Consider the following 72,089-nt stretch of genomic DNA (forward strand, 5'->3'; position numbering starts at 1 on the left):
TATATGGGGAGACACTATCTGCAGAGGACATGAAGACAAATGTCAGCAACAAAGAGAAGAATATGCCAGAGTATTGGTTCCAGAACGCAACTTTGTTTGAATCCACTGTGGCTCTCAAAAGGTTCTGATGTTTCAACATCAGAGCTGACCTTGCCGAACATGTGATCATGGAAAGAGGAGATCACTTTGAGCAGCTTCACTCAACAGCCAATTTTCTCCAGCAGCTTAAATTAGACTGCTTCTGTTCACATAGCCGAGTGCCTTTCTGAGATTGATGAAGGTAAGGTATAGTGGTCTCCTTTGTTCATGGCAATTGTCCTGCAACTGCCACACTGAGAAAGTCATGTCAATTGTCGACATTCTAGTTCTGAAACCACACTGGGATTTAGGATAGTGTTCAGCCAGGATCTGCAGGCTGACACGGACAAAATGAGAAAATACTTTTCCCACAATGTCTCAATAGTTGATGAATTCGCTGTGGTTGCCCTTGTTCTTGTACAGAGTCACAATCTTTGCATCACACATACCCTGGGTCACTGCAGTCTCCCTTCAGCTGACACAGAATCTCATACAGGTGCTGCAGAGTACTGGTTTCCCATGCTTGATGAGTATGCCATCAGCACTTGGAGCCTAATCCGTGGCAAGCGAGTCAATAGCTCAATATCCAGCTCTACCCATGACAGGTAGACTTTCTATAGATTCTGCAACTTCCTGTATAACAGCGTTCTCCTGAGAGTACCAACTCAAGGTAGTGTTCCGCCCATCTCTCCAACTGTTTATTGCAGTCATTGATGACGTCTCCTGTGGCTGAAGACAAGGCTGGCAAAAATACACTTTACACATTTGCCAGCAGATGGTGAAACATAATAAACCATTCATCGATGGTGAAGTTATCAAGGACGCTTCGACAGTTGCTGCTGACACCTTGGCCAAAGACTTTAAAAATAAAGATGAAATTATGACAGCTATCAAGAGCGAAGGGTGGAATTGTTGTTTGAGGACATCTCAGCAAATTAATGTCGAGTTATCATGCTGTGAATGTTTCTCACTGCAGTTTGATGAATCAGGAGTTATGACAGATATGGTCCAGCTGATTGAATGCAATGTGACCAAAAACAAAGACTCAACAACAAAAGTGGACTTTCTCACTCTTTTGCCACTCCACTCAAAGGGAGGACAAGAAGTGAGGATATTTACAACAAATTCAAAACTCATATGACTGAGAAAAACATTTCGATCAAGAAATTGGTTTCTTTCACACCGTGAAAGCGAGGTAGCAATGCAGGCTTTGTGGCACTTTGCACATATGATCCTGAGTTCTCCTTTGTCAATTAGAACTGTGTTATCTATCAACAAGTGGGAGCGAGCTGGGTTATTGACTTTTCTCATGTAATGACAGTCGTTGTCAAGATTGTCAACTCAATTCATGCCAAACATCTGCAAATTTGTTTGTTCAAATTGTTACTCGAGCTTCATGCCACCAATGGTGAGCTCATCCTTCATGCAGAGGTAAGGTGGTTAATTTGAGGAAAAGTCCTCCAGAGAGTTTTGGATCTGCTCCCTGAAATTGTCACCTTTCTTAAATTTGAGGTGTACAGCGAGCTGTCAGATAATGCATGGGTTGCTAGACTTGATATTTCTTCTGGATATAAGTGCAAAACTGAACTAACTGAATCACGGACTGTTAGGAGAGACAGAGACTTGTCACACATGATCAGTACAGAGAATGTGTTCAAGTTGAAACTGGGCCTGTGGTCCTCCCAAATAAAGACACAGCCACTGGAGTGTGGTGACGAGGGAATTACTGAGCACTTCCCAAATCTGGAGACAAGGTTCCATCCAAACATCTTTGTCCCCCTGAACAAATTGGAAAACAAATTCAACAGACAATGTCAGGAGTTAGACAAGATTAAACAAATCACTATGCTTGTCTCACATCATTTTCTTCAAGTGGACATTGGAGAACCGACAGCAACATTTTGGCAGGTGTTTGAACAGAGCAGTCGCCTTGACGTAGAAATCATCACCATGCAAGATGACATAGAACTGAAAATTAGGTCAAGGGGCAAAGACTTTTGGGGATTTGTAAACAGAGACAAGTACCCTTTTCTGACATTCTGTGCACTCAAGGTGAAGGCATACTTTGGTTCACCTGTGAGATGGCTTTTTCCCAGATGAAAATGTCACTGATGCCATCTGATAGGCTGTATGAGACTGGCCATTTCAATCTACAACACAAACATCACAGCACTCCCAGAAAGTCAGAAAAGATGAGTGTTATGCACGGCATACATTTTAGGGGGTTTTCGTAAAGTCGAATTTTTAAGAGCAGATCTTGTGCTGCATTTAGATTCTGAAAGTGATCTTGTGCTTCAATAGGTTGGAGACCACTGTTGGAGAGTCCTGAGGATTGGGCATGTGTATCATAAACTTCAGTGCTTGCTTGAAACATGCAGTGCATACATTTCACACAGATCTTTTTAGATCTTTTGAGATTATTGCTTAAAATGCTAAAGGTTAAAGTTTATTTATTAGTGTCACAGGTGGGCTTACATTAACACTGCAATGAAGTTACTATGAAAATTCCCTCGTACCCACACTCAGGTACGCTGAGGGAGAATTTAGCATGGCCAATGTACCTAACCAGCATGTCTTTCGGACTGTGGGAGGAAACTGGAGCAACTGGAGGAAACCCACAGAGACACGAGGAGAATGTGCAGACTCCACATGGTCACCCAAGGTGGGAATCGAACCCGGGTCCATGGCGCTGTGAGGCAGCAGTGCTAACCACTGTGGCACTGCTGCCTCTGCTGTCTCCATGGCCGATTTGAATTCTGTGAACTTGAATTCATCCAAAATTTTACTGCCCGTTTACTAATGCATGTTAAGTGTCACATCTATTTCTCCTTTGAACACTGACCTGCATCAGCTCCCAGTCTGGTAATGCCTTTATTTCAAAATTAATTTTCTTGTTTTCAAGAGTGAGGAGCGAGCAGGAAAATTGAATTAAAGCCCAAAATAAAACATGAGTGTATTGAATAGTGGAGAACTTTTGAACACAAGAAATAGGAGCAGGAGTACATCTCCAGGGAGGGAGATAAAGAGGGATTTTAAAACGTATTTAGAAAGGTGACGAACAATGGAGAATTGGAACTGGGCAAGTATACATACATTACTAACAAGATGCGAGGAGTCTGAGGCATGTGCCTCACCTGGAATCTTGCACTGACGTCCTGTCTGAAAGTTACAGGCACTTAAATTAAGATTAACTCCTGGGTTTCCTCTTTCTGATTAACTGTGGCATGTCCTGCCAGAAACTTAACAACGCTGCTATTATATCATACCCTACAGATCTGCCTCAACTTTCCTGATTTTGACAGTGTGAGGTTGGACATTGCACAGAAAAGTTCCCTTACTCCCTTCAGAATTAGAACCATTGGTGCTTTGATAAACTGAGTTTCATTAATAATGCTTGCAGGCTTTTCAAGTTAATGTCTAATTCAGCACCATTCTTTCTGACTGGTTGCTCAGTTGTCTTGTTAATTAAAATGCATCAGAACATAGCGATAGGAAGAGGATATTCAGCACCTCAAACCTGAATTCCATTTGCTTGCCTTTTCTCCATATTTTTTGATACTTGGGACAGGGTTTTCTGGCCACGCTCACCCTGAAACTGGAAAATCCTGCATGAGGTCAACGGATCTTTCCATGGTCTGCCTCTTGCCCACTACGATTTCTGTGATGGGCGGAACAGAAAAATCCACCTCCATGACCCAACAAAATGTCCTAATTGCAGTTCTGACATTTTCAGTTGACCTTGCCCCTGCAGTCTTTTGCAAGGGAGAATTCCAGAATTCCATGAATCCTGGTATGCAAAGGGATTATTAACTGCACACTAACAAAAATGTAAGAACTATTTTCTTCAAATACATAAACAGATCCCCAGAGTCCCACTGGTGAACAATCGGAAAAAAGGGGATGGAGACTGAGGTTTCCAAATGTGCTGAGGAAGTATCACAGACACAAGAGAGTTGAGGAAAGCTGGAAAGGACCTACTGTAATGCTGTCGTGTTGGCATTCTACATGTCTTCTTCAGTGGCATCCACTATCCCTCGAGGTTCTGCTGCAGGATTGAAGAATCGAGTGAGGGCTTGCACGGAACAGGCTAAACCTGTGTACCCATTTTGTGCAAGGGTCTTTAAACAGGCACAGAGTCTTCCTTGGCACATTAAAAGTGATCCAGTGCTGATTTCTGGTGGCCTGAAAAAGGCCAACAGCAAGGACTAACAAGGTGGCTATGCTGTTGACATGGTTTAGGTGTAATAGCCTGCACCCAGAAATTGGGATAAATTATGATACTTTTATGTGCAAAAATGAGGAAGACACAGACCAATTTCTCTTCTCGCGAATATTTTTACTGTAAGTGGGTCATGCCGAGTACCAGAATGTTGCACCAAGCCCACAATGTGAAAAAATGATGGCAACTGAGTGAGGTGACTTTGTGCAAGCTGTCCCCAGCATACTCTCTAATTCAATCTTTTACTCTCGTTCTGTGCTCTTAAAACTTAACTCTAACACCTTTAAATTGTCCAATACGTGTTCTCTTTGCTGATCTTTCTCTTCACCCTGTCTGGAATCTGCAACACCATATTCTGCAGCCTCTCCTTTCCTTCTACTCTATGTACTCCATGCACGATTCAGAAAGGATGTCAGTGCAAGGTTCCAGTGAGGCATTTGCTTTAGGCTTGTGCAACTTGCCTCTTGTTAGTCATGTATGTATACTTGCTCACCTCCAATTCTCCATTGTTTGTTTTGCGCACGGGAAACAATGCTTTTCACTCTATCCCAATAATAAATCAAAATGTGAATTCTGTTTGATACCACTGCTCTAAAGTTCTGACACTAATTCTGTGCCAAAGTCTGTAGTTTTTGTTACCCACAAGGAAAAATAAATTGCCAGCAAACATTTGGTCGATCTTCCTCAGCTGCAAACCCGCTATCCATTGCAAACACCACTGCAATGCCCAGGTTTGACGGTAATGTGTGTGCACTCTGCTCACAGGCAGCAGCTGGTCCCCAGGAGCCAGCCTACCGGCACGTGCCTCTTTCCCGCGGCAAGTGTCACCTGGCAACGAGCGTCACACAATAGCGTCGCCTATCCAATAGATAGCGGGGGGCGGAGATTTTACTTCATTCTTTAAAAATAAGGGCAAAAGTAGGAGCAGAAACACCAGCACGTCTGAAGTACAAAATAAGTCACAGTAATTGTATTTGAAATGTTTACTTATTTCCTCCTGTGTGTGAATACTGTTATATTTTCTGGTCTCCCTCCCACACCGCCCCCCCCGCCCCCCCCCCCAAGTGTGGGTGATGGGCTGAGCCATTGTGACCGAGCAATGGCGCTGGGCAGGCGGTGACGGGGAGCCGGGACCATCCAGTTCAGTGTCGGCGCTGACCTGACACGTTGTGGCTTAACAATATTTTGCACTGTATTTTTTTAAAAGAAAGAAAAACAGTTTTGAGGAATCGGTTCGTGTTCCTCATCCTGACTCTCCGTTTCTCGGCTCCAGTTTCCCGGTGACATCGAGGTTGAATTGGGAGCTTCGCGTGTGTGCGGGCGCGCGCAGGCGCGTTGGCCGACCTGCCGAGCCGCCATGTTGCAGACTCTGTACGAGAGGTCGGGGCTGAAAACAGTGATTGAAACTTTGGCGATATGGTGCGGCTACAAACACCTCTACGATTTCATGTACAACTTGCTGTCCTCTACGATTTCATGTACAACTTGCTGTCGTTCCTGTGGACCACGAACCTGGGCATCGTCATCTTGGTGATCGCGATTTTGCTAATAGTCTGGGGCCTCGTGGTCTTGATCATGAAATTCGTGGGCAAGTTCATCCAACGGGAGAAGGAGAAGAAGAAGAGCTTACTGAAGTCGGTAAAATCGACGACTGCACACTATCCGCGCTGCAAGGTACGTGCCCGGTGTTATCCTGTTACTGAGTATTGGAATACCCCGTGTTTGTGTGTGACAGGGAGTTAATTGGGTGTTTGGGAGTCTTGTATTGTCCACCTCCCATTATCACCATCATCTGCTGTTGGAAAATATTTTGTTCATGTGCTGAATCACTGCAACGTACAATTTGTCCAAATTTACCTCTACCTTTTAACAGGTCGTAATTTTCTTGATTTAGGGAGGTGGCAAACAACGTAATTATTTGGAACATTTTTCAGTCTACCAGCTTGTATCCTCCTGGTAAATTTCTATATCCCATTCAGCACATTAAACTTTATTCGCACCACTACATGCACAATGTGTACCATCTACAAAATGCACTGCAGAACTCATCAAGGTTTCTTAGTCAGCACCTTCCAAATTCTCAACCTCCAGCTCCGAGAATAACAAGGGCAGAAGATGCAGGGGAACACCACAATCTACAAGTTCAACTTCGTCAAGCAAAATCACGCCTTCGCACTATATCACCATTCTTTAATTGTCATGGGTAATAAATTCTGGCCTTGCATACAAAATTGCAAAGATTAGTGGAAAACGAGAGGGTTGGGAAATCTTTAAAGGCCAACAGAGAGCTGCAAAAAAACTATAAAGAAAAGTGAGATAGACTATGAGAGTAAACTAGCTCAGAATACAAAAACAGATAGCAAAAGTTTCTACAGATATATAAAAAGAAAAAGAGCGGCGAAGGTAAACATAGAGGCTAAGCAGGGGGATTTAATAATGGGAAATGAGGAAGTGGCCGAGGCATTGAACAGGTATTTTGTGTCGGACTTCACAGTGGAAAACACAAATAACATGCCCAAAATTGATGATGAGAAGGCAATGACAGGTGAGAATCTAGAAACGATCATTATCACTAAAGAAGCAGTGTTAGGTAAGTTAATGGGGCTAAAGGTAGTGTTATGGTTGAGGTTAGAAACTCTAATGTATTTTATGAAGCCCATCTGAATCATAAATGTTGTATCTTGAATTTGGCTAGGATAAACATGATATATTCCACTTCAGGTGTGATTCAAAAGACCCAAGGAAGCTTTTGTGGAACAAAGTTTATTTAAGAACATAGTTAACGTGTATAGTAAGAAAATTAGCAAGAATTTTTTCAATTGCAAACAAGAAACAAAACAACCGCTATAATGTATAAAACCCTTAACAAAGATATCTAATGTGTTCCAATCAAACCAAAACCCTTGCCATAGAGAAAACCCTTTAAACATGTTCAGCAAAGTCTACTGCTCACGTGATAAGGGAGATTGAGTCCTTTGGTTGAAGTCTGCAGCTCTCTGGATTTATTCTGCACAGTTTGAAGACCAGGCAGCTTCCCAACGCACCAGAGAGACTCTGGTCCAGCCCCATCAACAGCAGATATTCACCCTTCAGGAAAACAGGAGAATTTCCAAAGAAAACAAAACCGGGAGAGGGAGAAAACAATTCCTTTTATCTTGCTGTCTCTTCTAAAACTAAAACTCAAACCTGCAGCTCTGAACTGAAAAGTAAAATACCGTCCAAAAACACATGACCATCCTCATAACAATGCAGGATTGCAAAGCTAATTCCAAAGCAAACACCACAAACAACCCCAATGAAGACGCTTGAGCAATAAAAGGACATTTCCAGTCAAGCCGGCAACAATGACGTCACTGAAGCTGTGAGCTAAGAAACCACTGAAGCTGTGAAAGCTGCAGAAGTCATGTTTTTAAAAAAAACTTTCTTAAAGGTACACTAGCATCACAGTAGACAAGTCTCCTGGCCTTGAAGGAATGCATCCCAGGATACTAAAAGAGACGGTGGGGGAAATAGCAAATGCACTCGTGGTAATTTATCAAAATTCGCTGGACTCTGGGGCGGTTCCAGTAGATTGGAAGGCAGCAAATGTGACGCCACTGTTTAAAAGAGGAGATAGAAAAATGGTGGGTAACTATAGGCCAGTTAGCTTAACTTCTGTAGTGGGGAAAATGCTTGAAGCTATCATCAAGGAAGAAATAGTGAGACATCTGAATAGAAATTGTTCCATTGGGAAAACCCACGATGGGTTCATGAAAGGCAGGTCACACTTAACTAATTGAATGAAATTCTTTGAGGACATTACGAGCATAGTGGACAATGGGGAACTGGTAGATGTGGTGTATCTGGATTTCCAGAAGGCATTTGACGAGGTGCCGCACAGAAGGCATTTGACGAAGTGCCGCACAAAAGGCTGTTGCATCAGATAAAGATGCACGGCATTACGGGTAATGTATTAGCATGGATAGAGGATTGGTTAACTAACAGAAAGCGAAGAGTGGGAATAAGTGTGTGTTTTCCTGGTTGGCGATCAGTGACTAGTGGTATGCCTCGGGGATCAGTGTTGGGACCGCAATTATTTACAATTTACATAGATGATTGGGGACAAAGTGTAGTGTGTCAAAGTTCGCAGATGACACTAAGATAAGTGGTAGAGCAAAGTGTGCAGAGGACACTATAAAAGTCTGCAAAGAGACATAGAGAGTTTAAGTGAGTAGGCAAGGGTCTGGCAGATAGAATACAATGTTGGTAAATGTGAGGCCATCCATTTTGATAGGAATAACAGCAAAGTGGACTATTATTTAAATGGTAAAGAATTGCAGCTTGCAGAGGGACCTGGGTGTCCTTGTACATGAATCACAAAAAGTTGGTTTGCAGGTGCAGCAGGTAATTAAGAAGGCAAATGGAATTTTGTCCTCGAAAGCTAGTGGGATGGAGTTTAAAAACAGGGAGGTTATGTTGCAGCTATATAAGGTGCTGGGGAGGCCACACCTGGAGTACTGTGTACAGTTTTGGTCTCCTTACTTGAGAAAGGATGTCCTGGCGCTGGAGGGGGTGCAGAGGAGATTCACTCGGTTGATTCCGAGTTGAGAAGGTTGGCTTATGAGAAGAGACTGAGTAGACTGAGATTATACTCTTTGGAATTGAGAAGAATGAAGGGGGGTGTTATGGAAACATATAAAATTATGAAGGGAATAGATAAGATAGAAGTAGGGAGGTTGTTTCCACTGGGGGGTGAAACCTGAAAAAAGGGGGGAGCAGATTCAGGATTGAGTTGAGGAGGAACTTCTTCACCCAAAGGGTTGTGACTTTGTGGAATTCCCTGTCCAGTGAAGCAGTTGGGACTACCGGATTGAGAGTTTTTAAGGCAAAGATAGATGGATTTTTGAACAGTAAAGGAATTAAGGGCTGTGGTGAGCGGGTGGGTAAGTGGAGCTGAGTCCATGAAAAGATCAGCCATGATCTAATTGAATGGCGGAGCAGGGTTGAAGGGCCAAATGGCCTACTCCTGCTCTGAGTTCTTGTGTTCTTTTTAAAAATCAATATATTTTAGCCTGAGTTCCTGCACAGATTCTGCAGATTCCAGACTATAGCCAGTACACATGGTTGCATACCCATGGTTCATGGAATCATAGAATCCATACAGTGCAGAAAGAGGTCATTCAGCCCATTGAGCTTGCACTGGCAACATCCCACCCAGGCCCTATTCCTGTCAGCCCCATTGCCAAATTCCTTGACACTCAAGGGACAATTGCGCATGTAACCTGCACATCTTTGGACCGTGGGAGGAAATTGCGCAGACACAGGAAGAATGCGCAAACTCCACAAAGACAGTTACCCAAGGCTGGAATTAAACCCAGGTCCCTGGTGCTGTGAGGCGGCAGTGCTAACCACTGTGCCACCATGCTGCCCACATAGAAACATAGAAGATTGGAGCAAGAGGAGGCCATTTGGCTCTTCGAGCCTGCTCCGCCATTCACTAAGATCATGGCTGGTCATCCAACTCAATAGCTTAATCCTGCTTTTTCCCCATAGCCTTTGATCCTATTTGCCCCAAGTGCTATATCCAGCCGCCTCTTGAATGCATTCAATGTTTTGGCATCAACTACTTCCTGTGGTAATGAATTTCACAGGTTTACCACTCTTTGGGTGAAGAAATGTCTCCTCATCTCCATCCTAAATGGTCTATCTTGAATCCTCAGACTGTGATCCCTGGTTCTGGACTCCCCCACCGTCGGGAACATCCACCCTGCATCTATCCTGTCTAGGCCTGTTAGAATTTTATAAGTCTCTATGAAATCCCCCCTCATTCATCTGAACTCCAGCGAAAACAATCCTAACCGAGTCAATCTCTCCTCATACATCAATCCCGCCATCCCTGGAATCCGCCGGGTTAACCTTCGCTGCATTCCCTCGAGAGCAAGAACGTCCTTCCTCAGAAAAGGAGACCAAAACTGCACACAATACTTTAGGTGTGGCCTCACCGAGGCCCTGTATAGTTGCTACAACACATCCCTGCTGCTGTACTCAAAAACTCTCACGATGAAGGCCATCATGCCATTTGCCGCCTTTACCGCCTGCTACACCTGCATGCTTACCTGAAGTGACTGGTGCACAAGGACACCCAGGTCCCGCTGCACACTCCCCTCTCCCAATTTACAGCCATTCAGGGAATAATCTCCGCCTTGTTTTTGCTTCCAAAGTGAATAACCTCACACTTATCCTAATTATACTGCATCTGCCATTGATTAGCCCACTCACCCAACCTGTCCAGATCATTCTGAAGGATCTCTGCATCCTGGTCGCAGTTCACCCTCCCACCCAACTTGGTATCATCTGCAAACTTTGAGATGTTACATTTTGTTCCCTCATCCAAATCATGAAGATATATTGTGAATAACTGGGGTCCCAGCACTGATCCCTGTGACACCCTACTAGTTACTGCCTGCCAATTTGAAAAGCGTCCATTAATTCCTATTCGTTGTTTCCTCTCTGCCGATCAGTTTTCTATCCATCTCACTACACTTCCTCCAATCCCATGCACTTTAATCTTGCACAATAATCTCTTGCGTGGAACTTTGTCAAACACTTTCTGAAAGTCCAAATATACCACATCTACTAGTTCCCCCTTGTCAACTCTGCTAGTTCCATCTTCAAAGAATTCCAACAGATTTGTCAAATCCACGCTGGCTCTGTCTGATCCTGCCACTGCTTTCTAAATGCTCTGCTATAAAATCCTTGATCGTGGAATCGGGACTTTTCCCCACTACCGGTGTTAAGCTTACTGGTCTATAATTCCCTGTTTTCTCTCTACCTCCCTTTTTGAATATTGGAGTGACATTCGCTCCCCTCCAATCTGCAGGGACTGTTCCAGAGTCTATGGAATCCTGGAAGATGATCACCAATGCATCTACTATTTCTAGAGCCACTTCCTTACGTACTCTGGGATGTAGATTATCAGGCCCTGGGGATTTATCTGCCTTCAATCTCATCAGCTTTCCCAGTACCACTGCTCTACTAATGTTGATCTCCTTCAGTTTTTCCCTCTCACTAAATCTTGCAAACGCCAACATTTCTGGTATCTGATTTGTGTCCTCTTTTGTAAAGACAGAACCAAAGTATATATTCAGTTGCTCGGCCATTTCTTTGTCCCCTCTTATACATTTCCCCGTTTTTGTCTGCAGAGGACCTACATTTGTCTTCACCAACCTCTTTCTCTTTACATATCTATAGAAACTCTTAGTGTCAGTCTTTATGTTCCCTGCAAACTTACTTCCGTACTGTATTTTCCCCATCTTAATCAATCCCTTGGTCCTTCTTTGCTGAAATCTAAACTGCTCCCAATCCTCAGACCTATTATTTTTCTTGGCCAATCTGTATGCTTCTTCCTTAGAGCAGATATGCTCTCTAATTTCCTTTATAAGCCATGGATTGGCCCACTTACAACATCAGGTTAAAGTCCAACAGATTTATTTGGTAGCACAAGCTTTCGGAGTGTCGCTCCTTCTTCAGGTGAGTGAAGAGTTGTGTTCACAAACAGGGCATGCATAGACACAGATTCAATTTACAAGATAATGGTTGGAATGCGAGTCTTTACAGGTAACCAAGTCTTTACAGGTTCAGACAATGTGAGTGGAGAGAGGGTTAAGCACAGATTAAAGAGGTGCGAACTGTCTCAGCCAGGACAGTCAGTGATATTTTGCAAGCCCAGGCAAGTTGTGGGGTTACAGGTAGTGTGATATGAACCCAAGATCCCGGTTGAGGCCATCCTCAATGGATGAATGAAGACTGCTCGACAATCGCCAGGCAGGAGTGTTCTCTTCCTGTCGGGGAACACTTCAGCAGTCACGGGCATTCAGCCTCTGATCTTCGGGTAAGCGTTCTCCAAGGTGGCCTTCACGACACACGACAATGCAGAATTGCCGAGCAAAAACTGATAGCCAAGTTCCGCACACATGAGAACGGCCTCAACCAGGATCTTGGCCTTGACTCTAGCTGCAAGCCTCTTGAGGAACCATCACCCTCACCAATGTCCAGAACAGAGAACTCAATTGTTTATGGGATGGACTCGGGGGACCCTGCATTAGACTATCTGCCTGATGCTTCTAGATTGACTATTGCGTCTCTGTACTCTTTTAACCTGTAGTGTGATCGATCACCACCTTAAATGTGCTATCCATGAGTTCTCGGTCTCATAGCTGCGTCATATTAACTTCAGTTGTCTCACAAGCTCTGAAATCCAGAGCTCAAGTTTCTGGTGACACTTCCTTAACTTGTAGGCATGTAGGCCACAGGAAGCAACCACAACTTTCCACATGTTAAATGATGAACATTCCATGTCGCCAAATTATCCTGCCTGCCTTACCGTTACAGATTACCGATTATAAACTTGGAGATTAGAAACCCTAAACTGTACTGTTCCTAATACTACTAATAAAACCTCACAACGACTGCTAAGGTATCCGAGTTTTGAAAGTTGTGAGCAAAATGCTACAACCAGTCTCTTGCCTGTTTTCTCGGAATGTGACTGATCCATCGAGCATTAGATATTTTAAACTGGTCTACCACTCTCCGTGCTTTTTCAAGCTCAGTTAAGGTAGCTACTTGCATAAAAAGCACCTCCTCCCAATTCCCTCATTCACCAAATTCCCAAGTTCTCACCCTGTGACGAGCTGCAATCAGTGATCAGCTGCTGTTTTCATGCTTGCTCACTTAAAACAGTGTAAAGATTATAAGTAAAGATGGAGTGGAACAAAAAGGTTTGCAGAGTTTAACTATAATAGTGCATCGGGTAGTAAGATCTATGCAGAGAATGGTAGTAAAAAAATTAAAGGCTCTATCTGAACGTGCAAAACATCTGCAGTGAGATAAATGAAGTAGTCCATAGTTCCAAGGACTGGCAGAATGCATTAAACAGCATGTCGCTTCTGCTGTTCGTGACAGGCAAGGTATAGATTGTACTTAACCAGCTGGTGCTTGCAAAACCTCAGAACAGCGTCCAGCATTTGATGTGATTCTGCGATTTGACAACATTTGCTAAATAATCCTCATTATGCTAAAAGTAAAACTGATGGTGTCAGTCAAGCTCACAGTGTAGCACCTTTGCATGCACTGGAAGTTACACATAGAAATACACGGGGCCCTGTTCATTGCAGAGAGAAAAAACATATGCACACATTTGTGCTTGTTGCAGCTAAACAGAATAAGTTTGCTGGTTCATTCCTTGGAGCAATGCCATTATCAATCAAAGTTAAGCTGCCTGGTTTAAGTTTTCAAACAAACAATGCTTGGCGATAATCACAAGAATACCAATGTCAGGGGAAACAAAAGTTATACTTTGAGAAGAGAGTGCGGATTGGTTAGCAAGTGGACTCTGGCAAGACAAAAAACTTGGACAAAATTTCTTCTTTCAGCAGTGCTCAAGTTCTGTGAAGCCTAGTTGCTATAGGTGAAGTTGTGGCATAACAGAGATAAATGATTTTGATCTAATCACCGTTACAGAGACAGAGGGTGAGATTTTCTGGCCACACACTCCGCAAAACTGGAAAATCCTGCCCGAGGTCAACAGATCTTTCCATGGTCCGCCCCTCGCGATTCCCGTGGTGGGTGGAACGGGAAAATTCACCCCAGAGTCAAGATGAGCTAAGTGGGAAAATAAATATTCCAGTAGAACAGAACCCTTCGAAAAGACAGACAGAACGGATAAAGAGGAGTAACCTGGATAGTAAAGGATGATATAAGGACAGTTGTGAGGAAGGATCTTGGCTCGGAAGATCAAGAAGAATCAGTATGGGTGGAAATTAGGAATAGCAAGGGTGAGTAAATACTGGTGGGAGTAGTTTATAGGCCTCCTAACAATAGTTGCACCACTGGACAGAGGAATAAACAAGAAACCCTTGGGGCTTGGAGTAAAGATGATGGCTGAGATTTTCTGCTCCCTTTTGCATTGGGCAGGTTTGGTGGTGAGAGTTGCGAGAAGTCTTTAGGTGTGATAAATGACATAGATTTAGGGCGCGATTGCCCCTCCTCCCATTGGTGGCTGGTCACATTTCCTGTGTTCAACATCGGAATCTCAATGTAATATATTTGCATATCATTATCGGGCCCATAAGTTGGAATCATGCCCCCACGTCAAATTAAACTCAGAATGGTTTCAAGAGACACAAGCAGACCAGACCTCCGAGGGCAACTTGGAGTTGAGTGAATTCAAGCTGGCACCTGTGAATCGGCTCTACATCTTCGTTTTGGGGTGGTGGGGGCACAGGCAGCCTTCTTGGCGGCTTTGTGGTGCCGGTGCTTCAATGCAAGCCTGAAGAGAGGGATATGAAGGGAAGCCTGGGGCAAAGGTTTCAAGGGAGGGGATGGAAGGGAAAGCTAGAGAACCGTCCAATTTTTGATCAGTGCAGGGCCCCCTGATCTCGGCACCTGAGATTGCTGGTTCACCTCTCCTTGCATGACATCCTGCCTCTTAACTTTCTTAAAACCCCTAATTTGTTAGAAAATACAGTGGGAAGACCTGGCGAGGCAGCTGGTGGGCTATCCTCCGTTTTTCCTGCCTGAGACAACACCTGGAAAAGAAATGGGAAAATTCTGCCCAGGAACAGCATATGGCAGAATGAGAGTTACTCTTCAGTGACCAGAAAGGCTGCACCGAATGATCTTTTGGCAAATGAGCTCTTCAAATTCAGATACACGCACTCAGATCTGATGGGACGCAAGAAGCTGATTTTTAAAAAAAATATCCATGCAAAATTATTTGGTATAATAAATTGCCTTGTTATATCATCAAAGGTTTCAAGATCTTCTTCATATATATGTCATTGTTATGTCATTGGAATAATGCTGATCTGTATCCACGTCGTAACATTGGGTATAGCAACGATAAGTTATTAACCGAGGCAACATATAAGAGCCACATCAGCTAATTCTACATGGCATTTTAACATAACAGCCCTCATGCTCTTCCATGTGTAATCGACAGCTGCAGGTACATTGTGGCATTTTTACAGCAGATGTAAATTGTGTACTTATACTACATCATCATATTTTCATAAATATGTTTTCCAAAATGAAAATTGCACTCTTTGGCAATTAATACTACTGAATTACGAATTTAGTTTACTATTCTGTCCGAATAAAAATGAAATGTTTGTTTATTTTTAGCGTTATTTTCGTAAAATGCGGAAGAGATTAAAGAAGGCTGAAACGTGGAAAAATCCAATTAATGGTAATGTTGGAATTAATGAAAATTTGTAAAGTTTGCAACCAATTTTGGAGATTAAAACATATTAATTGTGTAGTTATTGATAATTCTGACATTTCTCTACTCTTTGACTGAGAGTCAACTGAAATAGAGCAAGAGCTGGAAATTGACAAATGCGTGCCCTTACGTAAATATAAACGAGGTTTACATCGCATCAAAAAGTAAGTTTTAAATTTCAAAAGATGTTCCAGAAAAGCATCAACAAGTACATGCCATTTTTCCTATTCATTTGCTAAAATCAGACATCTCAATGAAACTATAGTAGTTATTTTGGTGACTTCAGACAAAGGACAATCACTCTCAGATGTCCATGTAATAATGGTAGCAGAGCAATGATGAATAACTTTCATAGAGCACTATGAAGCATATGGAGCTGTCAGGAAAGCAATATGTTGAGCATCAAAAATATATTATACCTTCCTCAAGGAATAGTGTTGAAAAAATGATGATAAATTGCACGTTGTGTGTAATGTTTCTGTTGCTGGCAGGAGCCAGGTTTTTGTCCAAACTAGCAATATGTGAACAAGAAAGCAAATTTATCAAACTTTTCTCCCTTTCGATTCCTTACTTCAAGGGAAAATTAATGAGGATTTAGAACGTATTATTAGTTCAGGAATTAGCATGGTTTGTTAAAGGCACATTTAATTGGCCATTAAAGAAAGATAATGGAAACCTTACTCAAAGATGGTGATATAGTAGTAATCCGGAGGCCCAGGCTAATGCGCAGGTGACATGGCGACATATCCCTCCAAAGAACAGTACAGCACAGGAAACAGGCCCTTCGGCCCTCCAAGCCTGTGCCGCTCCTTGTCCAACTAGACCAATCGTTTGTATCCCACCATTCCCAGGCTGCTCATGTGACTATCCAGGTAAGTCTTAAACTATGTCAGCGTGTCTGCCTCCACCACCCTACTTGGCAGCGCATTCCAGGCCCCCACCACCCTATGTGTAAAAAACATCCCTCTAATATCGGAGTTATACTTCGCCCCTCTCACCTTGAGCCCGTGACCCCTCGCGATCGTCACTTCTGATCTGGGAAAAACCTTCCCACCATTCACCCTATCTATCCCCTTCATAATCTTGTACACCTCTATTCGATCTCCCCTCATTCTCCATCTTTCCAGGGAGAACAACCCCAGTTTACCCAATCTCTCCTCGTAGCTAAGACCCTCCATACCAGGCAACATCCTGGTAAACCTTCTCTGCACTCTCTCTAACGCCTCCACGTCCTTCTGGTAGTGCGGCGACCAAAACAATGCTGTGGGTCTGGAGTCACCTATAGGCAGCTTTCCTTCCCTAAAGGATGTTAGTGAACCAGATGGATTTCTATAACAATCAATTATCGTTTCATGGTCACCATTACTTAGACTAGGGGAACGCTCGGGGTCCTGCTCCAGGTGAAAGGCCTGAGCTCCTCCGGAAGGGGGTCCGTCTCCCATGGACCGACCAGGAGTCCGGAGCACTTGGCCCAGTTGATCCTGGCGGAGGACGTGGCGGAGTACACCGCCTGGCATTCTCGCATCCTCCGCAGGTCAGCCGGGTGCGTGAACATGAGGAGCACGTCATCGGCGTAAGCCGACAGGACCACCCCTACGTCCGGGCCGCGCAGAGTCAGACCCGACAACCTCCTCCGCAAGAGGCGCAGGAATGGCTCGGCGCAAATCGAATACAGTTGGCCGGACAAGGGGCAGCCCTGCCGTACTCCTCTCCCAAAACGAAGGGGCGAGGACTCATCAGGTATTTCTTTCGATACCAACCAAATAAACAAACTCAAACTAACTTAGGGACAAATTAAAAGGGGCAGCTCCCCAAAAAGAAGGGGGAACAGCCCGAACCAAAAACAAAGTCGCAAGGAAACTTAAAACATCAACCCAAAAGGTGATTATCAGGGTCGATAATACACCCCAGCCCCTGCGGTGCCCAGCGGTCGCGGAAGGCGTCAACTGCGCCGGTGGACACCGCATGCTCCCTCTCCAGAGACACCTGGCTGCGAATGTAGCCGCGGTCGAGGGGCAGGCAGTCAGGATGGACGGCCCCGTTGATCGCTCGCTGCGTGGACCTATTGATGGCGCGTCCCGCCAGGCCCAGGAGCAGGTTCACGAGGAGGTCGGCATCCCGACCCACCCCTCTCCGCACCAGGTGCCCGTAGATCAGGAGCGTGGGACTGAAGTGCAAACAAAACATCAGTAAAAGGTGTTTGAGGAAACCAAAAAGGGTGTGCAGCCTAAAACACAGAACGTAGACATGGTCCACGGTCTCCACAAGGCCACAGAAAGGGCAGTCTTGGGAGCCCGTGAACCGGAAAAACCTACGGTTGTACGGCACTGCTGCGTGCAGCACCCTCCACCCCAGGTCCCCAAGATAATTGGGGGAGATCCCTCCGTAGAGGGACCTCCACTGGGGACCTCCGCCGCCCGGCGGCAACAAGGCCCACCAAGATGTATCCGGGCGACAGGCGAGGACGCGGTAATGAAAGGTGTGCAGCAGCAGCCCGTACAGGAAACGCCTCCGCGCGGTGGAAAAGGGCACGGAGGAAATTTCCGCGAGGCAGCACATGCAGTGGGGCATCTGACCCGGGGGCGGGGGAGGGGGGTCTAGGCTTTGGGCCAATGTGAAATTCCGTCCGAGCAGGGGAACGCTCGGGCGGGATCCCACCGCACGCCTGCGCCGCCTCCAGACCGCGTGCGCACTCGGGGCCGAGCACGACCATCCTAAGGTCTTGGATGGCTTTGGCCGCGCGCCAGACGGCCACCCCCGCGCGCTCAGCCAGCATGTGGGGGCTCATCCAGTCCGCTCCTCCGCCATCCAGCACGTCCCCGATCCTGGTCACCCCGCCGTCCACGGCCCTCCTCTCCGCCAGCCACCTGAAGTTGTAAGGCTGGAGGTGCGGATTCCTGAGCAACGGCTCTCGCACAAGAGCCGCTACTCCTGACGGGGGAGAGCTGCGTCGCGAGGCGACTGCGTTCCAGACCGTAAGGAGGTCCTGGTAAAAGACGGGCAACTCCCGCAAGGAGGTCGGAATCCGCCCCAGGTTGATATGCAGGAGCTGCACGTCGTAGTTGAGGCCATGCAACTGGCGGAAAAAATACGTCGCCATCGCACACCATCGTGGAGGAGGCTCGTCGTAAAGGTATCTCTGCAGGGTCTGGAGGGGGAAGGTCGCTACCTATGTGCGGAGGCACACCAGACCTTGTCCGCCCTCCTCAAGCGGGAGATGCAGAAGCTCGGCAGAGACCCAGTGCAGTCGGTTGTCCCAGAAGAACCGCACGAGGGCTATCTGCATATCGGTGACAAAGCCAGGGGGCGGGGTCAAAGTGACCAGCCAGTGCCACAGCATGGAGGCGACCAGCTGGTTTATGACGAGAACTCGTGCCCTGTAGGACAGCACTCGGAGCAGTCCTGTCCAGCGACCCAGGCGGGCGGAGACTTTGGCCTTCAGCTCCCGCCAGTTCGCCGGCCAGGATTCCTCGGCTGGGCTGAGATGGACCCCCAGGTAGAGGAGGCTGGTCCTGCTCCAGGTGAAAGGCCTGAGCTCCTCCGGAAGGGGGTCCGTCTCCCACGGACCAACCAGGAGTCCGGAGCACTTGGCCCAGTTGATCCTGGCGGAGGACGCGGCGGAGTACACCACCTGGCATTCTCGCATCCTCCGCAGGTCAGCCGGGTCCGTGAACATGAGGAGCACGTCATCGGCGTAGGCCGACAGGACCACCCCTACGTCCGGGCCGCGCAGAGTCAAACCCGACAACCTCCTCCGCAAGAGGCGCAGGAATGGCACCACACACACAGAATAAAGTTGGTCGGACAGGGGGCAGCCTTGCCGTACTCCTCTCCCAAAGCGAAGGGGCGAGGACTCATCAGGTAGTTCATACTCGAGCAAGCCAACCTCATTACCCTGGCTGAAGTCATCACAGCTACCTCACCCTGGATCCCATGAGGTTTAACCTTATGCAACAACCTACCGTGCGGTACCTTGTCAAAGGCCTTGCTAAAGTTCATGTAGACAACATCAACTGCACTGCCCTCCCCTCCCCTCCCCTCATCCACCTTGGTTACCTCTTCAAAAAACTCAATCAAATTTGTGAGACATGATTTTCCACTCACAAAGCCATGCTGACTGTCGCTAATCTCTCAATGCCTATAGATCCTGTCTCTCAGAATACCTTCCAACAACTTACTCACTACAGATGTGAGGCTCACCAGCCTGTAGTTCCCAGGCATTTCCCTGCAGCGTTTTTTAAACAAAGGCACGACATTTACCACCCTGCAATCTTCAGGCACCTCACCTGTGGCTGTCAATGATTCAAATATCTCTGCTCGGGGACCCGCAATTTCCTCCCTAGCCTCCCACAAAGTCCTGAATTCCTCCACAGCCTTGGTGGGACGAAACCTGGAGTATTATGTATAGCTTTGGTCTCCTTATCAAGGAAGGATATACCGAACATAGAGAGAGCGCAACAAAGGCTGACCAGGCAAATTCCTGAGATGGTGGGATTGTTTTGAGGAAAGATTGAGGAAACTGGGCCTGTACTCTAGAGTTTAGAAGAATGAGAGTTGGAGCCCGATTTTACCGTCACATTGCGCCCGTTTCCGGGCGTGAAAACTTGGTAAAGTCGGGCGTGAGACAGGTAGTACGATCCGTGCCCCGCCTCCCCCTTTACCAAGGCTCAAAAATGGCCGCGATTGGGACCGGGCGCGACGGCCATTTAAATGCGTTTGCATGCATTTAAGTTGACTTAATGGGCTGCATGCCTAACTTTACCAGCATTTCTCCCTTTACCACTACGTTCGTCCATCTGGAATTGGCGTGAAATAGACATGCTCCATGGAAGTCCGATTTGGACGCTCCATTAGTGAGGGTTCGTGAGGAGATAAGTGCCTGGCGTCTGACAGCTCTCTGCTTGAGATTGGTGGGGCGGGGGGATGGTGGGTCCACTTCCACTCTGCTTGAGATCGGTGGTGACGGGGAAGGGGGGGGTCCGCTGCCACTCTGCCTGAGATCCGAGGCGAGGGGGTCCATTGCCACTCTGCTTGAGATCGGTGGTGTGGGGGTGGGGGGTGGTGGTCTGCTGCCTCTCTGCCTGAGATCAGTGGCGGGGGGTAAGGAGGGGTCCGCTGTCACTCCGCCCGAGATCGAAGGGGGAGGGTGGATCACTGCCTGAGATTGGTCGGGCGAAGTGGAGGTTCGCTGCCCTTCTGCTTGAGATCGGTGGTGGGGGGAAAGTGGGTCTGCTGCCACTCTGCTTGAGATCGATGGGGGGGGAGAGTGGGAGAGGAGGGGCCCACGATTGGTCTGGGTGGCTGGGGGATAAGGGGGTCAGTAATGTTGGGGGGGGGGAGTGGGACATTGTCTGTGGGGTGGTGGGGGGGTGCCTCGAGGGATGTGGCTAAAAGGCTACATTCTGTCAGTAGTTGGAGGCGCCGATCGGAGCTGCAGGGTTGTGGGCGCATTGAGCCCTGCTCACAGGCTTGTGCAGCGCGATTCGGAATCGTTGATATTTTTTCAGGCAGTACGTGTATGGGAGTGCCTGAGAACAGATCTAAAAGTCGGATCTGAAACACTCCCAGATTCAGCACTTAGAATCAAAATGGTAAAATAGGGCCCTTGATCTCATGGAAGTGCATGAAATTCTTACAGGGCTTGAAAGGTAGATGCAGGAAGGATATATTTCCTGGTTGAGGGGATATCTAGTATCTGTATCAGGCGGCACTGTCTCAGAATAAGGGGTAGACCATTTCGGGTTGAAATAAGGAATTACTTCAATCAGAGGGTGGTGAACCTTTGGTTCCCTGTACTTCAGAGTGCTGTGGAAGCTCAGTCATTTGAGTATGTTCAAGACTGAGGTTTATAGATTTCTAGATACCAATCACATCAAGGAATATGGGGATAGTGTGGGAAGATGAGATTGAGGTAGACGGTCAGCCATGATGCAGTTAAATGGCAGAGCAGGCTGGAGGGGCCAAATTGCCTGCTCCTGTGTTCTTGGGTTCATTGAACAACCCTTAACCTGACCTATTCCTGATCCCCACTTCCATGCATTCCCATTCCAAAATCACTTCTTAGAATCCTTCCACTTCAATAAAGCTCTGCTAATTAATTAACAATAATATAAATGGTATGTGGCATTGCAGGATCAGCAGCCACTATAAAAATGCTCCATAGACCAGCTAATAATTGGAAATGCTTTCACATTTTAATGGCTTACTATGATGCCATAACGTAATATTCTCAGCGGTGCGAGTTCATAATATTCCTAAATTTTACTTCTGGCTACGCTATGCTTCTACAGGTTGTATTGCAGTGGTTTTAGCAAGGAAAATGTAAAAATGCTGCTGCTCAGAAGAAGGCTGTAAATATGTTCATGATTAGTAATCTCGAGGAATTGAGAACTCCGAGATCGACTGCAGATTGCAGTGTTTCAGCCCAGGTGTTGTGCACATCAATCAGGGGTATTTGAACGATCAAACACGTTGTTTTATTGAGAGAGAGAGAGCAGCATATGCCAACCACATCTGTGATACTTATACCCCTGTAATAGAGAGAGTCTAAATCAGCATTCTGACTGATGCTAGAAATCTATAACTGAACTTCCGATATAGGAAGTCACCATCAACCAAGTCCAAGGAAAAGGTGATGGTTTCGCCAAAGCCTGATTGACTGACATCTATGTGGATTTGACTGTAGATTTGGCTGTCACTCAGCTCGTATTATTCCACTTTAGACTTAAAATCTGGTTTGAAACTCCTGGATGCTGCATTGCATGAGTACATTGACGGAGGTGTCAGATTCAGGATAAGATGTTAAACCAAGGTCCCGTCTGCTCTCAAGTGAAAGTAAAAGATCCCATCACATTATTTTGAATGTAATTTGTTATGTATTTATCCTCCAAAGTAAATTAACATAGTGGTGTTGTGGGAAAAATCCACTAGTAGTCAGACTTCGAGATTCAGAAAATACGATTTATTAAACGGATCCGTGGAGACAAGGCACATGGTCTGTAGCAAACCTTCTCTCAATTGTATGCCGGGAGCGGTTCATTTTTATACCCTTTACACAATGGGCACACCGGTGATTCGAACATTATCACATTGTTTAAGTGAGTACAAGTATTTAACATTTCATGAATGGGTACATTTCCCCATGTTTACAAGAGTACAAACAGGTATAGACATTTAACATTTTATGAATGGGTCTATCAATGGCTAGTTTAGTCTCATTCAGGTGCTAATCGGTTCCCTCGCATTCATATTTCCCGCCTTCCTTTAACATTAATCTAAGCTCTTTGTTTTGGGGTTTCCTTATCTTAAAAGATGTCTTGACCCTTGGCTTTGGCTTCCTGAGGTGTTCGTTTGCTATGAGTCACTGTCTGTGATTTGGAAATGGCTTGTCTGTGAGGTTTTTCTGAACAGCAGGAGCCTGTGTCTGCTCTTTTGGCTTTCCCAGTTAACCCTTTATGTGCCAGGCAGCCATTTTAAAGTGTGCTTTCTTGTATTGCCATTTTAAAGTGTGCTCCCTTGTATTTTTCCCCTTACAGTCCCTCCTTTTTGGTCGGATTATAGCTTGAACAATCCCCAGACCAACAATCATACATTCACATATACAGGTCTTCGTTCTTCTCTCCTTCTTTGCTTCTTTCGATGTCTTTATTTCTTCCAGTATCTTCATTTCTTCTGACGTCTTCGGGAATCTTCATTAGGGGTTCTTCTTCGATGTACACACTGGCTCCTGGCACAATTCTTGTCAACATTATTTTAAAACAGGCTTTAAGGCATCCCACAGTCAGACAACAGACAAGTATAATGACAATGAGTATAATCAACCCATGTAACAGGTACGATTCCCAGGATTCTCCCACCAGCCATGTGAGCCAACTACTTCCTCTTTTGGGTCCCTGTCTAAAGTTATCAAGTTGTGTCCTGATGTCATTGATGACCTGTGTAATATTGTAAGACTCATCTGTGACATGGTGTTAGGAGAATAAAGAGTTAATGTCCCGATTTCAACCCTGTCAGCAAAATCTCGTATGCTGACAACTGCTACGGACAATGGAGACAGCCTGTCCACATGAAAGGATAACCATGTCAAAACATAATTAAATTAGATCCGTGCCCAAGACATAGCGTGAATGATTAACCATTAAACTTGTTTTCTTGAGCTGCGAACAATAGAACTTGTATTGCACAAGACTGCTCTAAACATCACGTATTTGGCCGGATACCAAGAGTGACTTATATTCAGATGTCCAGAACAAAGAGAGGCTTTTCTCTATAAATATGCGGGAAAGTCCCTACTACAGCAGAGTCTGCCGTGGGTTACGTACGGACGCCCGGAGGGAGGTAAGCCACTCTACCTGGACTGACGGCTCTCCAGTCCACGTGTCAGGGTAGTTAAACTATATAAGGCTTAGCCCATTGAATGATACTTGTAGAACTTGTCCATGTATTGTGGGGAATAAAGAGACACATTTTATTCTAGCAATACTGGTGTAGTGTGAATTCTTTCTCTCAGACCACCTCCACGAACCTGTTACCGGTCCGGCTAAACATTTTGGCGTAATCAGCAGGATACGGTGATAATTGGCGGTGGGGGGTTCTTGGAGAAAGATGTTTCGCAAAACTAAGAAGTTACAGGAGGAGGAAAAGGGAGAGGAAGCGATCATTCCGGGATGGGAAGGATCGTGGAGACCGGTTGCAGCGTGCCTCCGAGACGGAGGGGGTCGCGCTGAAAACTGGGGAGAGGAGACCCGAGATGGATCTCCCGGAGAAGTATTATCTACTCTGTTAAAAATACCCGTCCCTCTGAAGACCCCCGTGGAGGGAATTCAGCGGAGACTGTGGGTATGTGCAACAGCGTGGAAGAATCAGTTTAAACAACGACAGGAAGCCGAGCAGAATGCTCTTAAACTGAAACAGCAATTGGGAGAACAGGAATGTAATAATTCGTTGTTAAAGCAAAAAATAATAAAGTTAGAAACAGAATTAGAAGCCCTTAAAACCCTGGCTGGCCAGGCAGTGGGTTATGTATCCAGAATAAATCGGAGGAAGAAGCGTAAAAAACCTAGAGAATTGGAAATGGTGAAAATTAAAGCATTTGTAGCTAGATTGGGGGACGGGAGCGGCTGGAATCCCGATACGTGGGATGGAAACATTTGGAGTGATAGTGACAATGATAGAGAGGAGGATATAGAGGGATTCCCCGCGACTCGGTTCCAAGCTAAACCCGTCATTAGAAGAAGAAGAGTGCAGAGGCAGGTTCCCGATGTACAGAGACCGAGGCTGGATGATCAGGGACAACCCGTATACGATCTGGCGGGGAATCAAGTCTTTGATCAGATAGCGCAAGTCCAGCCTGTCCCCGAACTCACTGAAACGACTGAGGACTACTCAGCCGAAGAAGTCTCATATTTACTGTGCAAACTAAGGCGGGGTCCGGGAGAACCGCTAGACCTATGGCTGGTACGTCTACTTGAAGAGGGAGGAGCCCAAACGCAGATTGATCAGGTGGACGGAGTGAAATTCGTAGGGCTAGCAGGGGATGCCCGGATTGACGGAGAATTTAGACAAGATATGTTGACCCGAGGCAGTGATTTTACAACCATATTTCATGCCTATGCGGTGGCGGTACAACAGCAATACCCGCTGCCTAGCGATTGGCCCCCGATAGAGGGTCAGTGGTCCACAATTCGGGAGGGGGTGCAGCGACTCACAAGGCTGTGTGCTCGAGAGGCACTGGCTTTGGGAGCGCTGGATCAATTATCCTCCCTGCCAGTGAGTAAACAGGTACGGGATCAAATAGTCCGTACTGCGCCATCCCACTATAAGCCCCTAGTACTTACAATCATGTGGAGTGGATATACCATATTCCGTACTATCCCCAAGCAGCAGGATTAATTGAAAGAATGAATGGAATACTGAAAACCTCATTGCGAAAGGCTAGTACTTCTGATGATTTGTCTAATTGGAAGGTGAAATTAAATCAAGTATTGAAGCAAATTAATAATCGACCGCTAGGTGGGGGAGTCACGCCTTTGAACCGAATGGTCCATGTATGTGAAACCCCACAAGGAGAATCAATCAAAATGTGGAAATTGGATGATAAAGCAGAATTACCGCGGCGAGCCACGCCTGGCTCGGCCGGTTTAGATCTAAGAACCTTAGAAACAGTGACCCTGCCACAAGATACACCTACTGTTATTAAAACCGGATTGGGATTGCAGTGCCCTAAGGGAACTTATGGGCACATCCTTCCCCGTTCTGGATTGTCCCTGAAGGGGATAACTGTTATGGCAGGAGTCATTGATTCAGATTATCAAGGAGAAATTGGGGTGGTTCTGTGTAATATTAAACCTGATCCCTATACTGTGACTGCAAATGATAAAATCGCCCAACTGGTGATTAAACCCTGTGAGATGGCACCGGCCGTTGAAGTTGGTATCCCACAGGTGGTGACTGAAAGAGGAACTGGTGGTTTTGGCTCAACAGATAAACCTGGAGCTAAAGTCTGGGTGAAACAGGAAACTGGCCCACCCAGAGCTGCTGAAATCATTGCTCAAGGCAGTGATGGAACCGTAACGGTAATGTACCCTGGTGAGCCCAAATGGGTTAATGTCCCTGCTAAGAAATGTTATCTACGAGAAGATTAACTATGTCTTGAAGATTGATCTCTTTTACAGGAATAAAACAGCATGGAACGATTGACGTTGATACTGATAGCAGGAATACTCTTGATCTCGTGGATATGGGTTGAGGGGACCCCTGGTCATCAATTGACCGAAAAGCTTGGCGGTTTTCACCTCGCATGGAAGAACTCCACCCATAATAGAACTCAAGGGGAGTTCACTTGTGGCGCGAATCGAATGTGCGGAATCGCGAATATAACGAGTGTGTGTAAGCTATATCGTTGTGAAAAATGCTTGGACAACAACAAAGCTCTCCCCACAACTGCTATGAATTGTACGGTTACCATAACGGCAGGAGCTCCACTTTGCCAGATACAAACAAGAAGGAATAGAACCTGTATGTCCAGTAAGGAAAATGGCACCACCTGGAATATTACTGTGACAGGTGAGAGGCCTCGATTGGTATGGTTCCAGAACAGTACAGAAATAAAAGGCCGCAATACATTCCTATATGCAATAATGTTCCTACCAAACAAGCCTATAATAGAACAAACACAATTCGCCCCAGTCCTACATACTTGTCGAAAGATGGCGAATCAGCTCACGCACACCGAGGTACACTGGACTGTCATTCTGCCCTCGCTACCTACCTGTTCTGGCGCCCGCAGGCGGCGAGCATGGTATGATACGCTGTTGGGTGGGACTGGTACAGTACTAGGTATCTCTAATGCGGCTGACAATGAAGTTACCAGAACTATGTTATCGGACACTGGATATTCGACATCACACGGGCTCCATACTGTCGGAATATGGATGCCCACGGTTGTGAAAACGCAAGTGGAAACAGCACGGATTCTGCTACGAACTCTGGACTGGGAGAAGCGAATGTGGAATGCGACACAGGAACTTATGCATAACATCACGGCGGCACTTAATATGACTATCTGCAACATCCAAGGAGTGCACATGCGAGTGCAACAAGAGAGGTTTATCCGAATAGTTACTACGGGTAACTCTCATGAACTGCGAGAACTCTGGAACATATCGGACACTTTGTGGGTGCAAGCCCGCTCAGATAAAACTGTTTGTAACAAAACAGCATGTACTGGACATTACACCTTGATGAATGTGGCAGATGTAATATCTGTATGTAAATACCATGTACTGCCTGTAATTACCCTGCATGGGTTTTACTTTCTGAGAACTAATGGTAACTGGTTTAGTCCTAAAAACAATTGGACTTATGATTTGTCAACATGTGAAGACACTGACAGAGGATTGGCATGTTTAACTATGACAAGATATCGCGATCCATGTTTAACTGATGACACGGCATTATGTGAGTGGCGAGTAGAGAAACCACGAGATATCTTGTGGCAGATTGGGCCCCACGCTGTATGTGTGGCCACCATACACCGCCACCCATTATTGCCGCAGATACCGTTCTCTGGGTGTTTGAAGGGGGTGTACATTTGGCATTGGGCGAACAAGACTTACAAATTGACTAATTATAGCACTGAATCTCGCTTGAGTACGGCTCAGTGGAAAGTTCTCCATATGCCATGGCGAGTCTCTCTCGACAGGTTCAAATGCGCATTGAATCAGTCGACGGAGCTAAAACATATAATTGACTCTCATAAGTCTAACGTGTCCCGTGTCATGGTCTCTACCTTTATAGCCGGAGAACAGGCAGTACATGCTGCGCGAATGATAGAGAATGAATCAGCCCATCATTGGTGGGACTTGCTAACCGGGATATCACAAATGGCCCGGCGATATGTTTTGCCTCCTCTGATATTGATATTTGTGATTGTTGCTGTTTTAACTTGTTGTAATGTACTTACCTGTGTATATGTCAGGCGTGTGAAACAGGGTTTGGAAAGTACCCTGTATCACACTGCGTTGAGGTAAATGGTGATTGAAATCGGTCCAACAGGTGGAATGTTAGGAGAATAAAGAGTTAATGTCCCGATTTCAACCCTGTCAGCAAAATCTCGTATGCTGACAACTGCTACGGACAATGGAGACAGCCTGTCCACATGAAAGGATAACCATGTCAAAACATAATTAAATTAGATCCGTGCCCAAGACATAGCGTGAATGATTAACCATTAAACTTGTTTTCTTGAGCTGCGAACAATAGAACTTGTATTGCACAAGACTGCTCTAAACATCACGTATTTGGCCGGATACCAAGAGTGACTCATATTCAGATGTCCAGAACAAAGAGAGGCTTTTCTCTATAAATATGCGGGAAAGTCCCTACTACAGCAGAGTCTGCCGTGGGTTACGTACGGACGCCCGGAGGGAGGTAAGCCACTCTACCTGGACTGACGGCTCTCCAGTCCACGTGTCAGGGTAGTTAAACTATATAAGGCTTAGCCCATTGAATGATACTTGTAGAACTTGTCCATGTATTGTGGGGAATAAAGAGACACATTTTATTCTAGCAATACTGGTGTAGTGTGAATTCTTTCTCTCAGACCACCTCCACGAACCTGTTACCTGTCCGGCAAAACACATGGGTTATGCATTTGTTGCCTATGATGGCACATACTCCCCCTTGTTGTGCTAACTGGTAGTCCACCGCGTATCGTGTCTGCTGAGCATACAATCTTAACTCAGCCATTTCTTGGTTGACAGCCTCCAATGCTTTTGAAGTGCTGTTTCCCAGGATTGTTAGCCCACAAACAATATGGTTTCTATTCTTTGCTCCAATTACCCCGGCTGACCCTCCTAGAGATAAAGCTCCGAGGAACCCATACCCCAGTGAGGATCCCAGTGTACCCGGGGCTTCCCAGTCAGCGCAGAATTCCCTGCTAATAGCCCGGGTTACTATTCTCCTCCGAATGTACCCCTTCTGAGGGCATGGAACAGTCAGTGGCCCGATTGTTCCTACCGCAAAACGGTTTGGGAGGTTTGGTGTTTCTGTCATGTAGGTACCATTGAAGAGGAATACATACCCCTTTTTAGCCCGGTAACATTTAGTGTCCCGATTGTGAGTTTGCTCATACTGCCAATTGTTCAGTTTATTTGGCTTCCCGTTTGATCCCACCACCTGGTAAGTATCAAAGGGGTATGTCCATTTGGCTGAGCTTACGTGAGTCCCATTACATTGCCCGCAAATAAGCTGTCTTCCCGCGGTTATATTTAAACATTTCCATTCGTCACAAATACAAGTAATCTGTCCCTTGTTAATCTGACAATGTTGACGGACACACTGTGTCTGTACACAAGAATCATTCTTAGGGACTAAGGCATAGGCACATCCCCATCCCTGCCCTGTGAAACAAAGCGGATAGCTTGCAGTGTCTGGGCAAGCTTTTCCTCCCTCCTGTTGGGACCCCTCGCATGTAGGATTTGTGGGGTTTACAAGTCCCACACATCTCCCCTGTAAACCTCTTTTATATTTGCCAATTTGTCCCTTACAGGGTGTCTCTGATGTATCTACAGTATATAAGTCATGAGGGGTCCACCCAGGGGTGGCTACAAATAGGGCTTCTACAGATTGTGTTAATGGGTAACATACAGTTCGATTCCCATGTAAATGTATGTGGGCTTTGTAAAACAAGTTATCTTCTAGCCCAGTCAGATTTACAGTTGCCACAACGCAAAATAATACAATTACATACGCGATTACATACATATTCGCAACAGTTATAAAACTTAACACTACAATTCAATTTTTTTACAGTTATTTCATTTATTAACCCGCGCACGCCGGCTCTTGCTTGCAGTCTTTGCCTGTGTTGAGGAAAGCAGTTCTGTTAGTTCATCACTTTAGCTACTTATCTCCTTTGTATAATTTCAGCTGCGTCCAGTGCTTCCAGACACCTTTCCCTCTTATGTCTATACAGGCACAGGTGTCCCCACTAATTATAATTTCATGTGGCCCATTCCACTTTGGTGCAAACCCTGGTTTGTCGGGTAATGTTTTCACTAGGACGCGACTTCCCGCTGTTGGGACGTCAGGGAGCATTTCAAGCTCTCTCTCTGCGTCTTTTATTTCCTGATTGTCTTTTACCAATTTGCGCATCCCTTTTAGCTGGGTGCTCAGGTCCAGAACGTATCTCTTGATTTTATCTTTTAGTGGACCGACATCGGTCCCACCTGTTATGATGCTTTCTGGTAGTTGCATCACCCGTCCTGTCATTAGTTCATAAGGGGTTAATCCGGTTGTCTGGTTTGTGGTAGCTCTTAATTTCTTTAAAATAGTGGGCAATACTCTGTCCACCTTCTCCCTGATGTTTGTATGGCTTTAGCTAGTGCATTATACATTTTAACTATATATCCCCCTTCCATAGCAAGCTTAGTGTGAATTAAATAACACTTTGTACTGGCCTTTTTTGGCTGCAGTTGGACATCCATTCATTTGTATGTAATCTTATCAAAAGACATCGCTTTCCCCATTAAAATCACATGCCATTCAGTTCCGATCTTTATATGATGTACTCTTACATTATCTCTAATTTGATCATTTGTTTGCGTGCAAGCGCTACACCACAGTACTTCACAAAATAATTATGTCTTTATCAATACACAATATAGTATATGAATATATCATACAAAGTTGGTTAAGGCTTTTCAGGATTTGATGTTATTCTTGTGTCTATATGGCAGTGCTATACTGTATAATATCAACAATCAAGCGGCAGTTGTATCATACCACTTTACACATCGTAACCGTGATATCCAAACCGTTTTAATTCAAGCCGTTTCTATTTTTAAACTGAGCTCCAGATCGAAACCCCCGCACTCTAGGAAAAGTAACAGGCGCCGAATCAAAATCAAAGCAGGTACAATACATACCAGTTATTTGATTAGGAACATTTTGGTTTCTTAACTGGCTAGATTTTAAGCTTTGCAGTGCTTTTATATTTGGCAAACCTTGAACCTTGATGGCTCATGAAATTCCGACGGCAGTACATAATTTTAACTAGTTCAGAATACTAAACTATCTGACGTTCGCAAATCGCGATATTCTGCGATTAATACTGTATTTCACTGACTTGGTATACTTTAAACTGACTCATAGACAATATATTTACCTTAGTCTTTTGTCCCTGCTTTTCTACCTTTCCACAAAATAACTTATTTTCTTTTCTTAACTCCTCAACTAACTCTTATAATTTCTACTTCAAGACAAAGGAAAGAGCACATCCTTTTTCATTCAAGATTTAAATTCTTTCTTAACATTAAAACATTAAAGCAAACAACAACAAAGCATCCACGCAACCACTTTGTTTAAACACACACACACACATGGAAGCTTCCAAAAGTCATTCCACAGCACATCCTTTTTCATTCAAACTTATCATTTCAGACTGGGATGAGTGTAAAACATTCAAAGAGAATACAGAACATTGATTAAGACAGTCGCTTTTATTCTTCTTTCTTCCAAACTGTAATTGACTCAAAACAGAAGTAAATTCAAGAAATCCTATCACTTTAATCTTTACAGTTTTAACACTCTCCCAGCCCCCTGAGGCTAAACCAAGGTGCAATGTACTGCACCCACTGCCTGCAGCAAACACTCCACAGGAACAAAGAGGCTTCTCCGGCTCCCTGCTCTCAATCTAATTACAACAACAACCACCTACATTCGACAGGCTACCAGATCTCACAAACACACTGAAATACAAAAACTAAGATCTCTCCTATCCATCTGCAGGTATGCCACTAGCCCATTCTACCAATTCATCGTAATCTTGGGACATAATCACTCCCATTTTTAGGATGACCTGGTGAGAACTAGAGAGTCCATCCTTAAAAGCCTGGATGAACGCTCGATCTCCTCGCCCTGGATTCCCATGTCCTGAGCACTCTTGGTATATTCGGAACAATTGTTCCCCATACTCAGAGGCTCCTTCTCCTTTTAGCTGCTTTGTGGTGGTAATTCTGCTCCAGTTAGTGGGAGCATTCCCTAAGACCCTCTGAATTTCTTCTTTAAACTGTAAGAAGAGTGCCTGTTGGGCATCTATTTCTGCTGTTAGGGGGATTACATGTGTCCACCGTCCCCCACTATAATCCTGTGCTATAGGGGCAACGGGTCCCCCTGCTACCTGCCTCCACTTATCCGCTGGACAGGCTGCCCTGACCAGCCGGTGTACGTCTCTTAGGTGTAATTGATGTCCTACCCAGATTGTGTCTAATTCTTCCCAGAATGTAGTGTTCGCGCTTCTGGTTTGTAATTTGCCCAGGGAAGCCATTATCTGCTGTCTTTCCCCTGGGGTAAAGGGTTTATAATTTGCCTTGGGTCGCGCTGCGGTCCCCCCTCTAGTTATGGGCGCTAAGTTGTGTTCCAGCTGTTCCCACTCTTCTGAAGGTGCCGTTGGCCCTTGCTGGGTAGACTCATAAGAAGGTAGAGGATCAGTTTCTCCTCCCCCTTGCCTTTCTAAAACCTGATTTCGTTTTTCCAATTCCCTCACTTGGGATTCTAGTTCTCTAATTCTTTCTTTGTCCTCTCTCCATTTCCTTGTAGAGGCAATTGTTTGTTCAATTAGACCTGCTAACTGATGTGTTAACGTTATTCCTATTTTCTTCGTTCTGTTTCTTTTTACTTTATCTATCCACTTTCTCTGCTGCTCTAAGGTTTGAGAAGTATCCCAGCCATCCTGTTGCATTCTCTTTAATAACTCCTTCCTGTCTGTCATGTAGATTTCAATCAGGGAACCTGCAGATCCCCTTTTAACTTCACTGTCTGCCATTTCGCAGAATTCACTAACCCCGGCCACGATTATTCTTTAGTAAAGTGTGCTAACTACCGTAGGGACTTCACTACCCCAGGCCACTATTGCTATTCTCACACCGTGTTTTACTGCCGTTACAGGGTTTTAAGTTATACTCACGGCTTCCACGATTACCACTTCGGCAATGTGCTTCTCCACCGGATTTCGGTTTAGGTCAGAGTTGATCAAACTCCTGTTCCGCCCCGCTTTTCACCACATTGACAGTACAGTTCCCAACTTTTCAATAACTTTCATGCAATCAGCTGGCACCTCTGCGTCTGTTCGCCACTACAGAGGGTGATGTTAAACCGACTTCTGCCCTTTTGTGTTTCACAATCCTTTAGTGCCCTTGGTGTCTCTCACTCACTTCAATTCCTGACCTTCACGTGGCAGATTTCTGCTCTTAATAGCCAGTCTAAGGCAGAGGTTTTGAGACAGGCACTACCTTGTCCTTTTGTTGATCAGCACAAATCACAGTTATTCTTATTCCTATCAGCAGTTAGTACTTATCACTATAACAAATCTTATCACCAATAAACAGTACAAATGTTTCCCCTTATGAACCGTATTTCCTGATCCAGTCTGACTGTCACAGATTCCGCGATCTCTACCCCGGTTGCGACCGTGGCCAATCGATCTCACCAGTAATAGGATCCTAGCCGACTACGCCAATTGTTGTGGGAAAAATCCACTAGTAGTCAGACTTCGAGATTCAGAAAATACGATTTATTAAACGGAGCCCCGGGAGAGAAGGCACTATGTTCGTAGAACACCTTTTCTCAATTGTATACCGGGAGCGGTTCAATTTTATACCCTTTACACAATGGGCATACCGGTGATTCGAAGATTATCACATTGTTTAAGTGAGTACAAGTATTTAACATTTCATGAATGGGTACATTTCCCCATGTTTACAAGAGTACAAACAGGTATAGACATTTAACATTTTATGAATGGCTCTATCAATGGCTAGTTTCGTCTCATTCAGGTGCTAATCGGTTCCCTCGCATTCATATTTCCCGCCTTCCTTTAACATTAATCTAAGCTCTTTGTTTTGGGGTTTCCTTATCTTAAAAGATGTCTTGACCCTTGGCTTTGGCTTCCTGAGGTGTTTGTTTGCTATGAGTCACTGCCTGTGATTTGGAAATGGCTTGTCTGTTAGGTTTTTCTGAACAGCAGGAGCCTGTGTCTGCTCTTTTGGCTTTCCCAGTTAACCCTTTATATGCCAGGCAGCCATTTTAAAGTGTGCTTTCTTGTATTGCCATTTTAAAGTGTGCTCCCTTGTATTTTTCCCCTTACAGTGGTAATGTCACAGAATTAGTAATCCAGATACCAGAACACGAGTCCATTTTCCACCACAACAGCTGGTGAAATTACTAACAAGTTCAGTTAGTAAATCTGGAATAAAAAGATAGTCATGTAATGGTGACCACTTGATTGTTTTAAAGATTTATCTAATTCACTAATATCCACTTTCGGGAAGGAAATCTGACATCCATGCATGAAATGGCCTTGCAAACCACTTAATTACATCATCTTCCACATCATGCTTCTTCGGTTGTATCTTCACATGGTGCTGACTCTCATCTCTGTCTTTAGATTTTAGCCCTTCCTGTCCTTCATCATCTAAGAAGCTATCAACTTTCTCCATATCTTCCTCTGGCCAGGGACCCCCTTTGAAGCGCCAGGTTTTGAAGAGCACAGTAGACTATGATTATGTGGGGTACCTTCTGCAGGTTCTTGCAGAGCCCCATCCCCACCTGAGCGGTCCAAACATTCAAAGTGATGTTTTTGGATTAAGGTGCTAATGGTCTGCTCGATGATGGATTGTGTCAATTTATGCATCAGATATACTTCTCCACTGAGGAACTCTGAGGACGACACGTGGGTGTCTAGAGACATCGTTTGATTTGTTACCACTTATCCCCAAGCAGCCAGCCCTGTAATTACTGAGTCCCTTCGATGCAAAGTATCTGGGAGTGACTCAGGATGTATGTGAATCATGGGAACTCCCAGGGTACCTGTTACAAACATGTTCTATGTCCTTCCGATGATTGCACACCAATGGTCAGTGAGTGAAACCTTTTCCTGTTGATGAACATCAAGAGCTGCTGCCATGGAGCTCTCAAAGCTATATGTGTGCAATCTGCACCTTGAACTCGAGCATATCCTGAGATCGCTGCAAACCCCAGAAATCGAACAGCCTGAATAGCTTCATCACATGTGAATTTCTGTAGAGGGCATATGTCACCTGCTCGATACATTTATGTGCCAAGGACTGAGATGCTGCATAGGTTCCCTCTGGATGCTTGCAATGATCCTCAGACAAAGAAATTGAGTGCACCAGTGATCTTCAGTTTGATTGGCAGGAGATGTCCTCCCAGATCATGGGGTGTTTGATCCTCCCACACTATGTGGCAATTCTGATCCACTCCATACCTTGACAGATGCAGATATATGTGACATTGTCTTTGCTCATCTCCAGAAAGGAGAGACTTTTCGATATTCCCTTGGTTGTGCAGGTGGTCTCCATTAGATGGGTCTAAACTCCTCATCCTCTGGGTGGCACTGGGGCTCCCCTGAACCATGGACCTCAGGCGAGGCCTCCTCTGGAAGATGGGCTAGACGGTGCGGGGCCCTTCTCCCCTCAATTGAATCACTGCCATCAAGAAGGCAGCAATGAGCACCAGGTTCCATTATTCAATACTCCTCCACCCTGGGACTGTTAGATGTGAATGAACAAAGTATACTTTCAAGTCAGGATGTGGAGGTAGTTTGAGATAAACTTTAGTGTTCTTATGTATCTGCTGCCCTTTTTGTTTATAGATGATAGTGGTTGTGGGTTAGGTAGGTGCTGTCAATGGAGCCTTGGTGAGTTCCAGCAATGCACCTTTCATATGGTATGTACTGTTGCCGTTGTGCCTCACTGATGAAGGTATTAATGTTTGTGGAAGAAGTGTCAATGAAGAGGGCTGTTTTGCCCTGGATGGTGTTGAGCTTCTTGAAGAAGTTATTGGCAGTCCAAATAAGGGGAGACTATTCTATAACGCTCCTGACTTATGCCTTGTAGATTGTGGACAGGCCTTGGGGAAGGAAGTCAAAAGGTGAATTGCCACAGTATTCCTAGCTCCTGACCTGTTCTTATAGTCATTATGTTTATATGGCTAATCCAGTTCAGGCTTTGATCATTGTTAAATCCCTGGATGTCGATGGTGGGGGATTCAGCGATGGTAGTGCCATTGAATGTCATGGGGAGATGGTTATTGGCATGAATGTTACTTGCCACTTGTCGGCCCAAGCCTGAATATTGTCCATTGTCTTGCTGCATATGCATGAAGTTTAACAACAGCAGGTTAAAGTCCAACAGTTTTATTTGGTAGCAAAAGCCACACAAGCTTTCAGAGCCTTAAGCCACTTCTTCAGGTGAGTGGGAATTCTGTTCACAAACAGGGCATATAAAGACACAAACTCAATTTACATGAATAATGGTTGGAATGCAAATACTTACAGCTAATCAAGTCTTTGAGATACAAACAATGTGATGTGAGTGGAGAGAGCATCAAGAGAGGCTAAAGAGATGTGTATTGCCTCCAGACAGGACAGCCAGTGAGACTCTGTAGGTCCAGGCAAGCTGTGGGGATTACAAATAGTGTGACATGAACCCAATATCCCAGTTGAGGCCGTCCTCATGTGTGCGGAACTTGGCTATCAGTTTCTGTTCAGCGACTCGGCGCCATCGTGTGTTGTGAAGGCCGCCTTAGAGAACGCTTCCCCGAATATCAGAGGCCAAATGCCCATGACCGCTGAAGTGCTCCCCAACAGGAAGAGAACAGTCTTGCCTGGTGATTGTCGAGCGGTGTTCATTCATCCGTTGTCGCAGCGTCTGCATGGTTTCCCCAATGTACCATGCCTCGGGACATCCTTTCCTGCACCGTATCAGGTAGACAACGTTGGCCGAGTTGCAAGAGTATGTACCGTGTACCTGGTGGATGGTGTTCTCACGTGAGATGATGGCCTCGGTGTCGATGATCCGGCACGTCTTGCAGAGGTTGCTGTGGCAGGGTTGTGTGGTGTCGTGGTCACTGTTCTCCTGAAGGCTGGGTAGTTTGCTGCGGACAATGGTCTGTTTGAGGTTGTGCGGTTGTTTGAAGGCAAGAAGTGGGGGTGTGGGGATGGCCTTGGCGAGATGTTCATCTTCATCAATGACATGTTGAAGGCTCCGGAGGAGATGCCGTAGCTTCTCCGCTCCGGGGAAGTACTGGAAGGCGAAGGGTACTCTGTCCACCGTGTCCCGTGTTTGTCTTCTGAGGAGGTCGGTGCGGTTTTTCGCTGTGGCGCGTCGGAACTGTCGATTGATGAGTCGAGCGCCATATCCTGTTCTTATGAGGGCATCTTTCAGCGTCTGGAGGTGTCTGTTGCAATCCTCCTCATCCGAGCAGATCCTGTGTATACGGATGGCTTCTTTAACGTGTTTAGGGTGGAAGTTGGAGAAGTGGAGCATCGTGAGGTTATCCGTGGGCTTGCGGTATAGTGAGGTGCTGAGGTGACCGTCCTTAATGGAGATGCGTGTGTCCAAGAATGCAACCGATTCCGGAGAGTTGTCCATGGTGAGTCTGATGGTGGGATGGAATTTCATTATATCGTTGTTTCGGTGATTGTTCACCATGAGTCCCAAGGAAGAAAATGTCATCGATGTATCTAGTGTATGGCATCGGTTGAAGGTCCTGTGCGGTGAAGAAGTCTTGTTTGAACCTGTGCATGAAGATGTTGGCATATTGAGGTGCGAATTTGGTCCCCATGACTGTTCCGTGTGTCTGGATGACGAACTGGTTGTTGAAGGTGAAGATATTGTGGTCCAGGATGAAGCGGATGAGTTGTAAAATTGCATCTGGAAACTGGCAGTTGTCGGCGCTGAGCACTGAGGCCGTTGCAGCAATGCCATCGTCATGGGGGATGCTGTTGTAGAGTGCCGAGACATCCATTGTGACGAGGAGCGCTCCTGGTTCAACTGCTCCATGTGTGCCAAGTTTCTGTAGGAAGTCCGTAGTGTCGCGACAAAAGCTGGGGGTTCTTTGTACAATGGGTTTCGGGATGCCCTCGACATAGCGGGAGAGGTTCTCGCACAGGATCCCATTGCCCGATACGATGGGACGGCCGGGTGTGTTTGCCTTGTGTATGTTCGGGAGGCAGTAGAGATCTCCAATGCGGGGAGTACGTGGGATGAGAGCACGGAGGGTGCTCTGAAGGTCCGGATCAAAGGTCTTGATCAGAGTGTTGAGTTGACGGGTGTGTTCTTTGGTCGGATCTGCGGGTAACTGTCTGTAGTGTTCCTCGTTGTTTAGTTGTCGGTACACTTCTTTGCAGTCATCTGTTCTGTTCAGTATGATGATGGCCCCTCCTTTGCTGGTTTGATGACAATGTTGCGGTTGGTCTTGAGAGCGTGGATGGCGTTGCGTTGTACATGGGTGATGTTCGGGGCTGTCCTGTGAGTGCGGCTGATGAATTTGGTGTTGACGCACCTCCTGAGGGCTTGGGCATACATGTCAAGTCGAGGGCAGTGGCCTTCCGGAGTAGTCCAATTCGACTCTTTCCTCTTCGGATGCACTGCGGATCTCTCTGTCGGCTGTTCTGGTTCATTGTCTGTCTCATTGTGTTTGCTGTTGTCCTCTTGGAGTTTGTGGAAGAACTCCCGCAGCCTCATTCGCCTGATGAATTCCTCTGTATCTGCTGCGAGACTGATGGGGTCTATTTTGGTGGTGGGGCAGAAATTAAGCCTTCAGCTGAGAACTTCGATTTCATCTGGTTGAAGTGTGTAGTCAGACAAGTTGACAATGGACTTCCCTGCAGTGGTACTGTTTTCTACTGTGGTACCGGGGGAGGCTTGGTTGCTGCTGGTGGTGATGCCGAGTTTCTCAAGTTTCCTGTTCTTGGTGTGCATGTAGATGGTGTAGTTCCTTTGTCTTGTCTGCTTGGCAGAGTTTCGCAGCTGGTCTGCATCCTGAGTGCAAGTTGAGAATGTGGACTCTATCTTGGTTTCCAGGCTGCGGCGTTTGCTGTTGAGCTGGTGTACGAGGTGTTTGAGGAGTGTGAGAGAGGTGCGATGGCAAAGTCTCTCAGCGTAGCCTGTTATAGTTTGACCTGAGTGGGTTCGTGATCTGTAGTCCTTTCGGTATCTTGTCTGCTTTCTTGCATCTTTGTAGAAACTTGATGTCTGTGTCGATATGCGCGATCTTCTTGGAGATCCTCTCCACTTGGAGGTGGCAGTTTGCGGTGTCGATGGTAGTCATGATATGGAGATGCCGGCGTTGGACTGGGGTAAACACAGTAAGAAGTTTAACAACATCAGGTTAAAGTCCAACAGGTTTATTTGGTAGCAAAAGCCACACAAGCTTTCAGAGCCTTAAGCCCCTTCTTCAGGTGAGTGGGAATTCTGTTCACAAACAGGGCATATAAAGACACAAACTCAATTTACATGAATAATGGTTGGAATGCGAATACTTACAGCTAATCAAGTCTTTAAGATACAAATATGAGTGGAGAGAGCATCAAGACAGGCTAAAGAGATGTGTATTGTCTCCAGACAGGACAGCCAGTGAGACTTTGCGGGTCCAGTCAAACTGTGGGGATTGCAAATCGTGTGATATGAACGCAATATCCCGGTTGAGGCCGTCCTCATGTGTGCAGAACTTGGCTATCAGTTTCTGCTCAGCGACTCTGCGCCGTCGTGTGTCGTGAAGGCTGCCTTGGAGAACGCTTACCTGAATATCAGAGGCCGAATGCCCATGACCGCTGAAATGCTCCCCAACAGGAAGAGAACAGTCTTGCCTGGTGATTGTTGAGTGGTGTTCATATGGACATGGATTGCTTTCTCATCTGAGGAATCATGAATGGTGCTGAACATTGTGTAAACGTCACCAGACCTCTCCAGTTCAGAGTTTATGATGAAGGAAGGTCATTAATGAAGCAGTTGTTAATAGTTGGGTCTTGGACATTACCCTGAAGAACTCGATGACTCCTGCAGTCTCTTTCTGACACACATCAAAAGGGGACGGCTCCAATTGCAGGTTCTCAAGGAAATCTTTCTCTTTCTCCCAGCTCGAGCATCATTTCAATGTTGAGTACCAATGCAGTTTGAGGGTGCCCCTTGAAAGCAACCCAGTCCTGGGCTCCTCCCACACTTCTCAGACCCATGCTGTGCAGGCTTTGATTTCAAACTGTAACAACTTCAGGCTATGGTGCTGCAACCTTTTTGTTTAAAGACTAGCTGCAAACCTCTCCTTGTCACTTTTCGGGTTCCTCCAAATTTCCTGCAACTCCACAATTGTAGGAAAATGTCCTTCTGGTTATTCTTATAAGGAAAGGTTCAGTAGAGATGTGCGGGGGAAATGTTTTACACAGAGTGGTGGGGGTCTGGAATGCACTGCCAAGTGAGATGGTTGAGGCAGACATGTTAGCGACATTTAAGACTTATCTGGATAAACATATGAACAGCTGGGGAATAGAGGGATACAGACGGTTGGTCGAGATAGAACAACGTGATCAGCCCAGGCTTCGAGAGCCAAAGGGCCTGTTCCTGTGCTGTACTGTTCTTTATTCTCCAGCTTCCGAGTAACCCGAGATCCCATTGTAATTGTAATGAACATTTCAGCCACCTGAACTCATCAATACCATATGTCCCATGTAGACCTCACCCCTCCCAATCTTGAGGATCTGTACACTATCATATACCGAGGACAACGCCCCACACACACACACACGCACACAAAGTTTGACTACCCCCTCTTTATCATGTTTTCCTGATTTACAAGCTCCCCTAACCGTACCATCTGCAACTCAGTACTGAGCCAGACAAGCCTATGGCCACTGATGGTAAGACCATGTTCATGCCCTGCATACTAAGCCGTACCTTATCCAAATTGAGCACTTAAACTTTGTCCCTCCCTGGGATAGTACAGTAATGTACATGTCTTGCATAGTGCTGTAGCCTGGTCCTGGAAGCCTCAAGACTGTCTTTAACATCTCACCGAATGTGAGGTCGACTCAGCCCAACAACTGTTTTTCATTTCTCACCTTGATCCCCTAGCCCTGACTAGTGATTATGACTTTCTTTCAAGGAGCTCTCCACTTCCTCTTTATACTCTCCCAGCCCCCACCTCCATTTGTCACTGTGCGATCTATCTCACCAGCCGCAGCCCCCCCCCCCCCCCCACTCCCACCGCACCTCTCTGGTGTCTGTGTCTATTCCCTCCCATTCAAACACTTCGATCTCATCCACCAGCTTTGTGTCTGCATTCTAGTCTTCCACATCAGGCTCCAGCTTCCCCACACTCAGTCTCCCCTCTGCCTGCCATTTCTACCCACCAACTCCACTACTGCCCATTGTCACTCATGACTCCATAATCCTTCCCCCTCCCCGCAACTCCCAAACGTATCAATGCTGTTCTCTGTCTTGTGCTGCAGCCCTGACTTAGCCCTGCAGAACATGCCCTCCTGGAGTACGGAGAGTGTCAGTGAGCAGAGTTACCCTGCATCCCCCGCCACTCTGGCCTCACTGTTATTGGTAAGAATCTGGAGTAGTGCTGCTGCAAGTAAATTATGAATGTTGCAGTCATCTCAAAAGCACGAGCGATATGAGGCCCAGCAGCTGCATGCCACTCATTTCCAGACCTTGTATCGACCAATCAAATTTCTCACTAACGTGATGCAAGATTAGAAGGTGGAACCAGCAAATAGACTTATATTGAGTATTCATGACATGGTAATGTACCCAAATGGCATTCCTGTCATGGATCAGTGGGAAACCCAACTCGCCATTTGTCTACCATGAATGCGGCGAGGGGAAAATTCCAAATTAATTTCCTGCCAGAAATCTGATTTTCGGCTTCTCTCTGTATTTTCTGCTCCTGCCCAACATGAAACCCGCCACAGGCAGGACCAGAAAATTCAGCCCTATGAAACAGAGTGACAATCTACTAAATCTTGTACTTGTTCTTTAAAATGTACATTTGTGAGAAGTTGCCTGTATAACATTGTTCTGTTAATATATATTGATGAGATCATTTGAATTATTTTTAATGTGTTGACTTGTATGTATTGCAACTAAACAGAAAACAACGTAATGCAAGAGAAGAATTTGACAAGTCAAAGTTTGAAGAAGGTGAAGGAGCACTAAATGAAAAAGCATTACATCAAAGCTCCAATGAGATACCTTTACGTGATCATCATCGCCATTGCGGCAAAGATACATCCCTTCATTCATTTGGCTCAGTTACATCTGAAAAATTAAGTTACAAAAAGTCCAGCTCAGTTTCTGATACCTCTTCTCTTAACAGTGCTTTAAACGGTGGTGGAAAGAGCTGTATCGCCTCATCAGACTTGAAACAAAAATGCTCAGAACAGAATTTGTTCGAAAACTACACCTCGATTGGAACAAACACATCTGACCAGTTCTCTTCTGAAGAAATATGGAGGATGACTCCGAGCATTACATGGCGAAGTACTGATGAGCAGTGCACAGTTACTAGTAACACAATGGACAAATATTGTTCAGGACCAAGAAGTAAGACAGCACTGAAAGAAGCTGATTCCAGGAGTTACAAGAGTGAGAAATATTCTGTATCACCGTCACAATTTAGAAAGGATGAAGCACTTATGTCAAAGATAACAGGTGGTGAGGATGCCAAAATGGCACGTTCACGATGATCAAGTCCTGAGTCATCTCTTAATTACAGTACACAAACAATCAAAAGTTCTTACAATACTGAAACATCAATGAGAAAAATACCATCCGTCAATATAAATAATCTGGCACCTTACTTTACATTACAAAGCCAAGTTTGCGACCCACTTTCTCCAGTGCCAACTCCTGGTTTTGAAACCATTCCATTCTGCAGTCGTGACGGTTGTTTCTCTTTTGCCCGTTGTTCAGATATTCAGTGGTCTTCTGAATCATCTAGGTCTACAAGTACGAGCATGAATACTGAAACAGGAAATGCACATGTTACTGTGTATGAAACCTTCAGTGAAATAGAAACATCAGAATGCATGCCATCCTCCTATCCAACATCCCCACCAGGCCAGACCTTGCTTGCCTCCACAGCAATAATTGACAAAATAAAAAGCGAGCCAGTACAGAATGATTTTATAAACAATAATTACACTAATGGTCTTCATGGAACAGTCTTCCCAGACTCAGAGACAAAACAGATGGAATCATTAGAAGTTCCTAACTTAAAGAACCAGCTACCTTTGTCTGAAATTTACCATTTGGGAGAACATGAAAAATATGCATTGGCAAGCAATACTAATTTTCATGTTTATCCACGCATTCAGAAAGTTGCTTTGCTGACCAAAGAAAATGTTGAAAAATTTGAGTTACTTCAGCTCAGAAGAAAACTTCATTCTGTTTCAACACCAGTTACTGAAGAGTTGGAAATTGACAAAAAAATTCAGGGAGTGAATGGAGAAGTTCAGCAAATGGAAAATGCGAATGATCAACCAATACCTTCAGTTACTCCAAGCTTACCTAATAACCAGGTTGGTACTCTTGAGCTGAATGTTGCTCAGATGGCATTAGAAGGTCAGTGGGGATTGCCATTTATGCATAAGAAGTCACTTTCACTGATACTGCTTTCACTGTTACTGAAGAGTGCACGGGAGGTTTAAAAGAGTGCACGGGAGGTTTAAAAGGCAGTCCCCACTATCTAACGGGCAGCATTGGGAGCGGGCAGCGGAGTGAGAGGGAGCTGAGTGAGAACTGAGGGGCTTTGGCTCATCGGGCTTAAGCAGAAAGGGCGAGCAGGGGTGAGTTTCTTATTTTTTTTATTTATAATTTATTTTTCTCTGTGTACCTCGGAAGAAAGGGTGAAATATGAGTGTAAAGCCAGTGTGGTGCTCGCAGTGCAGTATGTGGGAGGTCCTGGAGGCACCTGGCCTCCCGGACATCCACATCTGTGAGGGGTGTGTCGAGCTGTGGTTCCTGAGGGCCCGTGTTAGGGAGCTGAAACTGCAGCTTGACGATCTTAGGCAGGTGAGGGAGAATGAGGAGGTGATAGACAAGAGCTATCATCAGGTGGTCACACCAGGGCCACGGGAGGAGGCCAAGTGGGTGACAGCCAGGAAGGGTAAAACACGGGTGATTGAGAGCACCCCGGTGGAAGTGCCCCTACATAACAAGTACTCCTGTCTGAGTACTGTTGGGGGGGACAGCCCATCTGGGGGAAGCAGCAGTGGCCGTGTCTCCGGGGTGGAGTCCGGCCCTGTAACTCAGAGGGCTAAGGAAAGGAGGAGGAAGGTGGTATTAATCGGGGACTCGGCAGTCAGGGGGACGGACAGGCGATTTTGCGGAGGCAGGCGGGAGTCTCGCACGGTGGTCTGCCTCCCTGGGGCTGGGATCCAGGATGTCGCTGGGCGAGTCCCAGAAATCCTGAGGTGGGAGGGAGAGGAGCCGGAGGTAGCGGTACATATTGGTACCGCTGATGTGGGTAAGAAGGGGGAAGGGAACATGGAAAAAGAGTATAGGGAATTAGGGAGACAGCTGAGAAGGAGGAAAGCAAAGGTAGTAATCTCGGGATTGCTGCCTGTGCCACGGGAAGGTGAGGAAAGGAATGGAGTGAGGTGGAGGATGAATGTGTGGCTGAGGGAATGGTGCAGGGGGCAGGGATTCAGGTTCCTGGACCATTGGGACCTCTTTAGGGGCAGGTGTGACCTGTATACTAAAAACGGGTGGCACTTGAATCCCAGGGGGGCCAATATCCTGGCAGCAAGGTTGGCTAAGGCTACTGGGGAGAGTTTAAACTAGATAGGTTGGGGGGAGGGGATCAAAGCGACGTGACTGAGAGTGAGGAAGGTAGCTCGCAAACAGAGAAGGGTTATAGGCAGTGCAAGAGGGCAGGTGGACTGGGAACAGAGAAGGGGAGAGGTCAGACCATAGGATTGAGAGGTGTCTACTCTAATGCCAGGAGTATAGTGAATAAACAACTAGCAAAAGGAGGAGAGGGCTTGGGAGATGTTATCCTTACCTAAGAAATCATGCATTGAACTCATTGGAAAGGATTTGAAAATGCCAGCCCTTCTGGAACCTGACATTTATGACTTGGAATTTAATTTGCAAAGGAGGATTGGAATTCATCAGTGGAGACCAATATTAATTAAGGGGGTTAACCTCATAGATTCTGTTAATGTGAACATAATGAAGTCACTTTCAGAACCATTCAATGAAAGCCATGTATTGATTATTCCACCAGTCTCCATTTTTAGCACTAAGACATTGGTTAATTTAAAACCTCAATCTCTTGATAAGAAACAGGCTCCACCATCTGTGACCCAAGCAATGGATTCTAAACAAATTAATTGTTTTGATGAGATCAAAACAGACAGAGCTGAATTTAGAACACAACAAAAAGCAAGTAACAGCCATTCATCAATTCAGTTTCGTAAATCTTGCAGCACTGACATAGCCATGCCGATAGAGAAGGTTCAGAACATTACAAATGAATCTGAAATGTACGTTGCTGAGGAACAGTTTGAAATTCCATCTGATATTCAAGAATCAGTCAGCAGTGTTCACCCAAATGAAATACCTTTAATTAACTTTACTCCTCTTGATAGAAGAAGTCAGAGGCCAAGGCCGCGATGTGTATCATTTATTGAGCAAGCTGCTGTTGATTGCTTGGAGATGAAATTAAAGCAAAGACTTATTTCCCATCTCTGGCAATCTCCAATTTCCTTTGAAAATTCAGTGAGAAAGGTGACTCCTAAAGAAACATTCACAACCAAGGCAAATGATGCCCAAATAAAGCCAGTTCGTGTGGAATCAGTTTTCATTGATGACAAAACAAGGGACAATCTTGAATGGCATGTTACACAGGGACAGCTCGAACGCAACTGGGATTTATCCACAGATTTCCAGAAGCCAGCAGAAGCATCCCTTTCTTCTTCAGTTAATTTGATTTCTTCACCGCTAAGTCTAATTGATACAGTTATTACCTCCGAATTACCATTCGTAACTCCAGAACATAAAAAAATTGAAAGAAATGTGAATAGAAGAATTACAAGTAATAGGTGGAGTTCCTCCAGGTTTGTCCAGCAAACCTTAAATGGTTATAACGTTCCTGCACCGCTACAATCAAAAAGCACTGATAGAAATAATTCAGTGTTCAATAACACTGATATATCATATTCTTCTAAAATCATTCCCTATCAGGAAAACATGCTTCAGAATGAAAGCAAAAGCATGCTTCTGTCACTTGAACGTAATCGTAGGAATGGAGAAACAAAAAAATTAAAAGAGGGATTTGCTGTTACCAGCTTCAGGCCAGAATATGAAAATAAATTAATTATGTGCTTAACAAAACAAAAGGTTGAAATGAAGCTAAATTGTTTACCAAATCCGGTATTGGAATCGTATAATGATTCCTATTTTCTAACGTCAAAGAAACGTTTACCAGTATTGATTAGAGTTGGAAAAGGATATAAAAAGTCAAGGCCATTGTATATATCTTTTATGGAACATGATGCCGTTGATCGATTGGAGGTAAACTTAAGCCAAAAGCTTATTTCAAGTTTGTTGGGATTCCCAACTTTATATGAAAAGTCCTTGGAAATAATGATCCCTAAAGCACCACCATTACCTCCACAACTTAAGACACGTGCAACTAAAATAGAACCCACCAGTACAGAAACTACTTTCCTTGAAGATAAGGTCAGAAACTATCTGGAAAGGCACGTTATACAGATAAAACTTCAGTTTAATTGGGGTCTACCAACAGAAATTCAGAGATCAAGAGATGCACTCATTCCACCTGCACCAAAATTGATTTCTTCCCAGCTAAATCCACTGCCTTGTTCACAGTTAGCTGTTGTCCTAACTGAACTGACAGTTATAAGTGATAATCATAAGAAAATGTTGGACTGCAATATGAAGAAAAAGATCATTAATAATAGACGGGGTCTCCTTCCCAATGTTGTGCAGAGATCGTTAATTAATTTCATGGATTTTAGTTTAATAAAAGTTCTCATTGCCCATTCAGACATTATAAAAAGAAAAGCAATGTCTGTCAGCAGCGATCATCATAAGGAGATACTGCAATACACCCCAAAATTGCCATTTCTAAAGAATAAAAGTAGGAGGAAAAACATAGATCTCAAGAAGATAGAACTTAAAGAAGTGTTCATGTGCATAGCAAAACAATGTTTAGCCATTAAAATGGATTATCTTCCTAATATAGTAAAAGAGATGTACAAAGTCACATATCCTTTCGAATCAAGAAAAGATTTACCAAAATTAATTACATTTGGCAAAGGTAATAAGAAACTACGGCCATGTTATATACCTTTTTTTGAGCAGGAGGCAGTCGATCGCTTGGAGCTGAACCTAAAGCACAAACGGATTTGCCATCTCTGGGGGCTTGAGACATTACATGCAAAGTCATTACGGATGATGATTTCTAAGGTACTACCTGTTCCTCCAGTAATCAAGGCAACTGACGCTACAATACTACCTACGGCTGTAAAGACTTATTTTATTACTAATAAAGCCAGGTTGATTTTAGAGTGGCACATTAAACAAAAAAAAAGATAAATTTGAATGGCATGTTACTCGAAAGAAACTTCAACACAATTGGGACAAGCCATCATATTATCAGAAGTCAGTAGAAGCATTCATTCCAGTTGCTCCAAAGTTGGTTCCATCTCGGCTGAGCCCAAAAGCTGATTCTGTTTTGGTCATTACTCTATGTGAGTTGCCATTTGTTGATGTTGAAATTAATAAAATGTTGGAGCTGAACACCAGAAAAAAAACCATCAATCAAAGGTGGGGTCTTCCTAATTTTTTTCAGTCATCTTTAAGAAAATTTGTTGCTTCTGCACCATCAATGAATGATATTATGGAGTCAAAAAACATGGCAAGAAAGAAACCAAAAGCCAATAACATTGAAATAGAGAATAATGAAATGAGCTTTCAACAGAAAATGTTTGTACAACCACAAAGAGAAAAGACGTTCTCAGTACAATACAGAACAGGTAAAAGGAATTCAAAAACAGCTAAATTAGGTGAGCAGTTTGTCTTTGCTCATCTGAAACAAAAAGTTAAAAATAAACTGGATGTATGCTTGATGAAGCAATGTCTAGAAATGCGCATGGACTGCTTGCCAGAAAGAGTGAAGCAGTTTTATAAAGTCACCTATTATCCGACCTCAAAGACATCATTACCACAGCTAATTGTACCCAGAAATGGATTCAAAAAGCCAAGAGCAATGTATATATCTTTTATGGAACAGGATGTTATCGATCACTTAGAACTTAATTTAAAACACAAACAGATGACCAATTCTTTGGGACTTGCAACTCTGTATGAGGAATCAGTGGAAATGATGATTCCTAAAGCACCACCTATGCCACCACCTTTCAAGATGAATGGAGCTCAAATAGAGCCTGTGGGCGTGGAAATTAATTTCTCCAATGATAAAGTTCGAAAAGACCTTGAAAGGCATATTACACAGAAAAAGCTTCAGCAAAAGTGGGGTTTACCACTACATATTCAGAGATCACAAGAAGCTTTAATTCCACCTGCTCCAAAACTAATATTATCTGAGTTAAATCCCCAGCCTAATTTTGTGACTGTCTTTGCCCCGCCTGAGCAAACGTTCCTTCACAATGAACATAAAAAAAGACTGGAGTTCAATCTGATGAAGAGAGCTGTAAATCAGAAATTAGGCCTACCCAAGCTCATTATGTCATCTTTAAGTAATTTTATGGCTCCTGCTCCATCAGTGAAGGACTTCATGCTACAAACTGAAATAATTAAAGACAAGAAAAAATTGAGCAACACTCCCATTGAAAAGGTAAAGAGTGATCTGTTTCCTCGAGGCATATTTCCACTGCGCATTCGAAGAAAGATTTTGTTGCCACAATCTAAAAGAAGTAGTAATAACAAGACATCAAACAAAATAGATGATTTTGCTGGTCTGAAACCAGCACAGAAAGATAAACTATGTATATGCTTAACAAAGCAAAGCCTACAAATCAAAATGCACAGTGTTCCAGAACTCGTAAAACGTTTGTACAAAGATACCTATCCTGTGCAATTAAAGAAATGTCTTCCAAGGCTAATTACACCTGGTGAAGGATTCAAAAAGCCAAGATCGTTGTATATATCTTTTATCGAACAGGAGTCTGTTGATCGTTTAGAATTCAACTTCAAGCACAAACAGATTATTCATCTCTGGGCACAGGACACACTGTATGAAAAGTCAGTCAAAATGCTGGTTGCTAAAGGACCAAATGTGTCGCCAATACGTAAATCAAGTGGAGTTCAAATTGTAACTGTAGGTATGGAAACATCTTTCATTAACAATGATGTTAGAGACAAAATGGAATGGCATATTACGAGAAAAAAACTAGAGAATAATTGGGGCTTTCCATTACATATTCAGAAATCAATGGATACATTTATTCCATCTGCTCCAAAATTGGTTTCCTCTGAGCTAAAGCCACATTGTATTCATGATATAATTGTGACATCAACTGAACCACTTATTATAAGTGCTGAAGATGGAAATAGATTGGAAATGAATACAAAGAAAAAGATCATAAATCAAAAATGGGGTCTCCCAAATCTTATTCAGACATCCTTGAAGGACTTCATTACTCCAACGCCATCACTACAAAGTGACACATTACAGTCAGGAAGCATAAAAGGAAGTAAAACATCCACTCACAATGTCATAGATCTTAATTCAAAAATTACTACAGGACACAAGAAGGAAAAGTTCCCTTCACTGCTTTGCCAGAAAGTTTATAAAAGAGCAAACTTTAAGAAGATAAGTGCATTCCCAGATTCTTCCAATCTCAAATCAGAATGTAAAGATAAATTAAATATGTGTTTGTTAAAGCAAACTCTTGATATTAAAACACATAATTTACCTGACATTGTACAGGGATTTTATGAGCATAGTTACCCTACAGCAGCAAAAAAAGAATGACCAAAACTTATGTTTCCAATGAAGGTTGCAAAAAACAAAGACCATGGTGCCTACCATTTATTGAACAACGTTGTCTACCTGATACGCTGCAGGAAAGGATGTCCCGGGGCATGGTACATTGGGGAAACCATGCAGACGCTACGACAACGAATGAATGAACACCGCTCGACAATCACCAGGCAAGACTGTTCTCTTCCTGTGGGGGAGCACTTCAGCAGTCACGGGCATTCAGCCTTGGATCTTCAGGTAAGCGTTCTCCAAGGCGGCCTTCACGACACACGACAGCGCAGAGTCGCTGAGCAGAAACTGATAGCCAAGTTCCGCACACATGAGGACGGCCTAAACCGGGATGTTGGATTTATGTCACATTATCAGTAACCCCCACAGCTTGCCTCCTGGACTTGCAGAATTTCACTAGCTGTTCTGTCTGGAGACAATACACATCTCTTTAACCTGTGTTGAATGCTCCCTCCACCCACATTGTCTGTACATTTAAGACCTGGCTGGCTGTAGAGATTTGCATTCTAATCAGTATTCTGTAATTTGATTTCTATGTCTGTTTGCACTGTTTGAGAACAGATATCCACTCCATCTGACGAAGGAGCTGTGCTCCGAAAGCTTATGGTATTTGCTACCAAATAAACCTGTTGGACTTTAACCTGGTGTTGTGAGACTTCTTACTGTTCTGATAACAGCCCAAGACTGCAGTGTGTTTTGATATGAATCATAAGTCACTACCCAGGGTGCCAGCCTGGTGCGGAGGGGGGCGGGTCGGGAGGATGACTTCCTCGTGAACCTGCTCCTGGGCCTGGCAAGGCGAGCTATCAATAGATCCAGGCAGCGGGCGATTGATGGGGTCATCCATCCCGACTCTCTGCCCCTCTAACGCGGCTATATTCATGGCCAGGTGTCCCTGGAGAGGGAACATGCAGTGTCTGCGGGTGCAGTTGACGCCTTCCGTGCCCGCTGGGCACCGCAGGGGCTGGGGTGTATAATAGACTGCGACAATCACATTTTAATTTGATGTTTGCAGTTTTCTTTTGACTTTGTTTTTTGTACGAGCTGCTGCCCCTCCTTTTAGGGAGCTGCTCCTTTTAATTTTGTCCCTAAGTTAGTTTGAGTTTGTTTACTTGATTGGTACCAAAAGAAATACCCAGGTGCCAGACAGTCCAGGACCATAAGCATGTATTTATTGATAATATAGCTCTGTGTATGTGCCATGTTAATGATTGGCTATTGTAATTAGGCAAGTGTAGAGTTGTTGTAATTGGTTAAACACACTGTGGGAAATGAAAGAAGTGATCAGAACTATTAGTTAGGATTGGATATTGATTACTTTTGAATGAGTGTGCAATCTTGATTTATACATGTTAATTACTTGCAGCTGAGCCTAAAGATATAATTACCATTGTATTCCTTTGTTCTGGGGATCAGTAGACCACATTGTGGAAAGCTGTTTGCTGAGCTACAGCTTGAATAAAGGCCATTTTAAAATTCCAAAAAGCTTCATCTGGTGTCTTGAGGGGAGTGGAGAATGGAATAGCTGAATAGTTTGTTTCTCTCCCTAATGCAAGATGCCCAAATGGCAAACATATAGTCATAATGACATAGAACTTGACCGATTGAATTCATGATGGCTTTTGTAGTGTTCAATTGTTTTATTAATTTTCAGTGACCCCCAAGTTCTAGATTCCTGCATAAGAAGAAACATCCTTTCCACATCCACCCTGTCAAGATCCCTCAGAATCTTCTCTGCTTCAAATAAGCTGCCTCTTATTCTTCTAAACCCCTGCAGACACAAGCTGAGCTTGTCCAACCCTCCCATTTCAAGTATTACTTCATCAAACCTTCTCTGAACTGCTTCCAATACATTTACATCCTTCCTGAAATAAGGAGACCAATACTGCATATAGTGTTCGAGATGTGATCTTACCAATGCCCTGTACAGTTGAAGCATCACATCCCTACTTTTGTATTCAATTCACCTCACACTAAACAATAACATTCTATTTGCTTTCCTAATTACCTGCTGTACCTGCAAATTAATCTTTTGTGAACCATGACTAAGACACCAGATTCCTCTGTATCTCTGAGCTCTGCAATCTCATCATTTATGTACTATGTTTCTTTTTATTCGTCCAATCAAAATGAACAATTTTGTATTTTCCCATATTGTACTCCATGTCAGATCTTTGCCCACACACAAACCATCTTTATCTCTTTGCAGCCATCTTATATCCTCCACACATCTCACTTTCCTACCTACCTTTGTATCATCAGCATATTTAGCAACCATACCTTTGGTCACTTCATCCAAGTAATTTATACAAATTTTAAAAGCTTGAGGCCCCAGTACTGATCCCAGTGGCACACCGTTCTTTACATCTTACCAACCAGAAAATAACCCATTTATGCCTACCCTCTGTTTACTGTGAGCCAGCCAATTTTCTATCCAAGCCAATATTTAACATCACTTCCCTCCTTACCCCCACCATCACCTTTTATTTTCCGCATTAACTTTTAATGTGACACCTTATCAAATGCCTTCTGGAATTCTTAGGTTCAGTATCCACCGGTTCCCTTTTTCGATGGATCATATTCTGCATGGAGGTTGGTCACCAGTTGAGTGCCCCAGGGATCTGTTCTGGGAACCTTACTCTTTGTGATTTAAAAAAAATAAATGACCTGGATGAGTAAGTGGAGGGATGGGTCGGTAAGTTTGCTGATGACACAAAGGTTGGAGGTGTTGTGGATAGTGTGGAGGGATGTGGCGGCACGGTAGCACAGTGGTTAGCATTGCTGCTTCACAGCTCCAGGGACCTGGGTTCGATTCCCGGCTTGGGTCAGTGTCTGTGTGGAGTTTGTACATTCTCCTCGTGTCTGCGTGGGTTTCCTCCGGGTGCTCTGGTTTCCTCCCACAGTCCAAAGATGTGTGGGTTAGGTTGATTGGCCAAGCTAAAATTGCCCTTAGTGTCCTGGGATGCGTAGGTTAGAGGGATTAGTGGGTAAATATGTGGGGGTAGGGCCTGGGTGGGATTGTGGTCGGTGCAGATTCGATGGGCCAAATGGCCTCTTTCTGTGCTGTAGGGATTCTAAGATTCTAAGATAAGATGTCAGAAGTTGCAGCGAGACATTGATAGGATGCAAGACTGGGTGGAGAAGTGGCAGATGGAGTTAAACCCAGATAAGTGTGAGGTGGTTCATTTTGGCAGGTCAAATAGGATGGCGGAATATAATATTAATGGTAGGACTCTTGGCAGAGTGGAAGATCAGAAGGATCTTGGGTTCTGAGTTCATAGCACGCTCCAAGCAGCTGTGGTTAAGAAGGTGTATGGTGTACTGGCCTTCATCAATCGAGGAATTGAGTTTTGGAGTCATGAGATAATGTTGCAGCTATATAAGACCCTGGTCAGACCACACTTGGAGTACTGTGCTCAGTTCTGTTTGTCTCATTACAGGAAGGATGTGGAAGCCTTACAAAGGGAGCAGAGGAGATTTACATAGATGCTGCCTGGGTTGGGGAGCATGCCTTATGAGCATAGGTTGAGTGAGCTCGGCCTTTTCTCCTTGGAGAGACGAAGGATGAGGGGTGACCTGATAGAGGTGTATAAGATGTTGAGAGGTATTGATCGAGTGGATAGTCGGAGGCTTTTTCCCAGGCCAGAAATGGTTGCCACAAGAGGACACAGGTTTAAGGTGCTGGGGATTAGGTACAGAGGAGATGTCAGGGGTAAGTTTTTCACTGAGAGGGTGGTGGGTGCGTGGAATGGGCTGCCAGCAACAGTGGTGGAGGCGGATTCGATAGGGTCTTTTAAGAGACTTTTAGATAAGTACATGGAACTTAGTAAGATAGAGGGTTATAGGTAAGCCTAGTAATCGCTAAGGTAAGGACATGTTCGGCACAACTTTGTGGACTGAAGGGCCTGTACTGTGCTGTAGTATTTCTATGTTCTATCCACAGCACATCTTACTTCATCAAAGAACTCTAATAAATTGATTAAACATGGTTTCCCTCTCTCAAAATGTTGACTCTGCCTGATTACCTGGAATTAATCTAAACGCCCTGCTTTAATGTCTTGAATAATAGCTTCTCACTTTTTCCCTGTGGCAGATGTTTGGCTAACCTGCCTGTAATTTCCTGCTTTCTGTCTCCCTCCCTTTTTGAATTCACTATTTTCCAAATGAATGGAACCTTCACTAAATGTCGGAAAATTAAAACCAATGCATCACTCATCTCACTAGAAATTTCTCTTAAGATCCTCGGATGAAATCCATCAGGACCCAGGGACTTGTCAACCGCAGCTCCAGCAATTTGCTCAATGCCACTTCCCTGGTGAATGTAATTTTCCTGCATTTCGCTCTCCCTTTATTTCCTGATTTACAGCGATATCTGGGATGTTATTATTTTATTCTCTATTGTGAAGACTGGTGCAAAATGTCCATTCAACTCATCTGCCATCTCCTTATTTATCATTATTAATTTTCCAGACCCATTTTCTATAGGACCAATGCTCAAAGTTAACTCCAAATATTTACAGAGAATCTTCATGCTTTGATCTTATTTGCTCGCTTTTTCTCGTACTTTTTTCCCTCCTTTATTAATCTTAATCATTCTTTGCTGTGTTTTATATTCTGTCCAATCTTCTGACTTCCATCTTGTGCAATCATATGTTTTTTCTTTCAGGTTGATCCTATCTTTAACTTTTCCCCTTGGAATTTTTATTTCTCATTATAATTTGTCTATTCTGTGTATTCTGAGATATTCTTTTAATTGCCTGTCACTGCGTCACTATTGACCTATCCCTTAACCTTATTTACAAGTTCATTTTAGCTAGCTCTGTTTTCATGCCTTCATAATTGCTTTCACTTGAGTTTAAAATATTAATTTTAGACCCATTCTCTCCCTAAAACTCAAAGTAAAATTCAATCCTTGGGCCCAATTCTCCCAAAAAAATACTAAGTGCTGAATTGGCGGGAACAATGATGTAAATAACGATTGTTTTTCGAGTGGGAGTTCAGACTCGAATCTCCCACACTCTGTGCACTGCAGAGGTCACAATCGTGAATATCATTAAAAGCTCGGGGGGCGGGGCCAATTCACGTCAGAGTCGGACAGTTCCAGGCCTCTGTGCATGCGCAGGGACCCCGATCTGTCAGCCTCCCATTTGCTGGCCAGCTCGATCGCTGGCCAACCTGGGACCCTCGCAATGTTGCCCCCCAACACTCCACGGCCTGATTGCAGCCTCCATGAACATTTCCGGGCCAGCTTCAACTTTCCCCAGTCCGGGAGCACCCCAATCTCCAGACCCCTCCCACCCTGACAGACCACCCCCCACGGGAGGCAGACACCCCTGGGAGGCAAACACCTCTGGCAAACCACCCCCCTCCAGCCCGCCCCAATCACTGGCCTCTCTCCAGTCCCAACCAGATTCCAATCCAGAGTGACAGTGGGACCCTCGCCAACCCCTACCGATGGTCCCGCCCACAATAGGCCCCAACCCGTTGGCACTGCCCATGCCTGGTGGGTAGTGCCAAGGTTCCCCCTGGGCAGTGCCGGGGGAAGAGGCTGGCGCTGCCAGGATGCCCATACCCAGGGAGCATCACCCCCTGCCACCAACCCCGAGGGGGCCCTGATTGCCTCCCCTTCACTCCAGCGGGATCTCTCGCAAGTTCCCCGAATGTGGGGAGCTACTCTAAACCCCGCCGAGTGAAATGTGGTGTGGCGGTGTGGGAGATGCTATTGGGCCCGGAGAATTCAGTCCCGGGCCCAATAATGACATTTAAATTACATTAAAAAGATTAAAATCACTTACTTGGTGTTCCTGCCGGTTTCCAGCGTGGTCTCAACTGCACCTGCTCTCTGGCGATGGGAGACGCACATGCATTCCCATGAAATGGCTGACGTGCGAAAAAACTAGCACGTTGCGATGGGAGAATCGGGCCCATTATGTTTGCTGCTACCGAGGGGGCCTTCACTATGAGGCCATTAATTAATCTTGTCTCATAACACAATATCCAGTCTTGTGTGGACTGCTTTCTGGTTGGCTCTTCAATGTCTGCTCGAAGAAACTCCCAAAAACATTTGCTGAACTCCTCATCTGGGCTACCTTTGTCCACATGATTTTTCCAGTCAGTGTGTAAATTAAAATCCTCCATGATTATTGTCATAACTCCCATTATTCCTTCCTTTATATGCCACTCAAGCATGTGATTACTGTTAAGGGACATGTACACATTTATTAACTTTCCTAATTACTTGCTGTACCTGCATATTAATCTTTTGTGATTCATGCATTAAGACACCCAGATCCCTCAGCACCTCAGAGCTCTGAAATCTCTCACCATTTAGATAATGTGCTTTTTTTATTGTTCCTTCCAAAATATGTAATTTTACATTTTCCCACATTGTACTCCATATGCCAGATTTGCGCTCACTCCTTATGTTCTCTTCACAGCTTCCTTTCCTATCTATCTTTGTGTCATCTGCAAATTAAGGACAGTAGAAATACTCACTAGGTCTTACTTACCAACGCTGCCTGCTGTTCTTCTTTCTGAGGAAAGGTAGAAAAGGAAAGGAGCACATCCTGTCAGCTTCACCAAATTCCCTCCATCCTGTGAGAAAAAAACAACGAATCATCTCCATTTTAAATGAGAAATCTCTTAATTTTAAACTGTGTCCCAGTTCTAGGATATTCTTTGAGAGGAACCATCCCAGTATCCGCCCTGTCAATTTCCCTTGGAAATTATTCATTTCAATAAAATCATCCCACATTCTTCTAAACTCTAATGCATACGGGCCCAACCTGTCTAATCTTTCCTCATAAAATTTTCTATTCTTCCTGCCAAAATGGACAGCCTCATATTTCCTACATTACACACCATTTGTCATTTTTTGCCTACTCACTTAACCTGTTGATATCCCTTTATAAACGCTTTGTATCCTCCTCACAACTGTTTTCCTACCTACCTTTGTATCATCAGCAAATTTGGCTCCAATACAGTTGAACTTTCCTTTTAAGTCCGAAGTAGTTGAGTCCCAGGACTGACCCCGCAACACTTCACTAGTCACAGTTTGCCAAACTGAAAATGGCACATTTATTCTGACTTTCTTGTTAATTAGCCAGTCCTCTATCGACACTATATCAGTCGGAACACCATATACTCTCGTCTTGTCACGTCATAACGTCATCAGCAGGAGCAGATGATAGAGGCAATGTCTGATCTGGCAGTGCCTATCAAAGGACAGAGGAACGCTCCAGCCAAGCTCAACCCCTGGCTGGAGATGCCGAGCCTCGAGGGCCACAAATAAACAGGTGCTTGTGGACCAGCAAAGGAAATGTGTGACTGTGTGTCAGAGTTCCCTGAGGCAGTGCTGACCCTCGCATGGGAATGGACTGCCCATGGAATGCTGAGATGAATGTGGCACTCATTGCAGCTCAGAATGAACCCCACTATAAATCCCATTCCCTCCCTCTCTCAGCACTCCCAATCTGAGAGATCTGCTAAAAGTATGGTAGGTCATTGACCATGCTTGACTTCCTCTTTTCTGATTCCCTTTTTAATGTCTGTTGCTATAGACAATAGCTCATCAGCTTCCATGAGGTGCTGAACCTGTGTACGGCCCATGGGCTTCTGACAAATTGCAATAGATTTCTCTGTACCTGCTTAATCACCCTTATTGACTGCCCACCACTACTAGGTGGGTGGCTGTCATCCCTGAGAAGCCACCTTTGGAAAAGTTGTGCAGAGGTGGCAAATTTTCTCTCTCGTCTGCATGTATTGTATCTGATTCTTATCTAGTTTATAATCAGACTTTTTAAATGCTAGAGACTAGAATTTCATGTAAAATTAATTCCCTTGGTTTATTGCTCACATTTTGCAATATACCTTGTAACTATTTTTTTGATTTTTGATCAGAGCTCCTTCTTTAATTATGAACCTTTTGTCTAAGTTTCCCCCTATCTTTTTCCCTTTAAAATTGGTCCATTTTAGATTAACCCTCTGCTCTACACAGCTCCAGCATTTTTTTGTGTAAATATTATCCAAATTCATCACTTCACTATCAGCTGATCCTGGTTGGCTTTATTTTCCTAATAAGGCTTCAGAATCCATTAGCAATTGCACTGGACATCAGTCTTGTACCTGTAATAAAAATTCTGGATCTGGCATTCATGTTCCCTTTGTCACGTTAATTTCTGGCATATCTGGGTGCTATTTTCAACTAAGGTGTCATTATAGTTGCCTGTCACGAGATGGCGCTATTGCTTCTCTGAGCTTTGTCTATTTGCTCCATTATCTGATGTTGCGATTTATTTATTGGTTTTTTAACCTGAATTTATGCCAGCCAGTCTTCCTCCTCAGGGTTTTGTTTTAATTGTCACTTTCATTTCTCATTGCTACCATCTGTGTTTTATTGGACAGATCATTTTCTCTCCCCCTTCCTATCGGCTTCCCTTTCCCAAGGCCTGTCAAATCTCGCAGGGCTCACTCACGAGCTTGGGACTGTGGCCACTTTCTCCCCATTTCCCATGCTAGCCCATTGTGCCATTCCGGTCAAGCTATTTGCCACCAGTCCATGCCTGCAACAATCCTCACATCCTATCTTTCTTCCTCATATTCCCTGTCACCACACTCTGGCTCCAGCACGCAATTTGTTTTTTAAAATATTTTTGGAACAGTGGGCCCGATTTTACCATTTTGATTCTTAGTGCTGAATCTGGGCATGATTCAGATCCAACTCGGAAACCTGTTCACAGGCACCTCCATCCGCACTCAGCCTGAAAAAAAAGTTGCGAGTCTGAATCGCACTGTGGGCGGGGCTTATCACACCTGAAACGCTGCTGCTCCAATGGGAGTCTTCAACTGCGCATGCGCAGTAAAATAAATTTGAAAACCGCTGCCCTGCCACATCGCTCCCAGGCCGCATAAAATGGGAGATATGGCCCCCACAGACATTGTCCCATCCCCACAACATAACCGTCCCCCTTATCCACCCACCCCTCCCCCTGCTACCCAGACCGAATGTGACCCCCTGCCTCCCTTCCCCCCCCTGCCCCCCCCCCCACGGATCGCCTGCAGAGTGGCAGCGGACCCCCTCTTCGCAACCCCTCACCGATCACCCGCAGAGTGGCAGTGGACCCCCCCCACCAGAGATCCATCTGGCCCTCCTCCTCACCCACCTCTCCCCCACCAGAGAACAATTTGGCCTCCATCCTCACCTCCCCCCTCCCCAATCTCGCCCACCAGAGAATGATCTGGCCTCCCTGCTCCACGACCCCCCCCCCCACCACCGATCTGAGTCAGAGAGCAGCCGGAAGCTCTGAACTTACCTCTTCAAAAGCTGGAGCGCCTGAAACAGACTTTTGCCAAGCAGGTCTTTTTCAGCCACATCTGGACAGGCGAACGCGATGGTAAAGGGGGAAATGCTGGTACGTTTGGGCGTGCAGCCCATTAAGTCAATTTAAATGTGTGCAAATGCATTTAAATTGACGTCGCGCCCATTTTGGGCGCTGTCCCAATTGCATCCATTTTCGGGCCTTGGTAAAGGGGGAATTGGCGTTGGCGCAGATCGTGCTATTCGCCTTACGCCCAACTTTATCAAGTTTTCGCGCCTGAAAATGGGTGCAACGCAATGGTAAAATCGGGCCCAATGAATGGAACATAGTGCTATAAACATCTTAAAAACAAATTGCTTGATTCCCAACTTATTGTTGGAAAGCTGGCTAGGTGCTTCGGCTGCAAATGAAAATTAAAGAGGACAGGAAGTGTTAGGTTGCTGGGACACATGGTGGCAAGGAAAGGGATACAGGATTGAGGAAGGAGGAGAGGGAAGGGACAAGGAGGCCTCTTGTTACCTTCAGAGGGGAGTGTATTAAGGGATAAGAGAAGTGGAAGAATAGAAGCTAATTGTATACTTTAAAGGTGAAAGGGAGGCAATAGGAGGGAGTGTTCTCTTCAAGATAACCAGGTGGTGAGAGATATAACCGAAGCCTACAGGATATTCCAAACACAAACTATGTGGTTGACTCTTAACTGCCCTCTGAAATAGCTGAGCAAGGCATACAGTTATACCAAACCATTGCAGAAATGTAAGAAACGGGATGAGCATCAACCTAGGCACCTGGAATGACAATGGCACACCATACTCTGTAAAGTCCTCCTCACAAATATTGAGGGGTTTGTGCCAAAATTGGGAGAGATGTTTCACAGACTGATCAAGCCAACAGCCTGACATAGACATGCTCACTGAACCATACCTATAATGAGTAACTCGGACTCCACCATTACCATCCTTGGGTATACCTGCTCTGCATGAGAGGCAGGGACACAGTGCTATACCGCCAGGAAGAAATTGCCCTGGGAGTCAACATTGACTTCAGAGCCCCTGAAATCTCATGCCAACAGGAGCAAAGAAACTTCCTGCTGATTACCATCACTCCTCCATGTTGAACAATAGTTGAAAGAGGCACTGAGGGCAGCAAGGGCAGAGAATGTATTCAGGGTGGGGAACTTCAAAGACCATCACCAAGAGTTGCTTGGTAACACCACTGAATGAACAGGCTGTGTCATAAAGGATGTATCTTCCAAACTGCAGCAGGTGGTGGTGAGGGAACCAACAGGAGGGAAAAACATAATTGACCCCCCCACCCCCACCCCCCATTTGTCACAGGTGCATCGGTCCACAAGAGTACTGATGGGAGAATATTGCACAGTCTTTATGGATACAAAGTCCCAGATTCATATGAGGATACTGTCCCTCATGTGGTGTGCCACTACCACCATGCTAAATGGGATAGAGTCAAAACAATCTAACATCAAAATTGGGCATCCATGAGTGGTGCCTCCATTCAATCCCTCCACCACCGACACTCAGTAGCAGCGGTGTGTACTATCTACAAGATGCACTGCAGCAATTCACTAAAGATACTTAGACAGCACCTTGCAAACCCACAACCCCTTCCATCTCGGACAATTATCTGTTCCCAGATAATTGGGAATACGACCACCTACAAGTTCCCCTCCAAGCCACTCACCATCCTGACTTGGAAATATATTGCTGTTTCTTCGCAGTCGCTGGGTCAAAATCCTGGAATTCCCTCCCTAACGGCATTTTGGGTCAATCCACAGAACATGGACTCCAGCGATTCAGGAAGGCAGCTCACCACCACCTTTTCAAGGGCAACTCGAGATGGGCAATAAATGCTGGCCAGCCAGCAACGCCCATGTCCCATGAATGAATTTTTTAAAAAAGTATTCGTGCACCTTCAGCAGCAGCAGTGGAATTCAACCAAAGTCTGAGTACTCATGACTTCGTATATCTTTCACTACACTGTCACCATCAAGCCAAGGTGGCAACTCTAGTTCAATGAGGAGTGCAGGAGAGCATACCAGGAACAGCATCAGCCATGCTTAAAATGAGCTGTCAACCTGGTGAAGCTACAAGTTATGCAAGTGCCAGGCAATGCACATCTCCAACAAGAGAGAATTTAACCATCTCCCCTGGACATTCAACGGCATTACCATCCCCACCAAAAACATCCTGGGGTTACTATTGATCAGAAACTGAACTGGACCAGCCATATAAATACTGTGGCCACAAAAGCAGGTTAAAGGCTGGGAATTCTGTAGTGAATAACACCTCTGCATTCCTAGAGCTTGTCCACCACCTATAAGGTACAAGTTAGGAGTGTGATGAAATACTCTCCACTTGTTTGAATGAGTGCAATTCCAAAAATACTCTCGAAGTTCAACACTATCTGGGATAAAGTAAGCCTCAACTTAAAGCCATTTGCTCTTTCTGCTTCAAACACTCCATATGACAGTGAATTCCACTCTTACACCACTCTCACTGTGTAAAGAAATCCCTTTAAACTTCTTTCTATGATTTATTAACGGCGATCTTATGTTTATAACCCTTGATCTGGGCTCACCCACAAATGGAAACCATTGCTCGATAGCTAATAAATAATTTATCCCTTTTTTCAGTTCTCTGTTCTATGTCACAAGTTGGAAAGTGGACCAAAAGGGTTGAGTTTCCCTGAGTTTCAAGGGTTGAGGTAACTCTTAGCTTGATTTCCAAATCAAAGGTGCGAGGCCTGGAAATGCACTATCTATACTCCTGGCCTGTGAAATATTGCATCATGGGTGACAATCTAAATCTACTCGATACTATTTAATTGGAAGTGGGTTCTCGAATGAAGATGAAATCATGTGGAGATGAGTGTGAAATTTATTATGTGTTGGGCAGAACAGGAAAATTGTTTCCAAGTGTGCTGAGAATTTTCTAAACTTATCATTTGTATTCGTGATTGTCGAGTACTCTTCTAATATGAAGCTAAAAGTGGAACAATTGCAGTTAAAATTGTAACTAAACATTGCCTTAAGTTGAAAGTTCATCGGCAAAGTTAAATTTTCAGCAGTCATGTTCATGTTGTCCATTAAGAAATTTAGAGTTCAAGTGAAATCAGATGCATAGGATATTATGCTAATCACTTTTTACATGGGTAATGAGAATTGCATGCAAAATGTTCAGCGAATTGAATGCCACAAATTCAGTATTCTATAAACATTCAGGCACTACCACCTGCTGGGATATCTACTATATGAATTACAGGCTCTAATCAAACATATCATCAATTGCAAATGCATTCAAATAGAATGCATTTGACAATAATATTGGATGAGATGTGTCAGTAAATTCAAGATACTATTTATCAGAGACAGGACCTATTTGGAAATCTTCATCCAAGTCCAAACCTTGAAAGCAGAGAAGTTTGTTCCATATGTCAATACTCTCTGTTCATTCAGCGACTATTCCACAGAATTGAAACTGAACCCTGCTAATTTAAAATGTTGTGACCAAAATAAAATCATGCAGATTGTCCTCATTCAGTAATTTCATTAGCCTGGCATTTAAATATATTCTTATTGACAGACCCCAGGAAATAATTGGTTACGGAGAAAATACCCCATGAAAAGAACTGTCTCCATTAACTTGTGTCAGCTAAATTGAAAGAATGCCCAAAGGTACTTTGATGCAGATATTAGTGTGATGTTATAGTGAGGATAAGAATTAAATTGGAAATCAGGGGACTTTAATGAAGTTAAAAACATTTTAATCCCTTATTTTAATACATTAGTATATCAATGTTTTTAAAGGGACACAGGTGAAACCGCAAAAAACGATGTCATTTTAACCATGGTAACATTGGGCCCTATTTTACCATTGCCTCACGCCCGATTTCGGGCACGAAAACGTGGTAAAGTCAGGTGAGAGGCCATCATCACGATCCGCACCCGCGTCCGCGCAGATCGCCACTTTACCGAAACCCGGGAATGATGGCGATCCGCTTCACACCCAAAACGGGCGCAACGGGGATTTAAATGCATTTGCATGCATTTAAATTGAATTAATGAACTGCCCGCCCAACTTTATCAGCATTTCCCCCTTTACCACTGCATTTGCCAATCCGGAACCGCGCCGTAATGGACCTGCTGAATAAAAGTCTGAATCAGGCGCTTCATCAGTGAGGGTCGGCTGATTCGGAATCGCTGATATTTTTGCAGGCAGAGTGCGTATGGGGGCGCCTAAGAACAGGACTAAAAGTCGGATCTGAAACACTCAGTTTCAAGTCTGCCCAGCTCTTGGAATCAAAATGGTAAAATAGGGCCCTAAATGTTAAAAGTAAGCATGTAAGTTCACAAAGGAAATTTATCTAAAATTTAAAAGATAATCAATGAGAAGAAATTGGCCAGATAAATTATCACGGAGATTACCAATTAATTTGGAACATGGGAACATGACTAAGTTATTCAACCATTGAATTAATCTGGCCAGGTGATGTGTATCCAGCAGAGGGAGAAAGGGGGATGAGATCCTGCAGGCGGAATGTAGCGAACCCGGTAGGTTGGCCATTCTTCTGGTTTTGTGCCAGGCAGTCCAACTTTCAGTGGGTCCATGTCTATTCCAGCACTGGATCATCTTATGTCCAATGTTTTGAATTTGGTAATGCCAAGCCTCAGGCAACCAATAGGATATTTATTTGTGGGCACAGACTGGCCAAAAATGTTATTTTAAATTAACCTGATATCAAACAATGAAGATTAGCGGCTGGGCGGTTCCAAACAGCCACCTTACCAGCTGGTCCTTCCAGAGAGAAGCTGCCCATTCCTTTGAGAACAACAAAAAAAAGTTTGATATTTCTGTCAGGATGCTCACCAAACATCACTCTTGTTGTTGTTTGAGTGACAATTAGATTTCCAGGTCAGCCTTAGGGCTTTGTCTGTACCTGTTGTAGCACAGTAGGTTAATAGTTGTGCTCATGAGATGTTGATGTGTATCATGACGTAAAAGTGACATCAGAGTCATGTGCTGGAGATCCTAAGGACACGATGGAATAGCGCACACACGAGAGATGCACTTAACGAGTAGGTTATCATGCAAATAAAATAATTTTGAAGAAATCTACCCGAGTCAAACATAAGGCCCATGCATAGAGGGAACCCCTCCCAGTATAAATTAGGCCATGAAGTAAGCCACAAAACATGGTAGCAGAGGTAGAGACATCAATCTAACACTGATTTGGTGCCATTGGTAACACATCTACAAGGAGAAATTGGAAGAGAAATTCTTTGATTTGATTTTTGATTTATTACTGTCACATGTATTTACAGTGAAAGGTATTGTTTCTTGCGCCTATGCAGACAAAGCATACCGTTCATAGAGAAGGAAACGAGAGAGTGCAGAATATAGTCTTACAGTCATAGCTGGGGTGTAAAGAAAGATCAACTTAATGCAAGGTTCATTCAAACGCCTGACAGCACAACAGGGAAGAAGCTGTTCTTGAGTCTTTACCTCTACCTCTGAGTCGGTTGGTACGTGACCTCAGACTTTTGTATCTTTTTCCCGAAGGAAAAAGGTGGAAAAAAGATTTGAAAGGAAGAATAAGAATACTTCCCTTGATGAGAGCAAACTGATAATCAGTAGCAATCCAACTGCCAGTCGAGCAGTCACTGACCTTTCCGCAGACGTTCAAAAATCTTCAAGGTCCACAGAGGAGCCAACGTTGGGAGTTGTGGAATGAACACTTCCAACACTATTGAGAAGTGTTGGGTTTGCATGCCAGGTTAGTTCGCCTATTTCTGATGTCCTCCTGACACAGGGCAGAGAGGAGCTCTTTTCAGACTTTGAAAATGTTCTAAAAGCATTCATTGCATTCCTCAACCCAAAGTGGTTCTATATACGTGACAGGTCAAAGTTAGGGAGCACATTCGGGCAATAATCTGTCAAAATACCAAGGCTTTGGATAACTCTGGTGGTTAGGCCCAAAAGTGGCATCCACACCCACACTAAAACTTGCCAAAATGAGCAAAAGGGCTGGAAACGCTACAAAAGCCATCTTGAGGTGCTTATGCTGCAGCAAGATTGCCTAGTCGGGGGAACAGAGTATTTCCAATGTGGAAAGACAAGACACTTGATGCAGTTCTGTAAATCTAAAAAAGAATTGAAGGAAGAAGGCAAGAGAATGTCTATGAAATGCTGACAATTCAAGAAATTGTGAATAAAGCAAGAAATGAGAATATAGATTTCCTAAGGGATCACAAACAAGACTTTTGGGTCAGTCACTATGGAAGTTAAAGGCTTTAAAACTGACTTCAAACTTGACGCTCCAACGCCGGCATCTCCACTTCAAACTTGACACCAGACTTGGCGCTACAATACTGGCTGATCATCTGGAATGGCTCAAAACCGTATGCATCCAGGCAGTTTAACCTCAGTGGTGGGAAAACTTCTAAAAATGATAATCTGGGACAGAATTAAATGTGGATTAATGAAAGAAAACCAGCACTGATTTCTTTAGGGAAAATCATGGTTAACGAATTTGATTTGAGTTTTTTGAAGCAACGTGGATGGTTAATGAGGATAATGTGGTGTACCGGGATTTTCAAAAGGCATTTTAGAAAGCACCACATGACAGGTTTCTCAGCAAAGTTTAGCTTGAGCTGCGAATCACTCAAATTCAGCTGCACTGGGCCAGAAATGTCGCTTGTATATCTGAGACCAGACTCCGGAGCAATTGCTCAACTCATTCATAGCAACAGACTCCCAGGAGGATGGCAGAAATTCTTTGGAGAGGTCATCGATGCATCAGTGATGAACTTAAGCCCCACAGACTCATGGGAAACTTTAGTTTGTGAGTGACCAAAATGGCAAAGGCTCATTTGGGAATGCACCAAACACATTGAGCTACTTAATTGGAAACCTGCAGGAGCAAAGTTGAGGCATTGGAGGGAGTATACAAACTTCCAAACAAGCCATCTGCCCAACCTTTCAAGCACCAGCTGCCCCATATGCAGTAGAGGCTGCAGATAATGCACTGAATTTATCAGCCATCTTAGAATTTATCAAGCCAGTGTCAAAGCAGATCATCCTCGAACCTAAGGGACTGCCTAAAAAGGAGAAGCCCATGGAATAAAAAGGACCACAGCAAACGAATTTCTCTGAGAGACGAGAAACAATTTTTTTTCAGACAGGAGGAGGTATCCAAAGGTTTACCATTGGATTGCTGCGCTTCTTGATCTATAATAATGACGTGCCGGAATTTTATCGACATACAGGAACAGCATTCTCTATTGGCCTCAAGCAGGATCTTATGAGCCTCGGGCAGGCGAGGTGGTAAAATTCTGGCAATAGATTTGGGTGTGCAGGGCACAATTTCAAACTTCATAATAGCAAGCAAGAAGAAAGGCAATATAAAATAAAGGTTACCATTTTAAAGGAGGTGCAGGAGCAGAGATACCTGGGGATATGTGTGCACAAATTGTTGAAGATGGTACAGAGAGTTAAGAAAACAGTTAATAAGGCATTTGAGATCCTGGGTTTTAGAGAGACATTTTCTGCCGCTGATAAAGCTAATGTCTCTAAAGTTGATAAATCCAATGCATTATCTGCAGACTCTCTCCAAGGTTGGAAAATCCCACCTGAGGTCAATGGACCTTTGTATGGTCCATGTCCCGCCTGTTTTAATTCCTGTGGTGGGCGAGATGGTAAAATTCCACCCATTGAGTACAAAAGCAAGGAAATTATAGAACCTTTATAAGATACTCACTCTGACAAAGGGTCATCCAGACTCCAAATGTTGGCTCTGTTCTCTCCTCACAGATGCTGTCAGACCTGTTGAGATTTTACAGCATTTTCTGTTTTTGTTTCAGATTCCAACATCTGCAGTATTTTGCTTTTATCTTTAAGATAAGGGTTTATCCTGAACTGGGACATTGCGTCCAAATCTGGACACTGCACTTAAGGAAGGATGGGAAGGTATTGAAGAGCGTGCAGAAAACATTTACAAGAATGGGCTGAGAAACTTCAGTTACATGGATAAATTGACAAACCCGGAGGGTCCTTTTGGAGGGAAGGGGGAGGAGTGACTTGATAATGGTTTGAAAATCATGGAGTGTCTGGACAGAGTAGGTAGGGTACTGTTCCCATTGGTGGAAAGATGAAGAACCAAAGGGCAAAGATTTAAGTGATTTGCAAAATAAGCAATGGTAATATGAGGAAAAACTGTAATCACTCAATAAGTGATTAGGATCTGCCATGCACTGCTGAGAATGTGATGGTGGCAAATTCAATCATGGCTTTCAAAGAAAGAATTGGATCATTTTTAAGAGAAAATAATTTGCAAGGCTATGGGGAAAAGGCAGAGTGAGATTCGATGAGTTCTTACTGAGAGCTGGCGTGGACATGACAAGCCAATAGTCTCCTTCTCAGCTGTAACTCATCTCTGATTCTATGTCTGATTTGTCCCTCAATTACATTTACCCACCTTAACGCCATAACCCTAACAAACATGTATCTCTGTCACCCTTAAATTCTCGTTGTCCGAGAATCCATAACCTTTTGGGAAGATTTTTTAAAAATTATTTTATAGGATGTGGGCATCACTGGCTAGATCAATATTTATTGCACACCCCTACTTCCTCTTAAGGTGGTGGTGAACTGCCTTCTTGAACTGCCAAGTGGTGTAGGTAAACCCACAGTGCTGTACATAGGGTATTCCAGGACTTTGACCCAGTGACAGTGAAGGAACGGTGATATAGTTCCAAGACAGGATGTTATGTGGCTTGGAGGAGAACTTGAAGGTGGTCAGTAGTGCGAATGATACATGTCACATATCAGCCCAAGCATCAACATTGTCCAGGTCTTGCTGCTTTTGGACAAAGACCACTTTAGTATCTGAGGAGTTGCAAATGGTGCTGATCATTGTGCAATCATCAGCGAATATCCTGACTTAATGATGGAGGGAAGGTCATTGATGAAGCAGCTGAAGATGGTTGGGCCTAGGACATTACCCTGAGGAACTTCTGCAGAGATGTCCTGGAAATGAGATGATTGACCTCTCGTAATACAACCATCTTCCTTTGTGCCAAGTATGACTCCAACCAGTGGAGAATTTTCTCCATGAATCCCATTCACTTTAGTTTTGCTAAGGCTCCTTGATACCACACTCGGTCAAATACTGACTTGATGTCAAAGACATTCACTGTCATCTCACTTCTTGAGTTCAGCTTTTCTGTCCGTGTTCTTGGATCAAAACTGTAATGAGGTCAGGAGATGAGTAGTCCTAGCAGAACATCAGTGAGCATGTACTGGCTGTGTCAGTGCTATTTAATAGCTCTTCAAATGACTCCTTCCATCACTCCACTGACACTCAAGGTTAGACCTGATGGGGAGGTAATTGGTAGGATTGAATTTGTCATGCTTTTTGTGAACAAGACATACATGGACAATTTTCCACCTGTTCCGGCAGATGCCAGTGTTGTAGCTGTACTGGAGCATCTTGGCTAGTGACAAAGATTGTTTTGGAGATCATCTCTTTAGCACTGCTGCTGGAATGTTGTCAAGGCCCAGAGCCTTTGCAATATCTTTAGTTACTACTTATATCAGGTGGCGTGAACTGAATTGGCTGAAGACTGGCATGTGAGATACTGGACATCTCTGGAGGAGGCCAAAATTGGAATCTTCTCCGCACTTTAGGCCAAAGATGGTTGTAAATGCAGCTTTACAAAGATTGTATTGTAAATGCAATCCCGCATCCTTTAGGGTAAGGATATTAAATATTTGTTTAAAATTGTCCACCACCATTCATAGAACATAGAACAGTACAGCAGAGAACAGGCCCTTCGGCCCACGATGTTGTGCCGAGCTTTGTCTGAAACCCAGATCAAGCTATTTCCTCCCTATCATCCCGAAGTACTCCATGTGCCTGTCCAATAGCTTCTTAAATGTTCCTAAAGTTTCTGACTCCACTATACCTGCAGGCAGTCCATTCCACACCCCAACCACTCTGAGTAAAAAACCTACCTCGGACATCCTTCCTATATCTCCCACCATGAACCCTATAGTTATGCTCCCTAGTTACCGCTCCATTCACCCGAGGAAATAGTCTTTGAACGTTCACTCTATCTATCCCCCTCATCATCTTATAAACCTCTATCAAGTCTCCTCTCAACCTCCTCCGCTCCAAAGAGAAAAGCCCAAGTTCCCTCAACCTTTCCTCATAAGACCTACCCTCCAAACCAGGCAGCATCCTGGTAAATCTCCTTTGCAATCTTTCCAGTGTCTCCACATCCTTCTTGTAGTGAGGTGACCAGAACTGCACACAATATTCCAAATGTGGTCTCAGCAAGGTCCTGTACAGTTGCAGCATAACCCCACGGCTCTTAAACTCCAACCCCCTGTTAATGAATGCCAACACACTATAGGCCTTCTTCACGGCTCTATCCACTTGAGTGGCAACCTTCAGAGATCTATGGATATGAACCCCAAGATCTCTCTGTTCCTCCACATTCTTCAGAACCCTACCTTTGACCCTGTAATCCACATTTAAATTTGTCCTACCAAAATGAATCACCTCGCATTTGTCAGGGTTAAACTCCATTTGCCATTTTTCAGCCCAGCTCTGCATCCTATCTATATCTCTTTGCAGCCTACAACAGTCCTCCACCTCATCTACTACGCCACCAATCTTGGTGTCATCAGCAAATTTACTGATCCACCCTTCAGCCCCCTCCTCCAAGTCATTTATAAAAATTACAAATAGCAGAGGACCAAGCACTGATCCCTGTGGCACTCCACTGGTAACCGGTTTCCAGTCCGAAAATTTTCCATCCACCACCACCCTCTGTCTTCTGTTAGATAGCCAGTTACCTATCCAATCAACTATCCATTCATGACTGGTGGCTGGACTGCAGATCTTCGATCTGATCTGTTGGTTATGAAATACTTAGGCTTGTCTATTGTATGTTGCGTCCACTGTTTGGCACGCTAGTAGTCTTGTGTTGCAGCTTCATCAGGTTAGAAGTTCATTTTCAGGTATTCCTGATGCCTCTCCTGACATGCACCCCTGCACTAAGAGAACCGGAGTTCATCCCCAGCTTGGTTGTAATAGTGGAGTGGGGGTTATGCCAGACGATAAGGTTACAGATTGTGGTTGAATACAATTCTGCTGCTGACAATGATGCACAGTACCAAGTGGATATGTAATTAGATATGTTCAAAATCTATCCCATTCAGCCTCGCGGCACTGCCACAAAAAGCAATGGATGGTATCATCAATGTGAAGATGGGACCTCGTCTCCACAAGGACTGTGCAATGGTCACTACTATCGTCTGTGACAGGTGGGTTGGTGAGGATGAAGTCAAGTAGGTTTTTCTCTCTTGTTGGTCCCACATCTTCTAACCAGTCTCGCAGTTATATCCTTGAGGGCTTAGCCAACTCAGTGAGTAGTAGTGCTACCAATCCACTGTTGGTGATGGATATTGTGGCCCCTATCCAGAATACATTATATGCCTTTGCCACCCTCAGTGCTTCTTTCAACTGGTACTCAACGTGGAGAAGTATTGATTCATCACTTGAGGAGTGAGCATGGAATGGTGGTGTGGTAAGTGATCGGAGGTTGCCCATGTTGATTCTGATGCCATGAAACTTCTTGAGGTCTGGAGTTGATGTTGCGGACTCCTGGGGTAACTCCCTCTTGACTGTATACAACTATGCTGCCACCTCTGATGGGTCTGTCCTGTTGGTGGGACAGCATATACCCAGAGATGGCAATGGAGGAGTCAGGGACATTTGCGTTGAGATGATTTGGTGAGTATGACTATGTCAGGCTGTTTACTGACTATTCTGTGGGATAGTTCTTCCAATTTTGGCACAAGTTCCCAGATGTTAGTGGTGAGGACCTTGCAGCATTGACAAGTGTAGGGTCCTCACCAATAATTGACAGGTGTAGGTGTGCCATTGTCATTTCGGTGTCTAGGTCGATACTGGATAGTCTGACCGTTTTCAATTCTTCTTCACTTTGTAATGGTTTGGTAGAGCTGAGTAACTTGCCAGGCCATTTCAGAGAGCATTTAAGAATCAACCACATTGTTCTGTGTCTGGAGTTACATGTAGCAGATTTCTTTCCCTGAAGGGCATTCATGAATGAGATGGGTTCTTACAACAATTGACTACAGTTTCAGACTCATCATTTCTGAGAATGGCTTTAATTTTTATTCATTGAATTTAAATTCCACCAGCTGCCCTGGCAGGATTTGAACAGTGTCCCAAAATAATAGCCTCGGCCTCTGGATTATTATCTAGTGACATTACCGCAATGTCACTACTTCTCCCGTAGCCAAAATTCTATTACCCTGTGTATTAATAAATTGAACAGAAACTAAAACAGGACCATTGTGAAAGCCATTTGGCTATTGAACTTTGATTACAAAGCAATGGGCCAATCCTACTGGTGCACTGAGTTGTTTCCTTCCAGTATCAATATATAAGCTCTTTATAGAGCTACGGTGACCTTGACCTTGTCAAGTTGAGGTCCTTGTGTTTCAGCTGCGTGTTTGTTTTCTCTTTGTCGTTTGCAGAAGGTCATTGAAAATTAGCATTCCTGAGGTTTCGCCTTATAAACCTAATGGTGGCACACATCAGAGCCCTTTCAGTAAACAACAATTAAGCACCAATATTTAAAGAGCCTATAAATCAGCCTCAGACTGGCATTTTCACTTATTGCTTTTAAAATGCTTATTCGCAATCAATATTCTAATTTCCAGACTCGGATGCTTTCGATCAATTTAAAACCTGAGTCCAAATCACCGACATTGTATTATTACTGTAGTGAAGAAAACGCACAGCAAAGGTTAAACTTAACAAT

The 72,089-nt window shown here is 44.5% G+C and overlaps 1 protein-coding gene across 1 annotated transcript; it reads left to right on the plus strand.

Moving 5' to 3' along the window:
- The first annotated feature begins 22,501 nt into the window (after window positions 1-22,501).
- LOC144499581 (uncharacterized) lies at window positions 22,502-28,820 on the plus strand. The gene is made up of 2 exons (XM_078221701.1): window positions 22,502-23,891; window positions 26,228-28,820. The coding sequence occupies exon 2, from the start codon at window positions 26,240-26,242 to the stop codon at window positions 28,082-28,084; it is 1,845 nt and encodes a 614-aa protein (XP_078077827.1). The 5' UTR covers window positions 22,502-23,891; window positions 26,228-26,239; the 3' UTR covers window positions 28,085-28,820.
- The last annotated feature ends 43,269 nt before the right edge of the window (window positions 28,821-72,089 follow it).

Source organism: Mustelus asterias, chromosome 10 (genome assembly GCF_964213995.1).
Source record: "Mustelus asterias chromosome 10, sMusAst1.hap1.1, whole genome shotgun sequence".
NCBI classification, from domain to species: domain Eukaryota; kingdom Metazoa; phylum Chordata; class Chondrichthyes; order Carcharhiniformes; family Triakidae; genus Mustelus; species Mustelus asterias.

Bases quoted from the DNA above. Each gene is read 5' to 3' on its own strand.
- LOC144499581 (XM_078221701.1), top strand. From the start codon at position 26,240: ATGGAACGATTGACGTTGATACTGATAGCAGGAATACTCTTGATCTCG.